Here is a 72,089-nt window from a genome sequence, read left to right on the forward strand (position 1 = left end):
TACTCTTCATTATTTGATGATGATTAGATGTTTCAGTTGATCTTGTATTTATATGTGTTCCCCAGGCAGTGGTGAAATGCTAAAGTCTTTACTAAACAGCTTTGATGGTTACTGTGTGACTGTCTGGGGCGAGCAGAATTCACTGGTTTTAACACCGCCGAGTCTGTTGTCATGATCTGGGTCATTGCTTTACGTCGCAGTTATCTGCTGAGACAATATTCTTTATGGTCAATAAACTGCACAAGTCCCTTATGATATCGTGCTCCAAAGTGTTATTATAGTATTTCATTACAAGTGGAATAGAAGGAGGTCTGCAGCCATTTATCCGCTGAATAGTCTCACCGCCGAGGAATATTTTCTATAGAATAAAACCACAGCCACATAGAAATGAGCTGAGAGATAATAAGATATATTACTATTCATATAAAAAAGGTTAACAAAAGCTAAAAGTGAGCCATCCATCACACACCGCATCATACAGCGAAATATTTCCTTCACCCTTAAGGCAGAAACCTGGAACATCGGGGTAAAATTATGTTATTAGTCTATAAATAAAACCTATGGTGTCTTCACTATGTTATGTGCAATAAGAAAAGGAGCATGGGGCATTATGTATAGATGATGTATATATTGTGTATATTAGAATTGTTCAAGAACAATGAGAACTCTAGCAGTATATAAATATGTGATTTATAAATTATATCTATATGTCTTACTAAGGTAAATCAGAGAGGGGTACACAGCTGTGGGCCTCCATATATGAGCCATGACGGGGATATAAACCCTGTTCACCATCATAGAGGAAAGTTATAAAATTTTGTATGCCTGAAGCCACCACTAGGGGGAGCTCACTGCATATAGAATTATACATCTTATATGGGAGCTGTATGAATCCATATGCAGTAAACTTTTCCTTAATTAGAGCTTCTAATATATAATTTTGACATGACAGGTATCCTTTAAAGGAAGTTTTCAGACTTTTAAACATATTTTCGTAAGTGTTTTCCCCTAGGCCTAAACTCCCCCTCTTAAAGTTTTTTTTCTTTTTACTAGTGTCAAAAAGTTATATAGATTTGTAATTTACCTCTATTTTAAAATCTTAAGTCTTCCAGTACTTATCAGCTACTGTATGTCCTGCAGGGAGTAGTTTTTCCCATCTTACACTCTGCTGCCACCTCTGTCCGTGACAGCAGCTGTCCAGATTAAGAGAGGTTTTCAACATACTGCTCTGAACAGTTTCGCTCATGGACAGAGGTGGCAGCAGAGAGCACCGTGTCAGACTTGAAAGAAAACACCACTTCCTCCAGAACATACAGTTGCTGATAAGTATTGGAAGACTTGAGATTTTTAAAAAGAATTAAATAAAAAATCTATATATCTTTTATAAAACCAGGTGATTTGAATTTTGTTTTCGTAGTACCCCTTTAACAGTTAATTTATCCTGTACCTGGTTATATTTCGAGGATTACTGTACCTTTATTTCCTTTTGCTCATATAGCATCAAAAGACTCCACAGTGTTGCACGGAGGTTGTCATCACTCACATCTTCCCCTGTCAGTGAGGCTCACAATCTATGCCGCTAAGCTTCCCAGTTGGGTCCAAAGCTAGACACAACAACATACAGTACAATATATTTTTGATACAGATATCCCAAGTGCACTGTGAACTTTTACCATCAGCCCAATTCTTGAATCTGCAGGGTTTTTTAGAAAAGACTAGAAAAAATGGATGCTTTCTTCTGTCACACATGGCCTATGGTTAATTATTGCAGCCCAGCTCTGCTGAAATAAAAGAGGCTGCCTGTAGTACCACACACAGCCTGTGGAGAGATGTGGCACTGTTTTTGAAAAAAAAAATACAGAGTGAGGTAGGTTCAGATGGAGTAAAATTGGTGGAATTCTGCAGCTGAACTCTCCGCCATGGAATCCCGCCTGCCTCAGTACTTCACAGTACTCGGCGGAAGCCCTCCCATAGAGGTACTGTCGGAAACTGAGGCAGACGGAGAGTTCTGCCGTGAAATGCCACTGATTTTACTCTAAATCATATGGTGAAATACCTGATATATAGAGATCGGTCAATTTATTAAAAATGACCTTGAATTTGTCAAAAACAGACAAATTGCAGCTGTCATTTCAAGGACTAGAAGAAGAATTAAGGTTTGGTTAGGTTTAGGCTGGATTCATTAGGTGATGTACACACAGTAAAATAAAAACAAAATACCGCTTTAATTTCAATATAATAATGCACTCAATTGAATTCAATGCGAAACTGACTGTCAGTGCATACGCAGGAGAGAAAAGTAACCATAATTGAGTATGAGGGTAAATGGGGGTATTGTTTTTTCCCCCCACCTGTTCAGGCATTACGGACGTATTTTGGTATTCTTTTAGGCTGGGTTCACACTATGTATATTTCAGTCAATATTGTGGTCCTCATATTGCAACCAAAACCAGGAGTGGATTAAAAACATAGTAAGGCTCTGTCCACACAATGCTGAAATTGAGTGGATGGATGCCATATAACAGTAAATAACGGCCATTATTTCACTACAACAGCCGTTGTTTTAAAATAACAGCAAATATTTGCCATTAAATAGCGGCCATCCACTCAATTTCAACATTGTGTGAACAGAGCCTTTCTGTGTTTTTAATCCACTCCTGGTTTTGGTTGCAATATGAGGACCACAATACTGACTGAAATATACGTAGTGTGAACCCAGCCTTAGTGTGTGAACAAAGACATATAGTCAGTATTTTGGTAAGTACTTATAGCGATAACCAGTATAATTATATAAAATTATAATTTTAGGGATACCAATAGTAGGCAGAGTCCGATACCACCCCATGTAGATTTCAAAGCTTTATTGGCACAACAGGTAAATGTAGCGACGTTTCGACCTAAAGATCTTTATCAAGGATAAAACGTCACTTACATGTACTTATCTGTTTATGCCAGTAATGCTTTGAAATCTACATGGGGTGGTATCGGACTTTGACTACTATTGACGTTCCAAGTGTCAGCTATTGGGGCTGTTAATCAACCGGCATGCGTCCCCCAGGACTACTGCTTACTGGGACTCAGATCCACTGGTGCTGCTGGGCCCTGCTACTTATTGTGACAGGGACATGTTTTGATTGGTTGGGTTCTCACTGCTGATATTGAGCTGGGAGAACACCGGTAGCATATTTCACTTCCAGCTTGTACCAATCTCCGCACAGGTGACTGCCTTATACGTTTGTGGGGCTGATTGGTTTCTTAATCAGTGGGGTCTCACCCCAACTAATACAAAATTTTCCCAAGTTCCCCAAATTTTCCCAAGTTCCCAATATCCCAATTTTCCCAAGTTCCCAATATTCCAAGTTTCTATTAATGACAGGTACACTTTAAAAATCAGTTTACAGTGTCTTGTTAAAAAGTTTGGATCCAGTTGGATCCAGTCCTAGGACACCTTAGAAAGTTAAACATGACTTTGTAGGGCAATTGGGTCACTGAATTCCTTCCAAATAAAATCCAGGGACCAGTTCAACCAAATTGGACGCTAAATTAATTAAAAAAAAAATGTACTTATCTCTAATCATTGTATTAGATAACACTATATAACAAATAACAATAGACACACGAGTTCACTGCTGCTTTTAGAATAAAGTCATTTCTACAGGCACCTGTAGCCTTCATGGAGCGCTAAAATTTTATTCTTTTATTCCTATTTTTTATTCCTTTTTTTTCCCCCCCTCTACCAGTTTTCCAAAAAAACAGAGTAGAAAAATCTGTGTTAAGGATACATTAAATAATTCACACCTCTTTAATATTGGAGCAGGAAGGTATTCCTCAAAGGCCAGCGTCTCTGTATTTTCATGTTCATGCCTGAACACATTTCTGTTCATAAAATGAGAAGCTTTTACCAGGCACGCAATGTTACTTATACTCTGGCACCATTAACGGAGGGGGGAACATGAAATGTATATATAAAAAGGTCTCCAGTCCATATAACTGGGTTAAATTCTGAATAAATATGAATTATATAATTACCATTACTCTGACTGTAACTTTAAATAATATATGTTAATTAGTCACACTAAACAAATATTCAGTATTACATAAAAGAAATATCTATTATTAGGTTATGTAATAAAAAAAATTGACATTAAGGCCAAATTCACATGAGCCTGTTGGTAAATGTCCATAATACAGATCCAAAATACGGACATACTATAGTCTCATCTGCCTTTTAGGCAGAAAATAGAACTACACTTTGCTGGGCAAAGTTGAAAGAAAAAAATGCAATTACACAGATTTGCAGGACAATAATTATTTCTGAATTTTCTGAAAACTGACATGCACATTTTTTTTCAACATGTCACAACAAATCCAATGATAACAGAAGAGAAGGTGAAAGAGTCTGGGTTGTGTTCTTGCAATCTGTCCCTGAAAGGTAAATCAAGACTTTTTTCTCAGTTTAGCATTCTAGTGCTTAGTGTAACCTCTTCTGTGTTGCTGCTCATGTGGCACTTTGCAAAGCCAGTGTATTAGTAACCTCTTCTCCCTGCCTCACATGTCATCTATAGTAATATTCTTGGGAGCTATTTCCCCTCTCTTTGGGTGGCGGTACCGACATCCCGGATGGGTTTACTACTGTGGGTTTACTTGCCGTGACAAGTACCCAAGGGACCCTCAACAACCCCTGAGGTTACCGACCATTTGGGGACATAAACCGTCCACGAAGCAGGTACCAACATCACACCTGTGCACTACTATAGAGCTGTCCGAGTACCACAGAGGGACTGACTGGAGGGACTCTTTTTTACTGAAACTGTAAACTTGACCTCCTCATCACTGCTAGGAAGCGTCCGAGAGGCTACTCTGGGTTCCTGCAAAAGTACTTACAATGCATCGCTTCATTTTGGGCATTAGTAGAAAACCCAACAGTCCTCTTCCCCATTTAAAACCCTCTTCACACTTCAGGATAATCTATCTGGATTTCTCATCAAGAAATCTGGATAGATTTCCTCACCCATAGGATTCTATTGGCCATGGACACCCTTCAGGATTTTTCCTGAGGGGTGTCTGTGCCGGAAAATAGGCCTAAGAAGCTGAGAAGCTTCCTGATCAGTGTTTCCTGACCTTAAAAATGGCATAGGCCAGAGTTCTGTTGTTTCAGTAGTTCAGCACTTTGATAAATTACTTCCTAATGTCTTCACTTTTGGGGGGGCTGGTTATTGCTTCCATAACAACTGCTTGTTACAGGAAAACTTTCAGCAAGTTCATGTCTGAGATTGGAACTTCCCAGAGCAGCAGCAAATCCCCATAGAAAACCTCTCCTGCACAATTTCTCTCTCATACAGAGGTGGCAGCAGAGAGCACTGTGTGAGACTGAAAAGTAAACACCACTTCCTGTAGGACATACAGCAGCTGATAAGTAGGGGAAACCTTGAGATTTAAAAAAAAAAAAAAAAAAGTAAATTACAAATCTATAGAACTTTCTGACACCAGTTGATTTGAAAGAAAAGGATAATTATCATCAACGCCTAGCCTGCTTTACTATATAATGTTTAACTAGAAGCATCAGATATTTTTACACATTTTTCAATCAAGACAACATGAAAAATAAGTGAGAACAAAACATCAAAAATGCTTACAGAAAAATGCAAGAAACAAGCTAGATCCATTTACAAAGCATATAGCTCAATTTAGAGTAAGTGAGCACATGAGCCGATATACACTGTGCTAAAAACTCACCTCTAGCACTATTCCTGACTGAGGGTATGTGCACACTACGGAAATATCCGTTGCGGATTCTGCAGCTTGCGCCCGCTCGCGGACTGTGTGCACATACCCTTTGTTAGTTATGAGCTTGTGTCCTTAAAGGGGTACTCTGATGAAAAATAAAATTGTGTTCAAATTAACTAGTGTCAGAAAGTTATATAGATTCGTAAATAGCTTCTATTTACAAATCTCAAGCCTTCCAGTACTTATCAGCTGCTGTATGTCCTACAGGAAATGGTGTATTCTTTCTAGTCTGACTTCTGCTCTCTGCTGCCACCTCTGTCCATGTCAGGAACTGTCCAGAGCAGCAGAGGTTTTCTATGGGAATTATACAAAAGTTATACAAATCACCAATATACACTTATTACGGGAATGCTTATAAAGTGCTTTTTTCCCTGCACTTACTACTGCATCAAGGCTTCACTTCCTGGATAACATGGTGATGTCACTTCCTGGATAACATGGTGATGTCACTTCCTGGATAACATGGTGATGTCACTTCCTGGATAAAATGGTGATGTCACTTCCTGGATAAAATGGTGATGTCACGACACAACTCCCAGAGCTGTGCGGGCTGTGGCTGCTGGAGAGGATGATGGCAGGGGGATGCTCAGTGTCCCTCCAGTGCCCTGTGTCCCTCAGTGTCCCCCTGTCATCATCAGGGCCGTATTTACCACTATGCACCCGTGGTCCGGTGCCTAGGGCAGCACCTTGCAGGGGGGCAGCACCAGGGAGCAGGGGGAAAGAAACAACTTTTTTTTTTTGTTTTTATTTTTTTTAGTCTCCCACCTCCCACTCAGACTTCCTATTAAATTAGTTGTCTTTTTGAGGAGGGAGAAGGGGAGGTATGATGGAATTGTTCTGGTCTGGAGCTATTACCTACCAATCTACCAATCCTGTGGTGAGAATTCCTTCACACAATATGCAGACTGCTCTAATCATTGATTCAATTTATGTTTTAAGCAGTTAAAAACCAGGAAAAACGCGTTTCAGACAATGTTTCTACATGTGTAGAAATGCATGTGACCGAAACCTCTCTCCTTCACGCTCCCCAAGATGGGGCGTCTTCAGGTTTAGTGCCTAGGGCAGCAGCAGCTGTTAATACGGCCCTGGCCATCATCCTCTCCAGCAGCCATGGCCCACACAGCATGAAAATTTTTCCTATTCATCACCTGAACACCGCACAGGGGCCTTAACGATTCAACTCGTGCAGTGTTCACACAGGTGATGAATAGGAAAAATGTTCTAGGGGTGTTCCTAATGATGAATAGGGCGGGGAGGAGGGACGGAAAGGTGGGCTAACAATTTGACACAGGGCTGCAAGTTTAAAAGTTGTTTTTTAGGACAATAACTGCATCACCCGCCGAGCAGACCCCAGGACAGATCTTGGATTAAAAGCATCTATCCAGCGGTACAAGCAGTTTGGGGGGAGGGGGGGGGGGTCAGATTGTGGGTACAGAGTCACTTTAAGTCATTGTTATACAGAAATAGCTGTAACATTTAGGGTGGTATCACCCACTATTGTATTAGGAAATTTCCCATTTTTTAGCATATTTTACTTGAATTGCCATCTGACACCACTGAACTGAATTGTTGAGGGAATTTATGCAAATTAAAACTATGGCAAAAAAAAAAAAAAAAGTTCCACTGTATCTGTCCAGGTATAGGGCTGATGGATCAGTTCTCATAGCCTATGAAATACAATGCATTCACCTCAGATGACCTACATATTCGGCTTCACATTTTTGCGCAGGATAATAATTTCCCTGCCTGCTTGTTGCCCGGACTTCCTCCCTGGAACATCACACAGTAGACGTGTAGTCTTTCACATTGGGATATTTTACATTTAAAATGAAGCCTGACCTTCTCACAGCAAACGTCTTCAGATAATATTCGGAGGAGGTGATGGGTCTTGATGGCTGCTGAAATCTCATATGGTTGTTTATGTCATCCCTGCCTGACAGCTCGCTGGAGGTTCGGAAGCTCCTACCGGTTAAATTCTTTGACTATTCAAATATTGATGAAGAGCAGGAATCAGGAGAAGGACCTGATGCTAATTTCGAACCCTTATTTGGATCAATAAAGTAATTTAGGTTGGCTTGAACTTGGCCGTGAAAACGCTTTGATCCGGCTAGAATCCCGGGAAGACGTCTTTCCTTCTAATAGAGTTGACTTTCCTTGAGTTTCTAAACATCCACCTAGATTTAATGTTCTGCAGAGTCGAGACGTGTTGCAGGGTAACATCAGATCTAGTTAAGGCATTGTTGTTGATATGTTACTGGGCAGGCTGTAGGAGAAAATAGATTGAATGGCCCTCATTACCGAGCCAAGATGCAATGAGACAGTGGCACTGTGTATATAGGCATGTGTACAGTGTATATGAACAGTTACAGGGGTTGTTCACCAACACATTTTTTCTTTCAAATAAACTGGTGACAGAAAGTGCCAGAGATTTGTAATTTACTTTTATTTGAAAAAAAAAAAAAAAAAATTGGTCTTCCAGTACTTATCAGCTGTTGTATAGCCTGCAGGAAGTGGTGTATTCTTTCCAGTCTGCAAAGCAGGAGAGGTTTTTTATGAAGATTTTCTACTGCTCTGGACAGTTACTGACATGGACAGAGATGGCAGCAGAGAGCACTGTGTCACACTGAAAAGAATACACCACTGTGTATGCAAAGATTTTTTTTTTTACTGGCTTTTTTTTTTATTTTTTTTTATTTTTTTATATAAGAGCCAAATACTAAAATATGTTCTTTTTCTCTAATATTTTCTGATTGTAATTTTTTAAAATTTAATTTCCTGTACATTAAAGGGGTTATCCAGCGCTACAAAAACATGGCCACTTTTCCCCCTACTGTTGTCTCCAGTTCAGGTGAAGTTTGCAATTAAGCTCCATTTACTTCAATGGAACAGAGTTTCTAAACCCCACCCAATCTGGAGACAACAGTAGGGGGAAAGTGGCCATGTTTTTGTAGCGCTGGATAACCCCTTTAATATAGGGGCAGCCATCTTGCCTGAGCTTTTATTTATTTTTTATTTTTTTTACCAGCATTTAGAGAAATGCTTTACAGCAAGCCCTATGTACATAGGCAACACTAGATAGAAGCTTTGTCCCATTTATGTAAATGGGAAACATTACTAGAAATGTGTTAGTCTGGTACAGACTTTAAAGGTGTTATTGCCTGTTTTATCATTATATGTCAATAAAGAAGATGTGGTTTTAAAGGAGCTGGATCTGCTACCATTCTTCCATTGTGCTAGTGAACCGATTTTACTTTGGCAAACACCCAGAAGTGGAGTCCAAGTGCCCTTTAGGTTTCCCCCCTTAATCCCGCTGCAGGATGCAGAAGCTGGACTTGTACTGCCAGAGGACATCAGGTCAGTCTACGAGCATGGTATTAAGAACTGGACAGTGCTAGTGTGGAGAAACAGGCAAGTATGTACAATAGGCTGGGTTATCAACAGGAGAATGAGAGAGGTACCAGGGCTGAGGCAGCGGCGTAGTCAGCGGGTCTGCATATTTGGGCAGGCAGCTCAGATACAGGTCAGACAATCCAGGTCAGCAACAGGAGAGGCAAACAGTATAGAAGGGGACAGACAGGCAAGTGTGTCATGAGGCACGGTTCAGGATGTCAGACACAGGTACACACCTTTTTTAGGAAACAATAAGGCTCTGGCAATAAAAAAATAGGCACATCTGACCTAAATAGGTGCAGGAAAAACAGGATAGGTGGAGGAATAATAATTAAGGGTAATATTACACGGGCCAATGGGAGCCCGACAATAACTGTAAACGAGCGCCGATCTGCTAGATCAGCACTCGTTTACTGGGCCCGATAATCGTTTAACAAGGGCTGCATGGACATCGTTAAAGATGTCCTTGCAGCCCTTGTTTAGGCTGGGTTCACACTACGTATATTTCAGTCAGTATTGTGGTCCTCATATTGCAACCAAAACCAGGAGTGGATTGAAAACACAGAAAGGATCTGTTCACACAATGTTGAAATTGAGTGGATGGCCGTCATTTAATGGCAAATATTTGCTGTTATTTTAAAACAATGGCTGTTGTAGTGAAATAATGGCCGTTATTTACTGTTATATGGCGGCCATCCACTCAATTTCAGCATTGTGTGAACAGATCCTTTCTGTGTTTTTAATCCACTCCTGGTTTTGGTTGCAATATGAGGACCACAATACTGACTGAAATATACGTAGCGTGAACCCAGCCTTAAACTGCATATATTACCTATCCAAGGTCCAGGGCTCCTCTTGCGGTCCACTTCTCTCTGGGTCCCATGCACTGCAGCTTCAGAGCGGCCTGTCTTAGCTGACAAGCCGCTCAGACAATCGCTGGCCATGGCGGTACTGACCAGTGATTGGCTGAGCGGCCTGTCAGCTAAGACAGGCCGCTCTGAAGCCGCAGCACGCGGGACCCGGGGAGAAGCAGAGCGCAAGAGGAGCCCTGGACCTTGGATAGGTAATGTATGCACTTTGCAAATTGTCAGCCGCCGGCCGCGCACCGCTATTACACGTAGCGATGCACGGTTGGTGCCCGACAATTATAGGTCCAAACCTATATCAATGATCAGCTGATGATAGTTGTGTTTATTACACGGAACAATAATTGGCCGGATAGGACCGATTCAGCCGATTAACGTTCCGTGTAATAGGGCCCTAAGTGCACAATGGCCCTTTAAATCTAGGAAGGCAGGCATGGAGCCCGGGTCTGGAAGAGAGAGGGCTTCTATGGACTGAATTGGGCATTCAGTAGCGGAGCGGCTAGGACCGCAACCACTCTGCAAGCATGGACTATAGGAACCAGATGAGGTTACATCTTACATGAAAATATCCACTAGCAAGAAAACTTAGCTTTCCGGCAAAGATGCTAATTTAATAAATACATCCGACACTCCAAAGTCCATAACAAATAACTGGAACCCATGGAAATACAGTACAAACAGTTCTTCAACAATTCTATCTATTCTGATTACATGAGACAGAAGTTGCGTTGTGCCCATACATTGTACCCCCTGCTATTGCTGATATGTTGAGTATCGTGCTCTGGATTTGAACTTTATCATTGCTTTATGGCAGCTCTCAAAAACATCCATCTCTCTTCTTTACCGCACAGTTTTTCACAGCTGGAAGAACCTCTTCTGTGTCTCTTTCATCCCCCAGTCCCATAGTCAGAAAGCTGTATGCATGTTACATTGACAAGTCCCAACCAGCAATCATCTACTCTAACCAGATTCATTTTTCATGAGCTGAGGGAATTTTAAAGCCTATATGTCAAGAACGTAACACCAATGTTATGTTAAGGTAACCAGACACTTTAATTTTCACTAGAAGGAGAATCATTTTCTATCATTGATTCCTGACCCCGTTGAGGCCGATGTGGGGCTGAGGTATAGCCTGCTGCCCAGAGCGCCGTCTGAAAAGCTTCAAAAGATAAAATATCCTATAAAAGGGGGGAGTCTGTAAGTGTGCTGATCACAGGACTACACTGGCCTGGTAGAGATCTGTATTTGAGTGTCGGGGGTTGTATTTAAAGGATGGGTTCATTTTTCAATGGATGGTTTAAAAAAAAACTTTAGGGGCCTATCTGCTGTATACAAAAATTAAGTAGAAAAAGTTACCTCTTAAAGGGGTATTCCAATATCAACTAACACATCAAGTTATATATTTTTGCTTTTCCTGATATGCTGCTCTTTACCTTCCATTGTTGACAGCTTGTTGTCTAGGTTACAGACCACCACTCTGCTTTAAAAGCAGTGGTCAGTCGGAAAGATATAAAGCTATAGTGTGGATGTGTAGAGATATAGTGGGGGATTTGCGAAGACCGGCGTACAACTACGCCGGTCTTATATTAGGCCCCCCCCCCTTTCCCCCGGCAGGATACACTAAGAGGCGCTAATCTGCGCCCAAATCTACGCCTGGCATACAAAATCTACACCTGCTTCCAGGCGTAAATCATGATAGATAAGGCACGGGAGGAGGCCACGCCTACTCCCCACCTTATCACGCCCCCAAAAGCTCCACCAGCCCGCCCATCGGGCGAGCAGGCGTACGGGAGGCGTACACCGGGCAGAAGGAGCGAATCTTCCCCCCACTTCCTGGCGTACACCTCTGGCGTACGCTTTGTAAATCCTCCCCATAGTGTATAAATGCAATGTATAATATATATATAAATATTTATACTATAGCTATATATACACCAGCCAGTGGTGGTCGGAAACTTTGGTGAAAGGCAAACTTGCTAAACAAATGTTTTTGCAGAAATATTTACCTTGATGCATTCTACAAGTATAAGTATGTCAATACCCTGATAGTGGTTTCATTTTTATAACAAATTTTGGGATATGTAAGGTTTTTAGAACATCTGTGTATCAGGAATATAAAGCTACACACATTATATAGAATATATTGAACTCTACAAATATTATTCGACCATAAGAAATCAGGTGTTCAAAACTAGAGATTCACTTTAAGGCTATGTTTATAGTTTGTTTTTCGGCGTCCTTTTGAACCAACATCATTTTTATGCCAAAAGATGCCCAACTTTTGGCCTCAAAATAACAGCTGTCCAGAAGGATGGCGTAAAACAAACTTTGAGATACTTCTCAGAGAGATACTTCTCCAACAACCCCCATTAACGTCAATGGGTTCCCTGAGGGTGTAGTATTTTAGACAGAAACTTAAAGGAGTTATTCAGGCTTAGAAAAACATTACTGATTTCCTCCAGAAACTCTAGTCCTCAGTTTGGGTGTGGGTTTTGCACCTCAGTTCTATTGAAGTGAATAGAGCTGAATTTTAATACCACACACAACCTGGGGACAGGATAGCTGTAGCTGTGCTTTTTCTAATCCTGCATAATCCCTTAATGTGAAACATTATCAATATTTGAAGACCACCATGACACTGAATTAGCCGAAACCTTAACAAATCTGTATTGCACCAATTGCCAAGCCAAGTAATTCCCAAAACTGTGCACTTATTTGTCAGCAAATAGAAACACCCAGAGACATATACTAAGCTCTTTTCTTCAGTTCTAATACACCACAAGGTTCCATCACTGTTAATGGAATTCTAAAAAAAAATTCTTGCACTTAATTTCTCTGCAACCTGTTACTGGCAGAAGATAATGACAGAAAAGTCCATGGATTTGTGTCATCCTGGTTCTCTGGGTTGCTAAATGTGCACCGTGTGTGTCATTCAATAATGCAGCATGCATTTTAAATTACCAAGAGCAAAAGACTGTTCAATAATTCAGCAGCAACAATGTGGAGTGGGTGGCACTAATGGCAATTACAGATAGACGCATAGCCGCAGACAAGACTGGAAATAACGGATTATTATGTGGTGGAGACAAACCTCAGCAAAACCAATGTAGCATTTGCCTTAGAACATTTTTTTTCTTAAATTTTTGAGATGAGGAAAACCGAGAAAAACAAAACAGCGCCTCTCCTGTCTGGTTGTGTCTGGTATTACAGCTCAGCTTCACTCAGTATGGTCATGCTGTAGTACCAGAAACCACCTACACTACATAATAAGACTTAAAGCAAATGTAGCATCAGGTATATCGCTTTGGGATCTTTACCTTAATGGACCAGCGCTGGCATGGTGATGCCGGTGGTGCAATCCTTTTTTTTTTTTTTTTTGCATCACTTCCCTGTTTCTGCGCACGGCGCAGGTCTGTTCCCCCGCTCTGGCCTGGCACGGAGCACTGGAGGCAGGCCTGTTGGCCCCCATTGTGACGATCTCCCCTCTGTGACGTGGCTCCATTGGTTCTAATGGAGGCAGGTCACAGAGGGAGAGGAAGATCTTCACACTGGGGCGTCGTTCAAGGGAACAGTAAGGCACCACCAGCATCCTGCCGATCCATTATGGGAAAAATCCCAAAGCATGTATCTAATGCTACATTTGCTTTAAAGAAGCTTTTTTTTTTTTTCTTTAAATCTCACACAACCCCTTATTGGAGCAGACCCTATAAACTTCTATGGGGCAGTTTTGTAGGCAGGATCTGTGACCTGTGCTGAGGTTATTGTGTAGAGCATGATAACTGTGACTATTATTCTATGGTGAATGACCTGAACCTGTCTTATGTGGATGTGGCATCCTGGATGAGCTGCACTACCTGAGCACCTTCTGAGGGTTGTAGACACCACCTCATGTTACCTATATGGGTGAGAGCAATGAGAAAATCCAAAAGTGACCAAATAACAGACAAAAGGGATGAGACCAGAGAAATAGTCTGTGGTCCTCACCTGCAGAATTTCTCCTTTATAGGGGTTGTCCTGTTATTTGCTGATCATTTCTACCTGTTAATTGTTCCATTTGCACAAAAACAGGAGAAATGGATTCACCATCAGTGTTGCTTCATAAGGCTATGTTCACACAACATATATTTTTGTAAAAGTACGGCCGTTATCTAAATCAACAACAATGGCCGCACTTCTTGCGAAAAGATACTGTACGTTGCCTATTCTTCTATGGGATCCCGGCCGGAGCGCATACACATAGTATACGCTCCGGCCGGGATTCCTCGCGGCGCTGCAAAGAACTGATATGTCAGTTTTCTGAGGCCGCAGAAACCCATGTCAGTGCATGCTCCATAGTGTGCTGTGGGGAGTTTTGATGCGGGCGTGCACGGATGCGCCCGCATCAGAACTCTGCGGCCTGAAAGATCATCGGCCGGCCGGGATGATTTTTTCAGAGATCGGCCGTTCCGTGACCCAGCCAAGTCGCGGTCTCTTACTGTGTGTGCACATGGCCTAACTGGACATGGTGGTTTCATAAAGGTACGATTGACTTGGAGTTATATTGTGTTGTTTATGTGTTGTTTTTTAGCAGTGTCACCTTTCATTATTAATCCTTTCCATGATACAAAGAGTTTCCTTAAAAGTGTTCTCTACAGAACCCATCAAACCTTTGGGACCTTTGGGTCGCTTGTGAACCGTAGCTTTTACAATATCCTCTATTATGAAAGTGAGTCACATCACAATGAATAGACTACATGAAATAGAACTAAAACATATTACACCTGCAGTAATGAAGGTTAGTAGTCTACCTTTGTAAGTGGGTAAAGAATTACATACAGTGTTGCACAAGGCAGGCACCCTTCTCTATATACTGGGAGTCATAATGCGGCTATATGGTTGGCGTCCGTGCCCCACCTTATAGCTCCACGATACATGTCCATGCACATTCCTGGCAGTATTTGTTCTGGATCAGTCTCATTATTCATATGCATATTTTTCATATCCTCCTTAACCGCAATGTGAATCCATGTGACGGGGTTAAACCTGGAGAGACTTTTGTGACATTTAATGAGACCCGTGTCTTAATAGATCCGTTACCCGCCCTTCCCTCCTATCTGAAAGGTAGCTAGGCTTTGAAGCACTTATCTCTCGGCCGTACTTTCCCCCTGTCACTTAATGTTTATGGAGCTGCCTCTGACATTCACAGTGTGAATCATATCATGAAAAAGCAGGCAGGAGATTATTTTAGAGAAAGATGATTATTGTGCAGCCAACAGAATAGTATATCACGTTAGACGGCATCGGCACCACTGATTGGCTTTTATGGGTGAAATAAATCCGTTTTCCGAGCTATAGACCAGTATTATGTAGACCCATGATACCAGACTAACCCTTTAACTTCTTCCCATTAGTTCAAAGCAATTGAACTGTATCTCACATTACTGCTTGTCGTAAAGCTACTGTAACGTACAGCGTTACCGAGCGCGTCTTTTATATGGAGATGTTTTATATGACACATTTATTATATTATTCTTTCGTCTGAAACGTAACTTCACCTACAATCTATTATACACCAATTCCAGTGTTTAAAGGGGTTGTAAATTAGTTTCAAATGGGATTAAAGAGGTTAACACGTCTTCTAGATCAGGGGAATGGAGAAGAAGCTGTTTCTATAACTTCCATTGACTTCTGTGGAGAGAGCTATGGAGTCACTCCTTACTCAGTCTCCGCCTGGATGTTGCTGCCATAGACCAGAACTAGAGTCTAGGAAAAAAGGGGTCGTGGTAAAAAGGACGTGGTTTGGAAAGGGGCATGGACTGTATTCACCAGATGTACGCCAACTAAAAGTCTACAGTCATGCGAAACCATCTAAGTTCTAAAAGCAGTGCTAAGGGAAGTGCTCCTAACGGCCCCCAGTGCGTCTAACAGTCCGACCGGACCATAGACTAATGGCTAAGTGGTGGGAACGGTGCTGAGGATGAAGGTAAGAGACATACCTTCATCCTCTGCGTCTTCTGTGAAATAGGGACATATCAATAGGTTAGATTTGTCTAACCTGCTGATGGTTTCCCTTCAAAGGTCATTCCTGCTCCACTGGGAATTCTGGCAAGAAATGATATGCTAAACAGCTCTCATACTACTTAGGCAAGGTTGAAGGGAGACCATTTGCCTAAGTGGTGTGAGAGCTATTTTGTATATCTATTCTTCACAGAATTTCTTCACATGACTTTATGACAAACTCTTGTTATGGAGAACTACAGTAGTATCCCTTTGACTGCATGTCTTGAAGGAGTTTACTTCCTAATGACCTCTTCCAAGTTCAGCCAGTGAATGGTAAGTGGAGTAATGTACAACCAAGGAAGCGAGGCTTAGCAAACAATTTTTCCTACTGTACACGAGATCCATGCCCAGCTTGGTAAATCATACAGTTGTTCTAAATTGGGTGTGGGAAATAAACCCATCTAGCAGCTGAAATCCAATGTGCCCCATTCTTCCCTCCCAACATCTGTCATCACGGGAAAGTTGGAGCACCCATTATGGTAGTACCCATGTCCATCATTATAGCACAGCAACTTTACGTGCTTCCCAATTGTACCCTTCTCTGCCATCCTTTTTTGCCTTTACCTCAGTTGGCTGTACACGTATAAAGAATTTTCACCAGAGCCACTGATTTTGGTGGGACTATTTGATCATCTGTTATACATATTTTACGTTGTCCTGATTTGATTTTCAACATGCAAGATCCTTATGTTCTCATGAAAGACAGCAAGGCTTGTCCAGATGTGCCTTTCCCTTATAAAGAACACATGCACATTTGGCTGGAGTTGAGTGTGAGTTTGGAGTTGAGTGTGCATAATATATATATATATATATATATATATATATATATATATTTTTTTTTTTGTTTTTTTTTTTACATATGATTATACATCCCATGTCTCTCTATCTCTAACAAGGTTAGTAACTGGTTACTTATGCACACTCCGATGGATGGTAACAATTACCGCCAATTGACAGTCATGTCTAGCTAACATAGTCTATTACACATGCAACTAGTGGTCATTTCTGATCATTTGAACACTTCTAAAAGTGCTCTAGTAAACTGAATACTATTTCTATTATCTGTACCTCAAGTCTCTGAAGAATTGTAGCTCCTGAGGCTTCTATTTCTAATTTGTTCACTAGAAGAGTCTGACACTAAAGTTTGATATTTCCATTTTCCAGTTTTTATTAATAGTCCTTATCATAAGGGTGGCTGGTAGGTCATCCCTCTAGGTGTAGTTACTGTTCAGACAAGGTTCACCTACATTACTAACACTACTTGAAATAAGATTTTTTTTTTTAAATGTATCGTCAGAGCTGGCAAATTTACATCCTAAATCTGTCGTCTGGGTGGGACGCTAATATACAAAGCTCCAACTGCTTAAAGGGTTGTCTGTTTTGAACAATTATTACCCATTTAAATAGTCCCCTGATGCCATGTGAAATATGGTGACTTGAATTCTTGCTTGGTTTAGTAAATCCCTGGTCATGTTCTAATTCTACTTATAGGATAAACACTAACTAAGGGAAAGCTACCTCAAAAGGTAGAGTAAGCTGCTTTACATATGCCACTTCCCAGAATTCCAAGTGAAGCATGAATGACCCATACATTTCCACACTGTCTTTATGGCATTCTCCTTCTCCGCAAGAATTGGTCCCACGTTAAAAAAAAACATGTCAAGGATAGTTCTTGTGAATTTAGCTGTGGGTTTTGATGTGGATTCACTACGAAGGTTAAAGTTTACTTACTGGACCCAGAATATTCCTTTTAAGAATAAGATATCATTGTACAGTGCTCTGGTAATGATACTCTGTTGGTTGTCTTCAACGTAACTTTGGTTAATAGACTTCACCAAAGCCTTACGTAATACCAAATGGACTTTGCTGCCAGGTTGCGTCTGCAGATTGCATCCACTGAATACTGGAATGAGTCAAAAGGCTGCAAATAAACCCAGGGAACCTGGGAGGGATCGGTCAACTAGAAAAACTCAGTAACCAATAATGCTTTTGATCAAAAAGGTAATCTACAGGTCATAGATTAAGGGCCTGGAGAGCACATGAAGCTAGAATCATTAGGCAAGGGGGTTATCAAGTTCAAGTCTAATAACTAGAACCAGAAGAGTTTTATAGACAGAATCAGCAGATTTAGGGGTAAACAGGTACACAGTCAAATGAGTCAGAAGCCAATAAAGCAAATTCACAAGATGAATGCAGTATACAGAGCTTGTAGACTAAGGGCCATATTACATGGCCCAATTACCGTGCAGCCCTTGCTGTATATAGTAAAATAATACTGTGTTGGTTATCTCTCCATGCTCCCCAGTGTCTTCCTGGCTACTCCCTGCTGGTACAACTTCAGAGCCGATGTCTGAAGTGACAGGCTGCTCTGCAAATGACTGGCCGTGGCGGTCCTGTCCCAGCCAGTGATTGGCTGAGCAGCCCATCACTTCAGAGACCAACTCTGCACTTGTATTGGCAGCTGCGGGGAGTGCGAATAACCCAGGAAGACACCAGAGAGCATGAAGAGGTAACTAACAATATTTATTATTTTCTTTACAGATTCATCAGCCATTGGCTGCACATCGCTATGTGAAATAGTGATGCGCCACTGGCGGATGATGATTTTTAGGTCCGGACCAAAAGACACGATCAGCCTATGATCATTGTACTCAGTTGATCATTGTCTTTCTTACACGGAACAATGATCTGCCGAATCGTCCTGATTCTACAGATTATCGCTCCATGTAATAGGGCCCTAAGTCAAGCACTAGACTGGATTCCAAGCCAGAGCCCATATTACTATACGTTCTCTGATTCACTGCTAGACCCCCTCGCTGTTAGTCTGGTGGCCATGGCAGGCTGATTCCTAGTGCTGCGCTTACTAGGAGCTAAGTTCAAGGAATCTTTTAGCACTGCTAATGCATTCATAAATGAATACAGTTTGAAGGATAATTTTAGTGTGATGCATTCATTGCCGATCTGACAAGAACACTTGTTATTCTTTACACTGTTTCTATTCCTAGCTTCTTCTATTACATTAAAGCTTCACTTTTTGAAAATGTGCAAAATAGTTTATAACTATTCATTTTCGGTATAAGACTATGTTCACACAATGTATGTTTTACATAAATCACAACCGTTGTTGCAATTTGCAACAACAGGGGTGATTTATGCAAAAGATATAGTGCATTTGAATTAATGGAATCCCGACTGGAGCGTATACTATGTGTATAGCCGGGATTCCATCCAGCCGCATGAAAAACTGACATGTCAGTTTTTGCGGCCGCTATTCATTGAATAGCAGCTGCACAGACATGTCAGTTCACACAATGGAGCTCCATTGTGTGCAGCGGTTAATCGGGATGCGGGGGCACACGGGTGCGCCTGAATCCGAATTCAGCAGAAATGAAGATAATCCAGATGGTACTGCAGTACCGGCCAGGATGATCTTCAGTGACCTGGCAGGGTCACAGAACAGCCGGTGTTATTCGTAGTGTGAACCTGGCCTAAGTCAGAAAGTGAGCAGTAAGACTTATCCCATCCTTTTTTTAAAAAAAAAATAAAAGAAGGTGGTGATTTTAAAGTAATTGACTGAACAGCGCCATTCTTGTCTATAGGCTTTCTTGGATATTAGACCTCTTCTCCATGTGATTGGGGCTAAACTGCAACACAACCTGTGAACATACTTTTTAATGCCGAGCCTGTTACTGTGATCAATCACTATAGTTATTGCTTGATATACATAAAAGGAGCTGGTATTTATTCATCCGTGTCACAGATGATAGAGCTGTGCCGTAATAAGATGAATTTAATTATAAAATACAAATGATCTCATTAACAATCCGTGCAGTGAATACGGATTATCTATAATACTAACCTGAAACTATTCACAGGCTGAGTGTTCCCTGTCCATGGTGCTGAACAGTCTAGTAGAGTTCTTGTAATTCCATATTGAGAGGCACTGACTGTAGCCGCAGAGGAGAGGATCCCAGTGACTTGGAGTGCCGCCATCTGCTCTTATCTTGTAAGTGTGACAAAAGGGGAAGGAAGCATCAAGCTATGGAATGGTAGGATTTCACAATCTAACACATATATTGGGCTTGGATCTATTGGAGGAATATAAGTGACTGCTATGGGAAAACATGAAGAAGGTTCAGGGACAAACTATACGTATGCAGTGTGTTGTTTGTTATATATGGTATACAGTGATAGTATAAGGAGCAGTAGCTCAATTGTAAATATAGATGAGAGAATCTCCTGGAATTTTGGGATGGTTCATAGACATCAACTCTCAAATTTATTTTAATTCAAACAATTTGTACAGGAGCAGGGACTCTTGTATTTTAACAGGCGCCCCTTCTCTTGTACACTGTGTTGAGGTGAGGCCCCTTCACCTTGTGAGACTTGCATAGTGCCTGGCCCAGCAGATGCAGTAAGTAGAAATTGGTTTACCACCTACCCCTAGGTACTGTAGACATTTACTTCCTGGCCCAATGAATGTGAACTAAACGGTGAGGATTACAGTGTATGCCTTGTCACTCTGTATAGAAGTCCCCGCTCCTGTATACAATTCACCTGAAACAAATTCCCCAAAAACTCAAGTTTAGATAAAATTGATTCACGTTGAACCGTTTCTCTCATCTCTAATTGTAAAGTTTTGTAAACCTCATTCATAAAAAATGCTTCATAGGATAAAAGACCCGAGGGTAGTGCTCTCCTGTTTATCCATTACAAATTTTTAAAGACCTGCAGTCTATATATACTGGAACATACCTAAGTGCAAACTACAGTCTGAAAGTGGATTGATGCCTGCATATCCAGGTACTAGACAACTGAACAAATCCCAGGAACCTCAGAACAGGGCATATTGGAGCAAGGTGTGGAGTTCATATCATTACTGAAGCCTAAATATGGTGAGCACTAAAGCAAAAAAAAAGGTACAGTTGACTTAAATGTCACGGAAACTGGAGAGAAAGGAACGGCTGCACATCACATCTATGGCTGATACTAATGCCGCTTGACCTATATTAAAAATCAATACCAGAGTGTCTGTATATGATTTGATCAAGCCATATTAGCCCCGTGTACCAACGTGCAGGTCCTCTGGTTCACACGGGTCCCTACGCTAACTCCACACCGTGTCGGTCAGTGACCACCACCCCCGCAAAGCGTGCACGTGCAGGGAAGGGGGGCCATGGAACGGCCCTGCAACCCCCATGTCACAGGACCAGACCCAAAAAGCCCCAACTTAAAGGTCAGTTCACACTGAGGAATCTGCGCCAACATTCAGAGCGGAATTCCCATTGCAGACTCTGCTCAGAATTCCGCCTGCCTCAGAGCCTCAATGTAAGGTATAGGGCACCTCTGTTCTCTGCGCCTCTCCGTCAAAGAATTGACTTGCCAATTCTTTAAGCGGAGAGCGGAGCCACTCTATATCTCACTCTATATCTCATATTGAAGTGCTGAGGCAGGCAGAGTCCACGACGGGGATTCCACTTGAAATATCGGAGACGATTCCTCAGTGTGAACTGACCCAAAGAGGCTATCCAAAAACAAAGTCATGTTCTTGCAAAAACAGTGCCAACCGTGCCCTCAGGTTGTGTGTGCTACTACAATTCAGCTCCATTGACTTCAATAGAACTGAGCTGAAAAACCCACATCCAAACTGAAATCAGGAGTGGTGCCGTTTCTGAAATAAAGCAGCCATTTTTTTTTATAAGTATAACCCATTTAAGTGGATAGTGGTAACCATTGGTTTAATAAGCAGACAGCAACCAAATATTGCCTGCCTGCCAATACCCCCTATTCCAATTCTATAACATTTTGTACCAGTGGCAGACCAAGCATCTGGAGGCATGTTGGTAAACTTGTTTTATAGATGCCTCTGAATTTCAGTGTTTTTATACTATTCCTGTTTGCAAGTAGTAACAATCTTTGAAGCTGTCAGACCTTCTTTTATCTTCATGATGCTGATTATAACTGACCTCCTGGTAAGACGACACTGATGTTTTGCAGGGAACTCGAGTTCTTAAGCTGGATTCTTCTCTTTCAGGGATGATGGTAATGATAATTTCCATGTTATACATAGGAGACTTAATTTTATTCTACAAGGATTCTGGACACTTTCTTTCCGTGGCCTTAAAGGAACCTATCGAGTTATTATGTCTCCTTTCTTTTCCGTTTACACATCGTTCGAGACTTACAATATCTTTATTTTCTCGTTTACTTTCAAGTGTCCTCTGTGGCTATGTGTTAATAATCAGACCTGAGCATCTAGATTAGAATCACAAGTTTTCTAGGAGATACAAGATCGGTAAGGTTACTTAACATTTCTCCACGCGCCTCCTGCAGACACTGATATCGACCTTTAGGAATTAAGAAAGATTACTGAGAACATTGCCTGCTCTATCCACAGCTCTCTTTCCTGACGTTTAATATGCTGTTGAGTATTATGAAACCATAAACAGTATTTTACTATAATTTTTGTAGATGGTTTTAATCAATATAATAGACTGTGAGTTGTTTCTACGACTGAAAATATTAGTCATTCAAAATTAGGAGACATTCGTCCACACATCACTGCAAATCAATAAAGTGATAACTTCTTGTCAGTAATACAGTCTCTTATTCCGGAGCTAAGCTCCCTGCAGCTGATATGGTAGCGCCTGGTGACCTGGCCATGTAATACAGTGGTGCTCAAAAGTTTACGTACCCCAGCAGAATTTTTTGCTTTCTTCTCCTTTTTTCAGAGAATATAAATGATAACACAAAAACTTTTTTCCCACTCATGGTTAGTGGTTGGGTGAAGCCATTTTGTGTCAAATTACTGAGTTTTATCTTTTTAAATCTGAATGACAACCAAATAAATCTAAATGACTTTGATCAAAAGTTTACATATCCCAGTTCTTAATACCATGTATTGCCCCCTCTAAAATCAATGACAGCTTGAAGTCTTTTGTGGTAGTTGTGGAGGAAGTTCTTTATTTTTTCTCAAATGGTAAAGCTGCCTATTCTTTTTGGCAAAAAGCCTCCAGTGACAATGATCCAAAACACAAGGCTTAGTCAAGCTGTCATTGTCTACAGCAGAACAAAGTGAAGGTTCTGGAGTGGCCATCTCAGTCTCCTAAACCTCAATATCATTGAGCCACTCTGGGGAAATCGCAAGCACCCAGTTCATGCAAGACAGCCCAGAAATTTACAGGAACTGAAGGCTTTTTGCCAAGAAGAATGGGCAGCTTTACCATCTGAGAAAATAAAGAGCCTCATCCACAACTACCACAAAAGACTTCAAACTGTCATTGATGTTAGAGGGGGCAATACACGATATTAAGAACTGGTGTATGTAAACTTTTGGTCAGGGTCATTTGAATGTTTTTTGTTGTCATTATGATTAAAAAAAGAGAAAACACAGTAGTCTGACAATAAATGGCTTCACCCAACCACTAACCATGAGTGGAAGAAAAGCTTTTGCGTTTCATCATTCATATTCTCTGAAAAAGGGACAAGAAAGCAAAAATTCTGCCAGGGTATGTAAACTTTTGAGCTCAACTCATAGAGGGTAAAGCAAAGGACGGACAACCACTGTCTATACGCACTGATAGGTCATATAGAAAGGTAGCATCAGAATCTGATTCTTCGGACTCCCCATTTTATTCTGAGCATGCACCCAAAATCTGTACAGATAATGTGTATGTCCACTTTTAATGGGCTATATATAGTATAGGCCATCAATGTCTGATGAGTGGGGTCAAGACACCCAGCACCCCTGCCAATCAGCAGTTTGGTAGAACCATGGCTCTGGCACATACACAATGGATGTCCATTGGCAATTGGCTCCTTACATTGTGCAGAAGTGGTGTTGGGTGACTGTAGCACACCTGCTATTAAAGTGAATAGGAGCTGCGCTGCAGTAACTCTGTGCAATCACTAGGCAGGGAACAGACCAAGGCCTTCCTGAGCTGTGTCTAGTAGCTGATAAGCACAGAGAAGTAAAGTGTTGGCACCACGCCAATCAGACATTGGCAGCCTGTCCTGCTAAGTGCCTGGAAAATCTCATTAATTACAATAAAATGATTGTTATAGTTGCACACACAGGACTTATACTCAATTGAATCTAATAGGCTATTGGTAAATTAACCTAAGAAGTGGACCCTTAGTTGCACATAAATGACTCCAGAGTAAGCCATAAATGGTTTCTCTTCTGCCGTACCTTTGGGATCTATGAGTACATTATTGTACAATAGAGTAATCCAAGGGAATGGGCAAACAATGCTATACTGCATTGAGTCATCCATAGGATAAGCTTCCTTTTGCAGCGATCCCCTGCTCATTGTGTTATAGCAGGGGACCCCTATGATGTCTATTTACTCCAATGGGCAAGGGTTATCCAGATGGTAGCTAACAGTCATATCTGGAGTCAGTTCCACACAGAGTTCTTTCCAGCTGGACCTTTGGGTCCACCATCGTGTCCAAGCCTAGACCCAACAGAGGATACTCTAATTCTCTAGTGTGCCGGTCCAACTGTGTGGAATGATGTATCCTTGCATGGACCATAAGTTTAACATTACATAACAACCTTAGCAGCCACAGAGAGTATTGAGCTGGCACAAAATGCTAAACTCACAGTATGATAATGCCAGCCAAGGTCTATGACTGTGTAAACAGACATGAAACCTAAATTAGAAAGAACTGTGGTAGATGAAGCTGAGGTTAATACTCATTTGTACAGCATGATGTAGTCGTTCTCTGAATGGAAAATTATCTTAGAAAATGAACTTTTGGAATACATGCCGTCCTATGTAATAATTTAATTAACGTCCTCGGAGTCTGACATTGTCTCTTTGATGATGTGACCTTTACAAAACCAGTTTGTCGTTCCATCAATGACATGAAACAGTTTATTCATTTGACTCTAATTGCCTTATGTGACTAAGCCAAAAAGCTGTGGGCTTAAAAAGTGCATCCGGGTGTGTAAATGTTAGCTTAGCACCAAGAGCCACTCTGCAATAAATGACCTTTTTAAAAAGTTTAAACTTTTAGGTTTTTAAAAGTCACTTTAAATAGAGACCCCCCCCCCCCCAAGAAAATGCATTTAACCAGGCGGCTTGCAGAGATGCCATAGGGAAATTGAACTTTATTCAGTTGGCCACATGAAGTTTCAGTGTCAGCCATCGGCTAGGTTCACACACTGTCTTTTCTTGGCTGTTTGACATCCGTCTTTTTGGAAGTCTGTTATTTTGAGGTCAAATAAAGTCCATTATTTTGGAAACACGGACGACATTGCAAAATAATGGACATTATTTGGGCTGACGTTAAACAGCCAAAAAAAGACACTGGTGTAGATTTACTAAGGAGTCTAATTTGTCTGACTATTCTAATGAGGATTGGTGTGTATTTTGTTCCATAATCTTGTAACTGATTAATTAAAATGTAGCAAAATGTATCTAAGTAAAAAGTCGCACAAAAAGTCGCAATATTGCACATATTCACCTAGCACTGATCAGACGTAGGCCGGCACTTGTTTGTGCGACTTTTTAAAAAGTCGCAAATGATAAATTGGATGCTAATCTTGGATTATGCAAACTTTTGGGTGAATACTCAAAACAGGCAGATTAAAAAAGTGGCATCTGAAAATTATTTGCCGAATACTGGTTCATAAATAGAACTTAATAGAAATAGACCAAAATGGGTAAAAAATACAATTATTCACCAAAAAATAGGCGCAAAGTCCTTGATAAATTTGCCCCTATGTTTCAACCTAGCCATTGAGTAATTCTGGCAACACACATGAAAATCCAAGAGTGACCCAGTTAAAGAGGTGGACTATGCAGGTGGCCATTTTGTAATATAGACGAGTATAGCTACTTGAGCAGCAGCATAAAGGATGGATAGAAGTATTATGTATCTGCTCTTCTACACAAATAGTAGACCAATCACAGTGCATGTTGTCCTACAAGTAGGAACAACGTTTCAAGGCACAAATATGGCTTTTAGATGGATATTGGTACGCACAGGTGGCTAAATCCCACCTGTCTGTGACAGGAGAAGATGACAGCTGGCGGGGTCCATGATGCAGAGCAGTGCAGACACTGCAGCACATATTCACTATGCCAACTTTCTACAGGTTCTGCCTATTTACATAGAGTATTTTAGGAGTAAGTGATGAATGCAAATTAAGTACTGGAGCAGGGACATCTGTCAAAGACAAGAGTACCTGCTCCTGTTCACTGAATGGTGGGGCATATCCTGTATGCCTTGCCACTCAGTTTTTTTTGCTGGTCTGTCTGGGAATAAGCTGTAATGCTTTATGGTTTGCAAATGATCGGCAAAGTATACAGTGAATGCTTTGCTACTTGATGAATGTAAAGGAGCAAGGACCTCAGCTTCCTTGCTCTTTCCATTCATACTTTCCATGGTATAAGCATAGGGTGCCACAGAAAGTATGTGGAGGAGCAGGGGCTTCTGTGAAATGGCGACAGTCCCTGATCCCATAAACTGTGTCGTAAATTATATGCATTATACACTGTATGCCTAGCCCAGTGGCCACCTAGAGGTAAAGAAATGGGTTTTCAGGTTGCTTTTAAAGGTCTTGATGGTGGATGAGATTGGGATGTTTCGGGGTAGTGAGTCCCATATTATTGAAGATGGTCTGTCCAATTCTTGGAGGTGGTTGTATACAGTTCGCACAAACAGAGGTCATATCTAAGCAGTGAGGCATACAATGTAAGCCACTCAGTGTACAGTAACAGGGGCTTCTACTATATTTTTTGACAAGAGTCCCTGCTGCTGTATGAATCTGAATCAGCCATCAAATCCAAATCAAATTTAATAGCCTGTTTAAGGGAATCCAGATAAAAAGAAATTCAGAAAGGTTTACTCATCCGCAGATAGTGATACCCCTAGTGGACTAACAGACTTGGCGGGGGGGGGGGGGGGGGGGATAACATGGAATATGTCTAGCAGTCTGCTGTGTAAAGAGGAGTTAATAATACTTTTACCAAATAGGCTGTGTCAGCCTCTGGGCCATATAGCTGCTATGGCCACCACGCATGCAGTTACAGCATTGCGTGTAAGTGTAATAGAGAGAATGGAACAAACGGTGGGGCCATGGCTGACAACAGATGCTGCATATATTTTTTTATATCAAAGAGACCCTCTCCATTAGAATATGATTTGCATAGTAGAATACTAAATGTAAAGAGAAATTAGTAATCTAGTCATTGGGTTTAAGTGAATGCATGTTTTCGAGCCCCATATCATTTGTTAATAAAACACTACCAAGCGTGAAGATGGGTTCATTTACATTATGCCCGATGATGCAGATATGTGACTGTATCCTGGTCTAAATTAATTGAGGGCAGTAGGTGAAGTGCTTTCCTCTGTGCCCTCTAGTCGTGCCCTGAGGGGAGTGTGGCAGGAAATAGCTTGAGCCATGGGGAAATTAGGTTGATAAAAAAACTGTCAAAATTTCATGTCACAAATCACCAGCTAAATGGGAGATCTCATTCCTATGTTAATGATTATTTGGGACTGGACTGTAGAGGATATAAAGTCTAGCATTTTTTTTTTTTTTTTACAAATTTCATAGTTTCAGTGAAGAATACTGACTGTGCAAAGACTTGGGTACTATGAATCTGTGGATTAACATGGATATGTAGGCCCTCGACACCCTTGTGTTTGACCCGGACTTATGAACCTGTTTCATTGTGTTTTTGTCTGTCTTCGTTCAGTGTTCACTTATACAATACAAGTTAGGGACTGTCGATCAGTTGTTCACTGCCACTAAGGACAGTTGAGGCAAATAGGCAGGGACGGCGGGTTGGGTGCCAGTGTCAGGGCTGCACCTGTCTTTTGTCTTCCAGTTCCCTACTCTGACAGTACCATTGTGTTGTCGTGGTCAATACGTGTGTGGTCCCTGGGTCAAACTAGCTCCTGGTGTCCATTTCATAAAAACTATCTTTTATTTCAGAGGAACATTGTCTTTATTCTCGCTGCAGTGCAGGCCTAGGGCATGGATGCTTTAGGCCCCCGCCTGATACTGCTCCTTGAAATTAAAAGATCATTTTAATGAAATAGACAACACCTGTAGATTTTTTTTTGCCATTTCTGATATGAAAACAGCAGACTTTGTGCCATTCTGGCTATGAGGCTGGGTTTACATTTTGTTTTTTGTACGTTCTAATTCAGAGATACACAATGAAGCAGAAATATGGAGAACATAGGTAATACAGTACTGTGCCCGCCTACACTCAGTCAAAGAGTGGGAGCACTAGCAGGGTTTATACAGCCATCCTAATAAGCCATTAGAACTGCTGCATAGAACAAGGATTGCAGAGTCAGGTAGAGTTTTCTGTTACTGTACGTGCCCTGCTGGTGCAACAGGCGTGACCGCAACAGAATAGAGGCAACTTGAATAGGCCACTATAATCAAATGGAAGAACAGCGCAATGCATGATCATCTGCCACAGAGCGCCATGTTGCAATGTTCATTCTGTGAGCTCCTCCATGACTCAGGAGCTTCTACTCCCACATTTTAAGGTGCTTTGAATTTGATCTTCTGAATCTTCCCCATTTATCATCATGTTTTTTTTCAGGTCTACTTGTTAATATATCTATATAGAAGTCATTGATCTGTTTTTCTGCTAAAGAACTCCAAATCCCTTGATAAAGAACTTTAGATCCTCTAAATCCTCTGATAAAGACCTCCACATCCACAGGCCTAGGCTACATGATCTGTACTGCTGTGTACTTGTGCCAGGCTGAGCGCTGGAGGGCACCAGGTGAGGGCAGCTCCACTTTTTTTTTTTTATTAAAGGCAAGCTTGCAGCCAAGAATCATGGTAAAACTGATACCAGGCATGAGTGGTACAATGGGCGTACATTAAATTGTTACCTTTGTGTTATCTGTCTATTTCTTCATTTAAAAAAAAACACAAAAAATTTTTTTTAATTCTTTCACCATACACAGAGTGTCTGTTACACTGCTGGTGCCCATAATAATTTTTTTTAATAATAATACTGTGTTTATTTCAATGGTGCCAACTAGAGATGAGCGAACCTCGAGCATGCTCCAGTCGATCTGAACCCGATCATTCGGCATTTGATTAGCGGTGGCTGCTGAAGTTGGATAAAGCCCTAAGGCTATGTGGAAATCATGGATATAGTCATTGGCTGTATCCATGTTTTCCAGACAACCTTAGAGCTTTATCCAAGTTCAGCAGCCCCAGCTAATCAAATACCGAACGTTCGGTTTAGAATCGACTTGAACCCGAACCCGGTTCGCTCATCTCTAGTGCCAACTGATTCCGCACTTTACATAGTTTGCCAACTTTACGTAGTTTGCCCCGGTCCCCATTAGAGCTCACAATTAGGTATGGTCCGAACCGAGTTCGTACGGGGTTCGTACGAACCCGAACCATCCGCAATGATTCCCGCTGTCTGCCCGCTCCGTGCAGCGGGTGAATCCAGCGGGAGGAACGCCTGGAAAACTGGGATACAGCCATAGCCATAGGCTGTATCCCAGTTTTCCAGGCGGTCCTCCCGCTGTATCCGCCCGCTGCACAGAGCGGGCAGACAGCGGGAATCCGATGCCGAGCGTTCGGGTTCAGCCGAACCCAAACCTCGGCGGGTTCAGACCATCCCTACTCACAATCTAAATCCACCTATCTGTATGTTTTAGGTTAAGTACCCAGAGGAAACCAACGCAAACACACAGAGAGCATACAAACTCAGTTTAATTTCTGGGCATGCTCAGCAACCTTTAAAGAGGTCATGTTACAAAGCTTGGAGGGGGGGGTTAAGTTGTGAGAAGCAGCTATTTTGTGCACCTCTCTTATTTATACACTGGTGTCACCTATCACTGTAATACTGTCTGTAATGATAAGAAGGGCACCACTGGGAAATTATCTGTACAGAACAGGAAGTTTTATTCCTAGTGGCGAGAATGAAAACAGCAGGATTTCAGGATCATTTTCTAATATGACATATTGATGACATATTCCCTTTAAGGCTGGGTTAATACTAAGTTTTTGAAATCCGTTTCTTTCATTCGTTTTTGCGAAAAAAAAAAAAAAAATGGAGATGGAGAAAAGGATGCATTTGTGTGCAACCATTTTTCCATTTACTTCCATTATAAAAAAAAAAAAACTGTTCAAAACGCATGTTTTTTTTAATGTACACAAAAATAATCTCAGCTATGTTTTTGTGTACGTTAAAAAAGAAAAGGATGCATTTTGATCCTTTGTTTTTTTTATGATGGAAGTCAATGGAAGAATGAATCAAAACGGATGCACACAAATGCATCTGTTTTTTGTTGTTGTTTTTTTTAAATGGATAAAAAAAAAAAAAACAGATTGCAAAGCCCAGTGAACCCAGCCAAATACCAGTATACAATCTTCTGTCTTAAAGGAACCTTGTTGATCTTAGGGCGGATTTTGCGCATTACAATACTACTAATGTTTATTACCAACATCCCTGTGCCAAAGGATTATAGGATCACATACCTGGCCAATCTAATCTATATAAATATTGAAGTTTTTCGATCATCAGGTGTCACTTTAATAGAAACGTGTTTTGATATGTATTTACAGGCAAACTCCACATTTCAATGAATAAAAGAGATGGGTCTGTATAAGTGACAGGCGTGCTTTAAAGTAGATTAGAAATCACTTTATTGTGTATTTTAATGGCTCCGCTTCTTTTATGTTTACCGTCATGTATTTTTCTGTTAGAACGTCTTAGCTGGTAAATGCAGCGTTTTATTTATTCAAGCACACATTGGAGATTTGACAGCTTTCTGAATAGGTTATCATCACACATCTGAAATTCTCAGATTCCTTTAGAGAGAGCACAATATACAGTAGTTACCTAACACTTAAGAGTTCATTAAACATCTAAAACTCCACATGAAAGCCTCATGGACATGGCAGCTCCATCCTACTGGTCTGCACTCCCTGTGCCGCCATATACTGCCCCATACAATGTCAGACACATGCCCCAGACACATGGTGGTGCAGTAGAAAACTATGTCCATAGGTGCTATATTATGTAAATAGAGAGAGCTGTAATAACTTTGTAAGGGAAGTTAATGGAAGACTATAGGTATACAACTTTAAGAATATGTTTATTGTGCTTATGCCATGTGTACGTGTTGTGTATGTGATGTTTATTGTATTGCACAATGTTATATTGTGACCCGCACTGTTTGTGCACCTTTCGGCACATAGTTTAGTGGTCCGGCAAACAACAGTATGCAGCAACACTGCCATACTCTATTAGAGCCGCTGACAAGTGGTAATTATGGTTCCCTGATTTTGAGCTCCTTTTGGCATTTTAGAGACCTGCACCACAGTATTGGTAGGAGGGAGTAGTGGCTACCCTTTGGTCTGGGAATTTTAGTAGTGAGAAACCAGTGGACTGGTGGGAATAAGATGGTTGAGCGTTGGCTCAAAAGAAGAGAGTTTTCTGCTTCCTGTATAAAAAAAAAGTGCTCACTGTTGATTTGCAAGTTAAAGGAGAATTTCAATCTCAGGGTTCGTTTGTTTTTTAAATGGAAGGGCACAGGGGGAAAACAACAAATGGCACTAACTTACCTCTCCTTGTGCCCACGATCCGCCATCTGACTGGCCCTGGGATTCCTGCTGGGCTCCGGGATCTCCTGTGCTAATGATTTCCTGACCCGACTGATTGACGGCCTGCTCAGCCAGTCAATAACTGGGGTGGGATGCCATCCCAGTCACTGATGAACTGAGCTGGTTGTTCATAAGCCAGGTCGGGTATTTCCCCTGAGTCAAGATGTCATCACAGCTCGGGGAAAAATACCTTCCGGTGGGAGTCCCGAGGTCGATCAGGCAGAGTATCGTGGGCACGGGAAGAGGTAAGAAATCAATCATGCTTATTTTCTCCCCTGCCCTTGCCGCCTGACAACAAATTGTTATGGCCAGACTTCTCCTTTAAGAGCTTTGTTAAAAAGGTTGCCCAGGATAGGTTATCAATAGTTGATCAGTGGGGTGCCAACACCTTGCTACCCTTCTTTCTAGCTGTTCGGTGCCCGCACTAGAATTGGCAATTGGCTCTATTCCCTATGTACTGCAGCCTTGGCTCCTGTTCACTTCAATAGAAGAGTTCTACACAAAGAACAGAGACAATTGTTGCCAGCTTCAGTTTTAACAATAAAGAAATGTTTTTGCCCTTTAGTCGATGATAGGTGGGGCTCCAAGGGACAGACACCCCCCCCCCCCCCACACACACACACACACACAGAAATATTCTATCAACGTGCCATTATTTTATAAAATGGGGGAAAACTCTGTAAACCATAAACTGATCAGATATTTTGGTGGGCCAAACAAGTATTTTCTTTTCGCAACCAGAACAGAGACACTCGTCTTAGAGTCGTTGCTTCCCATCAGTTTATAGTAGAGTCTGTTTGGCTGCGTCAGATGCCATGTGTATTTGCAATTGTTAGATCTCCTTGCACACGGATCCGTCTGGTCGGTAGCGTTTACAGCAATCTGCAAAAAAGTTCTTCTCTACGGGGAAAAAAAACTGCCTCTATAGCGCCAACTGTAGGTGGTTACCCTGTAAATCAATGCCCAACCCTCTGTGGAGCTCAGGACATGACAAACCAGGGCCAACCAATGATATCCAAATCCCAAATTCATTTCTCTGTGAATACATCATCTCATGTATTGTGCATATCCTAACATGAAGGATACTTGAAGCAGTCATTTCAAGCATATAAATAAAAAATTGCGGCAGATGGTTATTGATAACATTCATGAATATTTTAACAGGCAATTTCTCAGTACTTGCTTGTTATAATAAATGGAACGGCTTCCCAATCTCGTCTGCAGTGTCGGTTGGTGAAATGTATGATTTAATAATTATTGGACCCTTATCTTATCCTGACCGCACATTTTGCAATCTGTGTAACTGGTCTGATGAAACATTTCAGCACCTGAGATTTTACAGGAGAAAATGGAAAATGTGTTTGGGCTTTAAATCACATGACTGCTGCCTAGAAATAATGTTGTGAGGTCGATTTGTGAAGGTCGGAATGTCAAAAAGTTTTGAAGTGTGGCTTCACATATTTTTTGCTAAACCATAGAGCCCATCACCCTTTGGCTGTGAAGGAATGATGGAACTTGTAGTTTTACAACTGCTGGAAGGCCTGAGTTTGCACACCACAGATCTAGAACTTGAGTTTCTTCCAGTTTTGTTTGCATTGTTCAGCCCCTATTACACAGGGTGATTAGCGGGAACAAGTGAGCTGTCAGGTCAGCGCTTGTTCTCTGGTCACTACCGGCGCTATTACATGCACGTTCAAGCTACATGTCAATGGCAGCCTCCATGCATAATTCTTGGTGAGGCTACATCTCTATTCGACATGGTGAGCAGTACCATATTCTTTATGACCATAACCTTTTATCTTCCAAAATATCAACTATGATTCATAAAGAATACAGGACACCCCTTCTATGATATCCAAATGGTCGACTGAGCACAAGATATCCCGTCATACCTGACAATCATATCTGAATGAAGTTCACCCCAGTTCTCGAGTTTAACCAATAACCTAGTCTCCCCTTTATGTGTCCATTGCGTTTCCTATGTTATGAAAAAAAAAATTTCTATCCTCTCATTTAAGTTAAAGTGACTCCTAGTAAGAGACCAGCTCTTGGTATCTGTTTAATCTTTTATTCTTAAAGAACTTTGGGTTACACTAATTAATTAGACTTAACATGCGACGTGCTTACGTAATGGTGTGAAGAGGAATAATTTATACTTCCACATATATTATGTTTTATTAACACCCGCTGTTCTGCAGCCTTTATTCCTGCGCATCACTTTGCGGAATATCCAACACTGTACAAATTCTTGTTTTTATGTAACGTCTTGAGATACTTGTAGATAAAGTTAATGAGCACTGTGGAGGGTTTTATCCTTCTCGGAAACGTAAGATGCAGAGTTGTGTAGAACCTTAGAACGCTTAATGATTGCTGAAGTCTGTGTTAATGGGAACGGATCTTCCTATTAAGACAGCGATAAACATAGAAAATGCACAAAAAAATTGAAAAATCCCAGCTCTTCCTCCCTTCATCTCCTCCTTTCCTTTAATCCTTTTATGTCTCATGCTGCTATTAATACTTATTAGTTATAAGTTATTACCTCGGGAGATCAGTCATTTCCTCCTTCTCCTCTTCCTTCTTATTGGCCTGTGTTTGGTTGTAAGACGACTGGCTGCAGCAGGAGCCTCCACCCTCTGCCTAGTCTACAGTACAACAAAAACACTGATAAGCCTTGCCAGGGGTGTAGCTAGGATTCATAGGGCCCCATAGCAAAAAAACCTGCAAAGGGTCCCATGAACTCTGTAAGCCCATCCTCTTCTTACACATATGCATTTCCTGGGGACTACCTTGTACTACACCTGCACTTTCCATATTGAGGGGAAATTACTTTGTTCCACTGGTCCATAGCGGATATTGGGGTAACTGAACAGAAGAATCGGGCAATGGTCAACGCTTGAGCAGACAAGGTGCGATCACCATCTCACCGTTAGAGATGAGCGAACCTTGAGCATGCTCAAGTCGATCCGAACCCGAACTTTCGGCATTTGATTAGCGGTGGCTGCTGAACTTGGATAAAGCCCTAAGGCTATGTGGAAAACATGGATATAGTCATTGGCTGTTTCAATCTTTTCCAGACAACCTTAGAGCTTTATCCAAGTTCAGCAGCCCCAGCTAATCAAATGGCGAATGTTCGGGTTTGGATGGACTCCAACCCGAACCCGGTTCGCTCATCTCTACTCACTTTACAAGATGAGCGTCATTATCATAAACCACATTGACCTTTCTTACTATAGAAACTACATCCAACGTTTACCTAACAAAGTTGCTCTTTGGGTACAAACCCACTTGACGTATTTGCTGCGTGAATCAGTCTTAAAAATAAGCAGGCAAAACGCAGGTTGGCTTTATACAATTGTTCTGTGTTAAAATACGCAATTGCGTTTTTTTGAAGCGTGAAGCTACATGCGTTTTTCGCACAGGTTGTTAACAACTGATGCTTTGCTAACAACAAGCTTCACGCTTCAAAAAAACGCAATTGCGTATTTTAATGCAGAACAATCGTATAAAGCCAACCTGCGTTTTGCCTGCTTATTTTTAAGACTGATTCACGCAGCAAATACGTCAAGTGGGTTGGTACCCTAAAGCTATATTTTTATTACTGCAAAAAAGAAATCTGAGATGATCAGAGACTTAAAATAGCGTTGATTTTTTTTTCCCCTCATGTGTTTATCGCTGCCATTCTCGCCACTGCCTCCACAGCTGCCGCCATTTACAGAGATTTCCTTTCTTCTGTGAAATAAAGAATCATAATTCCAGCCATCGCTCCATAGAAATAATACTTTCATTTAGAATCTAACTAGCAGGAAAAAAAAAACATTTTGTTGGTTTTTCTTTTCGGCCGGGGTTTAATTGATTCTGAAGTTTTTTGCTCAGAATTTTGATCAGGCTAAATTGGCAGAAATTTTGAGACAAGTTAATGCCTGGAAGATAAGAAGCTTATCCCCTCGGTACTAAACTTTTCTGTACACTACAGCTGTAATTTTCCGAGATTCTCCTTCAGCTCTGTATGAACATAATGATATTACCGTGATCGCTTCTTGTATTTGCTCCTTTGCACATATTCATTTTGATGTCTTCATGAATTATTAATCTGCTTAAAATTTTGTTAAAGCTAATATATGTAGAGCTTTAATATTTTCTACTTCTATTTTCTAGATACATATATACCTCCAAAACAGACTTCTGGGAGGGACAGTATTACCCAAATGTACTCCTAAGTGGCGATTTCTTGAAAGGTCTTTTGCTTATAATCTGATTAGCGACTTGATTTAAAGCGACTCTGTACCCACAATCTGTCCCCCCCAAACCACTTGTACCTTTTGATAGCTTTTAGATTTTAATCCAAGATCTGTTCTGGGGTCCATTCGGCAGGGGATGCAGTTATTGTCATAAAAACAACTTTTAATCCTGCAGCGATCCAGGAACATTTACTGCTGTTTGAGCTTTGCACAGGTGTAGTAAAGGGGTACTCCAGCGGGGAGGCACTTTTTTGCTGAGGCCCGGCGGGTCCCACATCGCGGCGGGTCCCGCATCGCGGCGCTCCAGTGCCCTGTTCCCGGCCGCTTCCTGGTGTCTGACGCGGGCCCGTGACGTGAAGTCTCAGGTCTGCTCAGCCACTCAGTGACAGAGGTGGTGTCAGTTTCAAGTCCGCTCAGATCCCGCCTCTGTCACTGACTGGCTGACCTAAGACGTATCGCCTCGGGCTCGCGTCAGACACCAGGAAGCGGCCGGGAACCGGGCACTGGAGCACCGCAATGCCGGACCCGCCGCTGGTCCTAGCTAAAAAGTGCCCCCCCCGCTGGAGTACCCCTTTAACAATCCAGCCCATGTTCATTATACACAGGTGGGAAATAGGAAGCAATCTGCCTGGAGCATTCCTAATGATGAGGAGGGTGGGGAGGAAGGACAGAGAGGTTGTGCCAGCCTAATGCATATACAAATGTAAGCCCCGGCCGTTAGACACAGCTCTGGAGGATTAAAAGTTGTTTTTATGTCAATAACTGCATCCCCTGCCAAACGGACCCCAGGACAGATCTTTGATTAAAAGCAGCTATCAGAAGGTACAAGTGGTTTGCGGTGTCAGATTGTGGGTACAGAGTCGCTTTAAAGGGGTTTAACAGGATTAATAAAATAAAGAGGATTTCTTCAAAAAAGCAGCACCACATCTGTCCTCAGGTTGTGTGTGGTATTACAACTCAGCTCCATTCATTTCAGTGGAACTTAGCTGCAATGCCACAAATCAACTGAGCACACAAGCTGTTCCTGAAAGAAAGCAGCCATGTTTATGTAATCCTGGATAACCTTTTTAAATGCCCTGCCCATGGGGGTTGCAAATGTTTAAAAGGCATAATTCCAGATATTCTCCATAAACTCTTCTGTGTCTTCAGCTTCCATGCAAACCTATAGGGATTGGGTAAACACCCCTATTTTTACATAGTCATAGTTGAGCTCTTCTATACAACCTTCCATCACCGCCATGTAGATGTCTGTTTGTTTTTTTTTCTCCTTGGCATTACTCAGACCCCAAAATCAATGAGGGACATTTATTAAGTCTGGCGTTTTTATGTAGAGGCGCAATGCCTCTACTTAAACCCCTGTGCACACTGGTGAATGAAAGTTCAGACCCGGCGTAGGTTTTTTCTTTAGGGATGAGCGAACCGGCGAGGTTTGGGTTCGTATGAACATGAACTATCGGCTTCTGATTCCCGCTGTCTGCCCGCTCCATGGAGAGGGTGGATACAGCCTGAGGACCGCCCAGAAAACTGGGATACAGCCTATGGCTATGGCTGTATCCCAGTTTTCCAGGCGGTCCTCAGGCTGTACCCACCCTCTCCATGGAGCGGGCAGACAGCGGGAATCATTGCCGAGACTTCAGGTTCATACGAACCCAAACCTCGGCCGGTTCGCTCATGCCTAGTTTCCTTATAAATTTTCAGTGAGAAAAATTATAAATTCAGTGGACCCAGAGTCAGCACCCCCCTTCCGCCCCCCCTCCCTGCCCCTCTAGTGCAACTGGCCTAGAGGGACCACAAACATTTATTCGTAAAACAGGCGTTTGCGAATAAATTTATTTGCATCTTGCCCTTTTACGCCAATAAATACCTCTTTTTACCCTGATAAATTCCCCCAATGTGTTGTAAGCGAGAAAAACTAGGCAAGTGTAAGAGCCTGAGGGACTTAAAGAAGGGCCAAGCTAAGATGGCTGGATGACTGGGCCTGAGCATCTCCAGAATGACATTGTGGGGTGTTCCTGTACTGCGGTGGTTAGGACCTGGTATGAAGTGTATAATTGGTTTTGTTGGGATTTTTTTTTAGCAGTTTGGGGGGGGGGGGGGGGGCGCTTTTAACTATTTTTATGTCTGTAGTGTGTCTGTAACTTGCCATTGCGGTGAGCTGTTGCATTGTTCTGTGTTTTGGTGTGTTTGCAGTTTCAGCCATAGCAACTTGCTCCTGCCTAGTGTGAATGGTGTTCTAGGAGAGCTGACCAAATTTGTCTTTTTTTCTGTGTTCCAGATAAAGTGTATAGTACATATAGACAGGTGGAGAAAGGATCAGCTCACCACTCATTAGTTTGTATTTAGGCCCTGAGCTCCTGGGGGGCCATGGCCACCCCAAAAAAATATACTTTTAGTGGTGTATTGTCCCTGCATACAGTTCTGCCATGATTTGCAAACAATTGCTGCTTTATTACTGCAATTTTGCACAAATCAGTGCATCATGACAATAACTATCCTGTACTATATACTCCAAGCTAGTGCTGCCATAGTTACAGTGGGGAGCGGGGGGGGCCCAGGTTTGGTAAACAGCCCTGGGCCTATGGTAAAGTTAATCCGCCCCTGACGGACGCCCAAGGCTTACTGATGCATGAGGAGGAGAAAACTTGTCTGATCCGGCCCTGGATAGGGGTGGATCGGTGCACTAAGTGTGGTAGCCCCATCCCTAGTGCACCAAACCGCCTAAATAGCCTAGAGATTACACTACAAACTGCACAGAAGCAGTGTAGAAGATGAAGGTAAGAAATTTACCTTCATCCTCAGTGCCCTGTGTGCAATATGGACCTATCAGTAGGTTACAGTCTTCTTACCTGCTAAAAGCTTCCCTTTAACTGCAAGCACTCATCAGGAGTACTTGCCGTTAAAGGGGCAATTGCATCACCTGGGAGGCTCCCCCAGCCGCCGGGTCCCGCAAATGATGCCGGCTCAGGGGGTCCAATCTATTGCAGGAGCTGACGCAGTAGCAGCTGCTACAGATGCTGTGGTGGTATTTACCCCCATTTAATGGTATGGCTTATTGTTGCTTGGTGCATAATATAAATTGTATACAACACTGAATAATAATGTAGAGTAATGTTTCCATCAAATAGAAGGCAGCGCACATAAGGGAATGTCTACCTTGCTGCTGCTGTTCTGATTGTTAGTGTTATTTCTATGCAGGGTCCTGAACCCATATCTACCCCCATTATCCACATAATACGACCTCCGTGACTGTCTGGCTGGCTGCTAAGATGCAATTGATAGCTGACCCCAGGCTATGTTTTCACAGCCTAAAGTTATTAATATTCTGCAAATAAACAGCTCAGTCTAATGTCTAGTATATATGTGGAAAAAGATGTAATAATGAAATCGAAATGTAAATGTGATGTTCATGTAGACGGAGATTCGCTGTATTTCACTAATGAAGATGAGATCATGTTCACGGACATAGAGCATTATAACCCAGTATAGATGTCGGAGCAGTGATATTGTATCTGTACACCTCTTTATATTACTCTGCATTCTGATGATTTTAAATGTTTTCATAGTAAGATTTTTTTTTCCTGTCGTATTCCATATGTATTCACCAAGAAGCATTGCTTTTAGAGGAAAGGATCTCACTGATATAGAACTGCACCATATGGTGTCACTTTATGTCAGGTATATCTAAGTAAAAACAGATATATTTGTTCTTTTATAGTGATAGGTCTTGTGTATCTTTTATTTGTATACTCTCATATTATACTGCTGTTTACTGTGCAGTAGCGCCATTCATTAACCTAGCATGCCTGTAGTGTGAATGACGTCAGAAGGGCCCAGATTATATGTGCCATAACACAATAGCTTCATTGTATGATTATAACTATGATTATAAACTGCGTGAGAGTCTGAAACGCATAGGGACCCTATATGTACTAGCTAAGATTTTATGACGCTCTAACCTCCTAAACCTCTGTTTCTTCTCTGATTGAATGATATGGAGGACTAAACCAAATAACCAATTGAAGCGGCATTCTAACTGAAAGTTGCCTAAAGCTCCAAAAAGGGAAATAAATAAACTTTGTCCTATACTTACCATTACAATTTTAAAAAGTTTCCAGGTGTCAGCCTTAGTCTTAAGGCCCTATTCCACTGGACGATTATCGTTCGCATAATCGTTAACGATAAACGATTAAAACGACTGCTATTACGAAAGACCTGAAATCGTTCACCCATTTACATGGAACGATAATCATTACTTATGATCGTTCTTGTGGTCGTCTTGTCGTCGATTTTGCGTTCGTCACTACTGCGAACGACCGAGCGACGTCTTATTCAATGCGAACGAGCAACGATAAAAATAGGTCCAGGTCTTATTAAACGATCAAGGATTTCTCGTCGTTAATTGTTAACTGCTATTCAATCGAACGATTATCGCTTAGATTCTAACGACTTAACGATAATCTGAACGATAATCGTCCCGCGGAATAGGGCACTTAGTCATCCTTAATCAGTGGCCGCACTCCACTGCTGTTCATGGCGGAAATTGGATGATTGACTGACTGACATATTTTTTTTAAATTGTAATTTTCCGATTTTTGACACTTTTACAACAACATGCTTTAACAAATTCCCCCTTCTGTAATAGTCCCAGTGCTGTACGTACTACAGTTTTGGCTGTTTTAATGAAATTCGTTAAGATTTGATTCTTGAATTTCCGGCTGCTTTGCTCATCTCTACTTTTTATATCTTAAATGCTTCTAATTTTGATATTTCTGGGTCCTGTAGTCCACCTATGTCATTTATCACTATGGTTGGCCTCTTTTGAACTTACTGAAGCTAATCAATGTCTTTGTTGTACACTGGGTGCCCAATACTATACACAGCATTCCATGTGCAGACTGATTATTGATTTATAAAGTGGTAGAACTATGTTTTCGATGTTGTTTTATGTCGTGTGCATCTGTGCTCCTATTTAATGCACCCAGTGATCTTATTTGCCTTGGCAGCAGCTGCCTGACACTATTTGCTGCAGGTAAAGTGTACTTGTTATTTCAGAAAATGTTTAAAAACCTGTCTAGATTTTTAGATTAACTCTTTAAAGTAGTGACAATGCAATTTCATTGCCTTAACTGCTGTTCATAAGACCTTCTGCCCTCTCGTGGTGCATAGCTATTTCTCATTGTCATGAATGGGACTAGGGCAGGGCTGTGTGCCAGTAATACTCACACAAATACTTAAAGGGGCATTCCACTCCAGGTAAAATATACGTTGAATCATCCCCCTCCTGGAGACTAACAATTCCTTACATACTTATCAGTTTCTTTTCAGTCTCCTCCCCCCAATTCTGAGCCTGATATCTGCTGAAGGCACAGAAAACTGTATATGAGCTGTTCTCTCCCCCTCCCTTTCAAGTGGGCTCATGTAAACAACTCCCTGGCAAAAAAAATTTGCACTCTGTAATGCCTGGAGGGTCAATCTGAGGTCAAGTTGCTGATTTTCTCACTGTGATTAATCCTCCCTACATTAGATACAGATACAGTGCAGATACAGCCTGCCAGGGACGCTAATTACATGTATTTACATGAGCCATCTTGGCAGGGAAGGGGAAGGAGGGGGAGATGGGGAGAGCAGCTTATACACAGTTTTCTGTGTCTTCAGCAGAAAGCAGCAGTCTCCAGGAGAGGGGGGGGGGATTCAACTTGTGCAAGAAATGTCAGCAGCAATGAAAGGGTTACTCTAAACTTCTGTTGTTGCTGCTGCTGAGAAGCTAGAGGGTGAGGGAAAGGACAACTGCACTGCAGAAATGTAGACAGTACAGTACAGCAGTAGATAGACCAGTAGATACTGCATACAGCAGTAGATAGACCAGTAGATACTGTATACAGCAGTAGATGCACCCCTATTTACACAAGGGACACAGGCACAAAACTTAATGAATGGAAAATTAGAGGGAAACCTTGGTTTTCCTTCTAGTAACAGTGCAGATTATTTTCAGCAGGCAGATAGGCTCACAGATTGCATGTACACAGTCCAATCTCTACCTAACGACTGCACATAGCAGATGCGAAACACTGCTCCCGTTTCTTGCATTTTGTCTTGATCAGTTAGCAGTTACTAGAGACAGGAATGCGATGACGACAAGCAGTAAACAACAAGTTGCAAGTTAGATAAACCTAGTGGGCAAGACTTTACAGCTGTTTCTTTTTTAGATAAAGAGTACTTGCAAAATGTTTGGGTTTGGCAACGTTTGCGCAAACCTGAGCACTTGGCATTTGACTTCAGCCACAGGCTGTATCTATGTTTTCATGGCAGCCCTAGGGTGGCATCCAACTTTTCCAAATGTCTTAACTTTTGGCAAGTTTACCCAATAAGGAGTTATTTTTTGGTAATTGAAGTGATAACTCTGTCTATTAAATGGAGGGAGGTTGTTTAAAATGACAGTGCTCCTTTAAGTCAATTATAATTCCTGTTCTTTTCCATGTCAGTTTTACCCACTGGATTCCCATTTAGTAAGTAATCTTGGCCTATAGTGGGGGACCAGTGCAAAATTGTATTCTCTGTTTTATGGAAGTACAGTATGGGCCCATAGACTTCTTTCTGTATTATAGTCTTGTACATCCCAGAACTTGCTAAGACCTATAATATGGTTCTGTGTATAAGACCTAAATATTTTGGAGGAAATCCGAGTACATGAAGAGATCTCATGGGAATAAAGTTGTAGGAAAGACTACATCCTTCCCAAAGAGCAAATTGAATTTATATTAAGTTCTTTACAGTCTACGAGCAAGAACAAAGAGTTCTTTTAACTTAAAAGTAAGTGAATTTTCATCTCCTTTAAGTCGCGTTGCTTAGTATGCAGCGTATTCAGCGCGCAGCTCGTCTGCAGATGTCACTCGTCAGTATTGACAGCAATTAAGAAGCTAATAATTAAAAAGAGTGTGGATCTCATCAGTAGTTATCAGTGAGGGGCCATTAACCTGTAAATGAACCCAAAACTCTGTCTTACATCCCCGTTTCTTAATTATCCCTAATTTCTCCCAGGAGAAGGAAGGCTAAGAATTCAGCAGCATGACCGGGAAAAAATATGAAAACAAACAAAGTGACGTGGGTCTAGATCAGCGAGTGACTGATTCAGCTGGGTTCTGTAGAGAAGCAAAAATGCTTTCCTGCAAATGGCATAGGATTATACCGTGGCCCAGATGCACTATGGCTATTGGCCAGAATTTGGAGCCACGTGACAAAGTAGCGGCTTATCAGAAAATGGCACGGCTTGAATCTAACCTACTGAGAGCCCCTTGTTGCCCAGGAGGCACTGAGGATGGTGGTATGTCTCTTATCGTCATCCTTGGCACAATTCCTGTGCAGTCGGTCATTCACTCCTCGGTAAGACAGTTAGGAGCACTGCCCCACCCCCATAGCAATGATCCGGCCCACCCCCGCCTGACACGCTCCATTGATTATCATTAGAAGGGGCGACCAGCCGAGGGACGGATCGATGCAGTGCTCCTAATGGTCTTACCAGACCAAGGAGTAAAAGACTACTTGCACTGGAATTGTGCCAAGGATGAAGGTAAGAGACATACCTTCATCCTCTGCCTCCCTGCATAATAGGGACATAGCAGGTTACATTCGTCTAACCTGCTGATAGTACCTCTTTAAACTGCTATGAGGTACACCCTGAATGCACCAAAATTTTGCCACACTATGGGGCACATTTATCATTCTCTTTGCACCATTATTTTGACTAATTTGGTGTTTTTACACACAGCGTAAAAATTTAAGCAACATTTATTACGTTGTTTGTACTATTTTTGAGCAGTTTACGCTGGCTGCGCCCTTTCATGTTAGCCACTTTATTAGCGGATTTATCATGTGTGAGATTCATCAAGTTTTGTTAGCCAAAAAATTAAGCAACCGGACAAAAAAAAGTGCAAGATTCCTCAAAGCCCCTGCGCCTACGGATAATTATTGAGCAAGGTCAGTAAGTTTTTGCGCAGCACGAAAAAAAAATGCACAGGGATGATGCGTCCTTATATACCTACTTAAAGTAGGCCAACTGATAATAAGTCGAAAGTAGACCGGATACTATAGACGCGCAAATCTCCCATAAGATTTCATTTGAATTGGACGGCTTATAAGGATTCAGCCATACACATTCAATCTAGCACTCTGTCTAGTTTGAGTTTGCATTGTGTAGTAGATATGGGCAAATCAATTCAAATTCACTCCGAATCTCCACGAAAATTTAGGATTGTCTGAATCTGAATTTTATGGAATTCATTTTGGTGAATCATATTCAAGAGCAGGGAATAAAAGTATTTTCTATGGTCTACAGATATAGAAACGATATCATGTGTCTCCTTGACCTAACAGCTATCTAAGAGGGCATTTACACATACTGTAATCACGTTCTGTGCATACACGACATGCTACGGACTAAAATCCTGAACGTTTCAAAGCTCCTGGCATCATTATAAATGATGATGGCGGGAGCTCTGAAACTATATAAATCTTCACGCTGTGCCAGTACAGTAGTGTGTAGATTTAAACAGTTTCGGGGCTCCAGGCATCATCATTTATAATGATGCCAGGAGCTTTGAATTCCATCACGGAGCACATTGTCAGTATTTACGGACCATGCACGGAACGTGTGAATGCTTCCTGACATTGTCAGCAGTCGACAGTTGGATTTCAGCTGACAGATTCCCTTTAAGGGTATGTTCACACTGAGAAAAAGTATTGGAATTCCACAGCAGATCTCTCCGCGGAAGAATCCCGCCTGCCTCATTGTCTCACAGGGTCTCTATGGAATGGCTCACACAGCTTCGCGCAAAGAATTGACATGTCATGCGGAATTCCGCCACTTTTGCTCAGTGTGAACATACCCTAAAGGTAACTGTGGAAGTTACTTGAGAAAAGCTTATTTTTTAATTTATTTTTTATTTCATTTTTCTGATTGCAAGTAAAAGAAAAACTCGATTACTTTTCCACGTGCAGTTTTCCCACAACCTGATTTTATGATAATACACACTCTGATGATTGTTTCTCCATAAAAAGCACAACCTCTATCCCATGATACCATCTAGATAGAAACCTCATTTAACCCCCAGCCATGCTTCTGTATTACAAACTGTGCTGCTGATTACTAGACGATCACTGAAGAGAGTATGGAGTAATCACACTGTATGAGGAATGGAGAATCTCCGATCAATGCTCCCCTGCCAGGTCTGCAGTCTGGGGGAAAGTGGAATAGAATCACAATTGTCTTGTGTAAAGCCAATATAATCCAATAAATCATCTGCGTTAAATGAGGTGTAGAGACCACTGACTACCTACAGTTCAAAGATTTGTTGGGAGAGAAGACACTAAAGTAGTAGTGATGCTGTGACACTGCCACTGTGGACATCTAGTGTAAAAGAAAAGTTTTCATTAAAATTATCTGTATATCTTTGTCTCTTTATCATTTCCATATGATTTTCTCATGAACAATTAAAGGGGATATCCACCTATAGAGCGAAAAAATGAAAGGTTAGCTGGTCTTACTCACCAAGTCTCCCTGGGTATTTTGAGCCGTCTCCTGTCTCTCTAGTTGCTGTCATTCCTGAGTTACAAGTGTTTATTAAAAGCCGATCTATAACCAAGAAAGATTGACATGTCAATTCTTTGAGTGGGGAGCGGAGGCGCACAAGGCCTCCCATTGAAAGAGATAGCAAGCGGGACTCATTGTGGAGTCTGCAGGCCGGGGTTTCAGAGTGGGATTTCTCCGCTGATTCCATAGTGTAAACGGACCCTTAGAAACTGTACAGCAGAGGATTTGGCATTGCATTGTCTATATATATATATATATATATATATATATATATACAGTATGTATATATATATATATATATATATATATATATGTTCAGAAAATATTTAAGGATCTATTGTCTGTGAGGCTTTCTCCACTGACTGATTGACATTAAAGGGGTTTTCCAGAGAAAGCCCCACTCTTGTCTCCAGTTTGGATGCACCTTTGATGGAGCTTAAATGGGTTTCCCAGCAATGACAGTGGTGTCAGAAAGTTATATAGATTTGTAATTTACTTCTGTTTAAAAATCTCCAGTCTTCCGATACTTATCAGCTGCTATATGTCCTGCAGGAAGTGTTGTTTTATTTACTTTCAGAAACAGTGCTCTCTGTTCCCCCCTCTGTCCATGTCAGGAACTGTCCAGAGCAGTAGCAAATCCCCATGGAAAACCGCTTCTGCTCTGGACAGTTCCTGTCTTGGCCAGAGATGTCAGCAGCACTGTGTCTGAATGTAAATAAAACACTTCCTGCAGGACATATAGCAGCTGATAAGTATGGGAAGACTTAAAAACTTTAATTTTGAATAGAAGGAAATTACAAATCTATATAACTTGCAAATCACACCTGAACTGGAGACAAGAGTGGTGCTGTCTCTGTAAGAAAGTGGCCATGTTTTTGTAGTGCTGGATAACCCATTTTAATATACTGAAAATACAGCTGTATTTTAAAGGGGTTGTACACCAATTTTTTTTTTCTTTCAAATCAACTGCTGCCATAAAGTGCCAGAGATTTGTAATTTACTTCTATTAAAAAATCTCAAGCCTTCCAGTACTTATCAGCTGCTGTATGACCAGCAGGAAGTTGTATTATTTCCAGTCTGGAGAGCAGGAGAGGTTTTCTATGGGGATTTGCTGCTGCTCTGGACAGTTCCTGACATGGACAGAGGAGGCAACAGAGAGCACTGTGTCAGACAGGAAAGAAAACACCACTTCCTGCAGGACACACAGCAGCTGATAAGTACTGGAAGACTTAAGATTTTTTAATAGAAGTGAATTACAAATGTCTGGCACTTTATGGCACCAGTTGATTTGAAAGAAAAAAAAATGGTGAACAACCCCTTTAACCTAAAAATTACAGACATTTTTTTTTTATGGTGTGTGAACACAGCCTTATACTGAACAATCAAATTTTGAACATACATTGTATATTTTTTTTATTGCAGTCATTTACCAAGAGCTCTCAATCTGTCTCACATTCGCCTCTTATATCTGCGATTCCCTCTCCGTCCTCCCCGATGATTGTCTAATTTCATCTGTTTTTATTTCCAGCAGGTAAAAACTTCACAAATGAAGAGCATCCTGCTCAAAATGCAGCTCTGCCTTCAAAGGAGATCCCCAAGGGTACGGGCAGGACAATCCTGGAAGTGTGCAGTGGCACCGCCGCACCCCGCAGGAGCTTACTTCCAGCAAAGAAAACAACCACATCACCTGCTGGTAAGCAATTCTATTCCAGATAACATCCCTGCAATAACTCGCCATCTGCATTATCCCACCAGGAAGGAAACTATTTCTCATTATGTTAAATGATTGTTTTTCTTCTTCCTCCTATAATGACAAAACAGAACCTTCAGCTGTCTAATGGCGTGGTGATGGCGACAATTTACTGCAGGATTCACATAGACGCAAAAATTCCATGCAAACAATTTTTCCTTTTTTTGCAGGTGTGGAGATTGTTATTGTTTGTTTAACTATTATTATTATTATTATTATTATTATTATTATTATTATTATTATTCATTTATAATAAATAGGGAAATGATTTCATAATAAAAGTGTAGGTAATGGGCAAACAATTATGGGAACAAAAAAAATGTGTCTCGTAAACACAGAAAGGAATAGGTTAATCACATGCCAGACGCTACGGTTGAAAGATCAGGTTTGCCTCGAAATACATCAGTAGTAGAGATGAGCAAAGGCAATTTGGTGAATCAAGATTCAAGATGGTGAATCGTGCTGTCAAATCGATTCATTCTGCATTCTGTGAAGTGAATTACCACCAATTTTTTCACAAGAAAATGGCGGCCGCATATGCAGTCTGGAGCATCACTGGGCAGGAGAAAGGGATTAACCATAATCTCTAGTGCCCGTCCAATAAACTGCAGCCCCTCTGTGATGTCAGCCCCTCCTCCTCTATATAAGGAGGTTCGGTAATAGAGGTGGCCAGTCAGCTGTGTGTGGAGGAGAGAGCAGGATGGCAGCAGGCAGTTACAGCAGAGCAGGGAGAGACTAACAGAGAGATATAGGGACAGAGAGGAGAGGTTAGGAGGGCTGATGGTGGGTGATGTTAGCACCTCCCCCTCTATATAAGGGGGTTCGGTAACGGGGGTGGCCAGTCGGCTGTATGTGGAGGAGAGAGCAGGATGGCAGCAGGCAGTTACAGCAGAGCAGGGAGAGACTAACAAAGTGATATAGGGACAGAGAGGAGAGGAATTGTGGAAATTGGATGATTGGCTGATTGTCATTTTTTTTTTTTTTTTTGAATGGTGATTTTCCGATTTTTGATACTTTTACAACAATATGCTTTAACAAATTCGCCCTTCTGTAATAGTCCTAGTACTGTAGCTACTATAGTTTTGGCTGTTTTAAAGAAATTTGTTAAGATCCGATTTGCGAATATTAACAAGTTTGGCCCAAAATTCACAAAGCTTGCGAAACGAATCTCTGTAAACAACTATTTGGCAAATTTTCTCCATTTTGGAAGACTGGTATAGAAAAGGCTCACCCATTCAAAAACATTTACAGCATTTGTCCTTCATTCCAATGTAAGCCTTTGTGTTAAAGCTGTCAGAACCAACTCTTACATTCAGGGGCGTAGCTACAGGCTGATGGGCCCTGGTGCAAAATTTTAGCTTGGGCCCCCCACCCCCCCGCCCACCCCACACACGCAGCACACAGCACACAGCACAGACGCAGCACACAGCACAGACGCAGCACACAGCACAGACGCAGCACACAGCACAGACACACACAGAGCACAGGCACACACAGAGCACAGACACACACAGAGCACAGACACACACAGAGCACAGACACACACACACACACAGAGCATAGACACACACACAGAGCATAGACACACACAGAGAGAGCACAGGCACACACAGAGCACAGACACACACAGAGAGCACAGACAGACACACACAGAGAGCACAGACACACACAGAGAGCACAGGCACACACAGAGAGCACAGACACACACAGAGAGCACAGACACACACAGAGAGCACAGACAGACACACAGAGCACAGACAGACACACAGAGCACAGACACACAGAGCACAGACACACAGCACAGAGCACAGACACACACACAGAGCACAGACACACAGCACAGAGCACAGACACACAGCACAGAGCACAGACACACAGCACAGACAAACACACAGAGCACACAGACACACAGCACACAGACACACACAGAGCACAGACACACAGCACACAGACACACACCGAGCATAGACACACACACACAGCACAGACACTTACTTATTATGAGGAAACTTCACTTTGTCAGCAGCTCCTGGCCTCCCTCCTCCTGGTGCCGGACCATGCTCTCCCGCCCCTCCCCCTCCTCCACACGGACAGCAGAGAGGAGCAGGAAACAGGTGATGGGGAGGATTCAGGACCCCACACTGCAGCGTTAGGCAGCCTGCAGGATCACAGTGCACTTCTCCCAAATCGGCTGCTGATATCACAGCTGATTCGGGAGAACAGAGAGGCAGGGAGTGGCAAGGGAGCCCAGCGGGCCCCCTGTAGCTAGGGGCCCGGTCGCCATGGCGACCCCTATAGCTACGCCACTGCTTACATTCTAGGTGCTGGAACACAGACTTGTACCTAGACTTTGCCTCCCTAATAGAATTCTCTAGGCTGCAACCTCTGTATATAAATGCTATGGCCAGGGCAGCTCAGAATCACTCTTTCCTTGTCACCCAGATAGCATATAATGGTCTTGGTCACCTATAGGCTCCCTTGTTTTAAAATTATAGCAATAACAACCATATACTGTGCAGTATACATTTATTTCTTACTGTATACCTCTGCATAAAATAGTATACATGCTTTTATATAATGTGTATACAGTGTATGTACTTTATATCTCTATACTGCTACATTATACAGTAGCTATATATACGCCAGGGAGACCATTGCTTTTAGAGCAGGGTGGTGGTCTGTAACCTAGACAACAAGCTGTCAATCATGGCATAAGTTTGCTAGTTGATTGTATATGCAAAGATATTTATCTTGACGGGTCTTACAAGTATAACTATGTAAATTGAGATGAGAATACCCCTTAAATTAAGATTTAATATGATTTCTTCCCACCAATTAGAGATCTAATATTAGTAAATCCAAAGCTACAGCCATGTTTTTTTTTTACTGTTTGTTTTACTTAAAGTGTCACTGTCGTGAAATTTTTTTTTGCAGAAATCAATAGTCCAGGCGATTTTAAGAAACTTTGTAATTGGGTTTATTATCCGAAAAATGCATTTTTATCATGAAAAAGCAGTTTGAAGCTCTCCCCCCTGTCTTCATTGTTCTCCTATGGAGAGAGCTAAAAAAAAGACCAAAACAGGACAACAAAGAGTTAATCTACAAATCCCTCACCCGTTATCTGTTCTGACCATCACCAGTGACCTGTCTGAGCTCAGATTACAGCTGTCACCCAGCTCTGTGCCTGTAATCCTCTGTTATCTGCTTTCTGCTGCCGGCTAACTCCCTCCTTCCTCCTCCCCCCTCCCCTCTCCCTAGAACAGACAGGGTACGTCTCCTGCAACAAGTCACAATTTTCAGATTTTTCAGAGTGGATGAAAAAGAGGAAGGAGGGGGGGACCTGGGAAAAGGCTTTTTACATGCAGATAATGGCAGATTTGGCTAATAAACCCAATTACAAAGTTTCTTAAAATCGCCTGGACTATTGATTTCTGCAAAAAAAAAAATACGACAGTGACTCTTTAATGTGTATTCACACCCTAAAGTCATATTAATTAATTTCTGCAAAATCAAGACGATCAACAAATGGAAGTGCAGACATATCGCTTGTTACTAGTAAATTGACGTCATATTGCCACATGGTCACCGAGTCAATAACAGATGCTAAAAAGCTGAACGTACGGCACTGATTTAGTAGGTTATCACCATCTGTCATGTGTTATGTTGAAAGAAATCCCTTTTGTCACAACAATTCAGATCACAGGGTGTATTACTGGTGGGATCAATAGAGATTGGGTGCAGTCTATGTGGGAAACCCAGCCAGCAGTCCAAGCATTGCACCGTTATTGAAATCAATGGTCTGTAATACACAAAAACATGCTCCACTCCCCAGCCTGCAGGGACATCTGACTTGGATTTGGTTACTGATTGCACCAGGTCTCACTCCTGAGACCTGCTATGATCCCGAGATACAGCTGAGGGGAGTACACAGTAACTCGCTCCACTCCCTAGACTGTAGGGATATCTGGCTTGGATTTCATTGTATGCCGGGGAAAGATGTGGATCTTTTCTGCTTCCTCAACAATTCCTATAATGGCCTACTTACTGTACTTCATTTTGCTTTACTCAATAGTATGTGTGTTGCGCTACTGAGTACAGCAAAGTAATTTTTTTCCTTTTTTTTCAAGATAGACGATATAAAAAAAAGCATAAAAACAGACCAAACAAATTAACCAAAATGCTGCATGGTCACGTAGTCTTAAAGGGGTACTGTCACACCATCAGGTACAGTCCCTACTGTATGTTCTCTTTGACAAAGGTGTCCTAGTCCTCCTTTGGGTGAATAAATGTTGTAATAATCGATGGACAGTGTCATCAAGGTGGGGCTTTTCGGACATTGATTCCCCTCTCCCCACCTCGGTCAGGCAATTGCTGCACTAGAATTGCAGAAATCCCCTCCTCTCAAGGAGGTGTGGTTTACAGCGCCAGACCGAGGTGTGAAGAGGGGGCTGACCTTGGTGACAATGTCCACCAATTAAAATCATTTCAAAATAGCAGAATATTTTCTGGTTATGGATTGTTGTGAGCCAGAATAGAAAATCTGTTAAAAAAAAAAATTTAAAAAATAATAATAATAATAAGAGTAAAAGTAGGAAAAAAAAAACATAACCGATACATCTTTTTACATCCTAGTTATGTATACTGGTAGGGTTAACTGGTGTGGTTTATAACACTGAAAGATCAACCAGTTTATTACATAACTTGGATTTTCCAACAATTTCTATAAATTGCAGCACATGCTGTTTTGCTATCCGTCTCCAGTTTACTGGTGAAAATATACGTCTGCTCCACTGAGAAAATTTCAAGGTCAAGATGAGCCATGTACTGGGGATAAATGTCATCTCATAAAGCCATGAACCTGAACCGAGATACTATAAAAATAAGAGAATTTATCTGAGGAAAACTGTGCATAATAATCTCGAGGGAGACACTCGCCCAGGAAATCAGTGAAATCTTCTCTATATTTTGACACCATGTCATGAATTTTCTTCCATCTTCCATAGGTATAATCAGAATATTATGTCAGGTTTCAAATTACGATTTTTTTTTTTAGGTAAAAGAAAGGCATATCTCCTTGTGGGCCATAATCTGTGTTCCATAGCAAAGACCCTCTCTTGTCGCCCGATCATTCCGTCACAACAGTGAAGCAATTACAGGGTGACTGGTTTGGCATATAGTATATCAATCACACATAAATGATATTGTGTGCTGCTGCCCCGTTTACTCGAAGAACAACTGATCTCTGTCCTTGTGATCGATGGGGGTCCCAGTTATCTGACCCCAACTAATCAGCTTGTTATCCTCTGCTCTTTGAATAGGGGATAACTTTTATTCTTGGGATAACCCCTTTAAGGTTTAAATATACTGTACATATAATATACCTTAAAAATAAAACAGCTTTACGACTATATATCTTACCTTATACTGATACAATTTGTAACTTATAGGGACATTTACAATTTAGCGGCTAACTTTTACCAGTATTACTTGGTGGAGTTTCTCCTTCACAGTTCTCAATGGCACATCCTAGCAATGTATCATTCATTGCTGTTACTCTCAATTACTGTTTGACAGGCCTCTTTGTACTACATTCTTATTACTCATTTTTTCATTTTTCTTTTTAAAGGGGAACTATTAGCAGAAACAAGTCCAGTAATGGGTCAGCACACCTTGATGAGTATTATTAGCAGGTTAGACTAATCTATTGCACACGAGGCGCTGAGGAGGAAGGTATGTCTCTTACATTCATCCTCTGCACCGTTCCTGTGCTGTTAGCAGTGTAATCCTTGGTCCGGAGCACCATTAGAAGCACTGCCTCCAGAGCGCAAGCCAGCATGCTCCTTTTGATAATCAATAGAGCAGTCGGTCCAGATTTGCACTCTGTGCGCAGGCAGTGCTCCTAACGGTGCTCCAGATCGAGGATTGCTCTACTAACAGCAGGGTAACAGCGCCAAGGAGAAAAGTAAGAGACATACCTTCCTCCTCGGCTCCCCGTGTGCAATAGAGGGCTATCAGCAGGTTACATGAACATCCAAAAGAGTTGTTAGCATTTGAGTAGCTTACCTGAGTAGCTCACTTACCTAATCGTTTATGCAGTATGATGACTGCAGTGTGACATGGTGACCTTTGGCAAATAGATAACAGACAGTTGCTGGTGGTGTCAGTCGAGCCTCCAGTGTAACTTACACTCAGTCCAAGCCCATACGATGTGATACAAGTCTATATAATTGTCTGCAACCCAGGAGTTATCATTCACATGGAATGCTCATGTTTAATACACTGTATGGTGTTAGCAGTTTAAAAGCGATACTAGATCCACCAACCCACCCCCAAACCGATGGTGCCGTCCATTTGATTAAACTAAGTCCTTTTAAAAGTGTCTTTTAAAATGTTCCTGGTGCCTTGGTTAGGGTAAAAAAATATTTCTTAAAGGGGTTGTCCAGCGAAAATCTTTTTCTTTTAAATCAACTGATATCAGAAAGTTATATAGATTTGTAATTTACTTCTATTAAAAAAATCTCAAGTCTTCCCATACTTATTAGCTGCTGTATGTCATGCAGGAAATGTTGTTTTATTTTCAGTCTGACACAGCGCTCTCTGCTGACATCTCTGGCTAAGACAGGAACTCTGTCTCGGTTTTCTATGGATCCCCATAGAAAACCTCTCCTACTCTGGAGAGTTCCTGTCAGCTCTGGAGATCCCAGAGCCCAGTGTGGGTCCCACAGCCGGTCCCACCACTCAGCGCAGGCATTGGGGGGAGAGATGGCTTAGTACTTGTAATTAATTCCCGCTGCCAGGTGCCAAATTTTCTAATCCGCCGGACTTCTCCTTTAGGACCCGTTCACATTGAGTAAAACAGGCGGAGACTCCGCTCGGAATCACACCTGCCTCAGTGTCTCAATATAATTTGTTGCGTGCCTCCATTCTCCGCTCAAAGAATTGACATGTCAGCAGAGAGCAGAGGCTTGCAACACATTACATTGAGACAGTCGGTATTCCGAAAGGTGTCTGCGGCGGGGTTTCCGCTCCAAATTTCTGCCTGATTCACTCAGTGTGAACGGGCCCTTAATGAACTTGGCTGTTTTAAGAAGTTATTATGTTTGTGATGCTACAGAGCATTGTCAAACAATACAAGTATCAGTGGTGAAAACTATTACTAAATAGTTATAGAAACAGATGAAAAAGAGCTAAAATAGTGAAACATTAACTGAATTGCAGATCCATCAACAGCAGCTTGTTGAAGGTTTCCTCAAGGCAGCAAGAGATACGGTAGCAATAATAGCACAGCTTTATTTCAAGTAGAAGTGATGTTATACTAAAGTCTAGCACATTGGGATATCTGAGGAATAACAGTAAATGTTATAATAGTAACATTAATCATAACAGCAGGTAAATGTACTCCGAACAACGACATGATGAACCCCGGTCTTCTGCTCACATTATGAAGACACCAATCTTGTAGTAATCTCTGAAGCTTCTTCCAGATTTCCTCCCATTCCTGTCTGTCTCGGTTTGCCTGGGATCCGTGTATCCCCACAGTAATAAGTAAACATCCAGCGCCTTGTTCCTATTGTGTAACCTTTGGAAGCGCGATTCTCAGCCCCATTAAAAATGTAATTTCGTTCTGGAGTTTTTTCTAATTTATCACTTAACAAATGTCACAAACTGACAGGAGATTCTTAACAATATTAGAGAAATGTCAGGAGAGCGGAGCAAGCTGGAGGTGTAACCACTTCATTCTCAGTGTAACTTTACTTTTCAATCTCACTTTTCCACCGGGAACCTCTGACAAAGACCGTGAGCGGCATGCACAGGAGAAGACGGAAGACAGGTTCCAAGATCACTTAGACGATGAAAAGTTAATTATTTTAGCCTCCGGGTATTGGACTCACTGGATGGGTGGAAGCCAAGTGGTAGAGAAGACATTTAAGGTCTGGGGAAGAATACTGTCAAATGTAGATGTAGCACATAGAGTTGATCCAGCACTAAAATGCAGGAGTTCTCGTGAATCCAGTCTAGCATTTTTCAATGTTCTTGTGCTCGACTTGAGTAAAAAGCCCATTGAAAACAATGTGTTAAGTAACAAAAAAAAAAGCGTAGTTCTCTGGGTCAACACTATCTACAAAAACAGAAGTACTCAGAAACGTCCAATATTAGAGAAACTGGAGGTTTAGTAAAAAGAACATAAAATATGACCCCTTCATCAGATATAGAGAGAGATGCACTCTCTATATCTAAAGAAGTAGGTACAGACCCCCCAAAGACGCCATAATTTATGTGCTTTTTAACAAACCTCCAGCTTCTCTTATATTGGACATTTTTGAGTACTTCTTTTTTTGTGGATAGCGCTGACCTATGCTTTGCTACTTACTACAGTCTACTGACACGGGCCCCTGTTGGGAGTGACTGGTTTTAGTGGTACAGTCAGCTTGGCAGTCCATCAGTGTGCTCTTCCATTTCTGCAATCCTGCTATGTACTCCAATCAAAACATGTTGGACCCCTGTGCCAAGGGGTGATACGCACAAAGCCCAAGGGGCAAATAGGTGGGCACCCTTTTTACCTTCACTTGTATCTCTTCTCTCAGTGGTAATACATGAGGCGCTTGTGCCGTGTTTTTTTTCCTATATTATCCTTCAATTAAAAATAATGGAAGTTTCCAACATATTACCTGGGGCCCTCTGCTCAGAAGAGTGGAGGGTACTTGCTTAACCAGAAGTCTGGACACTGCTACAACAGAATCTTCAGCCCCTGATTGGCTAATCAGATTCTCCAGCCCCTGATTGGCTGATTGCACATGAAGCTAGAGGATGCCGCAGAAGGAGCCTGGGTCTGTAAGTATAATTTATCTCCTTCCTGACCCAATGGGTAAAGGCTTTGGCCTTTCAACAAACTTCTTTTTTTTTTTTAAATCCGACAGCATCGAACTCAACACTGCCAGCATATTACTGTATACATATAATTCTTTACAATTCACAATAATGAAATTAATAGAGTGTGGAGTAGATAAAAGCTCATGAAAGCTTGCGTATAATGTATACTTACAGTAGCTCCACCACCCAACCACAATTGGTAGACTAGCCAGTCCTAGTCTATGCATTGCATAGAAGCCTCTTATATGTAGACTGGGATCCATAGTGGGAAAAGCTAGTGCTTCCTGACTTACATCCAGGGTCGGATTAAAGGGAGGGCACCAGGGGCACATGCCGAGGGGCCTCCACCACTAGGGGGCCTCCACCAGCCCAAACCTGGAAGTGGTGTCTGGGAGCCAGTCCCATGCTCAAAAAGCATGTGGAAACCCTACCTGGACACAGCACTGGCCACACTGCATGCTGTCCAGGAAGGGAGGGAGTTGTAGGGTTAATCCTGTGTAATAATCTCCCTCCTGGCAGGCTCAGACTCCCCCTGGTGGGTCTTTGAATGGATTCTTCCTGTCAAGCTTCCGGGTAGATGTCTCCTGCAGAGGTCCTCACTCCCCCCTCGCCCCTCCCCCTCACTGAGAGGACAGCGTGGGACCTCAGCAAGGAAACCTGATCTCTCCAGCAGGGATGCGACATCTTGAAGCATGCTGGAGGATCTGTCACAGTGGCTTTCAGGCTGAAGGAACAGAGAAGAGCCAGAGGAGAGAAGACCTGTCATCTGCCCACATCATTTCTTTTGAATTGGCACATCAGAGCAGGGATATATACTATAGGGGCATGTATAGGGCCTGTGTGCAACATATCACATGTAGCCTGTGTGCAGTGTATGATATATAGCCTGTGTGAAGTGTATGATATATAGCCTGTGTGCAGTGTATGGTATTTAGCCTATGTGCAGTGTATGGTATTTAGCCTGTGTGCAGTGTATGATATATAGCCTGTGTGCAGTGTATGGTATATAGCCTGCGTGCAGCCTATTATATATAGCCTGTGTGCAGTGTATGATATATAGCCTGTGTGCAGTGTATGATATATAGCTTGTGTGCTATAGATTCTACACAACCTTTAAGTACTTTCTGGGTGCTCTTTACTGCTTCAGTTAGTTTATATGGTTGGGAACTGAAGATGGGACCTAGACTTGCAAGTCCAGGTTCTGCCTGTGATTCACAACTGCATATGCTAGCTGTGGTGGCTAACACAGTGGGTAAGAGAGCACAGAAAGTGCTTAAGTGCTGTGTTCTCGCATTGAATTAAGTGGGAACCCACCGCAATGCTCACCCCTTCCCTATCCTGTTTCTAGGGCCTGGCATCTTCCTCTGGACTGCAGCCTCTAGGGACCATCATATGCAGAACAGAGGAGGATGCTGAGCCATACAGCCAGGAGTGAGGAGGGGTAGGTGCTAAGTCCCCTACAGTAATCAGCCACCTATATAGATTGCTGTATGGTTTATTTGTGGGGGAAGAAAATGGGGGGGGGGGGGGGGCAACAAAATTGTTGCCCAGGGCCTCCACCAACCTTAATCCGGCCCTGCTTACATCAGTGGGTGTCTTGATCCCCCCTAGCCTTCCCTGCCATGGAATCAGTCTGATCTGAGCCAATGCCTGCCTCTTGCATTTATATTATTCCCCTAAATGTAAATCCTCCAGTATATGGTGCAGTGAATACCGGTCGGCATCAGGCAGGGCACACACACCACAGTCTACAAGAAGCAAATATTTGACCTACTTTCTAGTAGTTTTATATCTTTCATTACACTGTTTTTCAGAGGAAACATCAAGTTTCAGGAAGCACATTGACAGGATAAGTTTCTAGCTTTTTTATGGGCCATTCTGAAACAAGCCTAAGGCTACTGGAAAAAAGCATACTGCGAGCTCAGAGCGGCTTAACTGAGAGATGAAGACATCCTCAGATAACAGGTTATATGCCATGTAATAAGCCGAGAATTAAAGCAACAGATAAACCTGAATAAAGACAGGCATGCCCCAATACTGTGTATATAACATGACATGCAGGGCCGTATTTACCACTAGGCACTCGTGGTCCAGTGCCTAGGGCAGCACCTTGCAGGGGGGCAGCACCAGGGAGCAGGGGGAATGAAACAACTTTTTTTTTTTTTTAGTCTCCCACCTCCCATTCAGACTTGCCAGTAAATCTGGTGTCTTTTTGAAGGGGGGGGGGTGTAATGGTGGAATTGTTCATGTCTGGTATGGCAGTGTTATCCAGTCATATTATGGCAGTATTGGTCAGATCTGGTGTGGCAGTGTTACCCAGTCACAGTATGACGGTATTGGTCAGGTCTGGTGTGGCGGTGTTATCCAGTCCCAGTATGGTGGTATTGTTAAGGTCTGGTGTGGTGGTGTTATCCAGGCACAATATAGCGGTATTGGTCGGGTTGGTATGGCGGTGTTATCCAGTCCCAGTATGGTGGTATTGGTCAGGTCTGGTATGGCGGTGTTATCCAGTCACAGTATGGTGGTATTGGTCAGGTCTGGTATGGCGGTGTTATCCAGTCACAGTATGGGGGTATTGGTCAGGTCTGGTATGGCGGTGTTATCCAGTCACAGTATGGGGGTATTGGTCAGGACTGGTGTGGTGGTGGTAAATGTGACGCCTAGAGCTATTATCTACCAATCTACCAATCCTGTGGGGAGAATACCTTTAGACAATATGCAGGCTTCTCTAATCCTTGATTTAACCCCTTAAGGACAGAGCCTGAAATGGCCTTAAGGACAGAGACAAATTTTATGAATTTGACCAGTGTCACTTTATTCATTAATAACTTTAGGATGCTTTTACCTATCTGGCTGATTCTGATTCTCGTGACATATTGTACTTTACATTTCTGGTAAATTGGAGTCGATAATTATAACGAATCTTTATGAAAAAAAAAACAAATAACGTGAAAAATTGTGAAAAAATGCATTTTTTCAACTTTGCTTGTACAGAAAATGGTTATGCCACATAAATTATATATTAAATAGCATTAGCAACATTACTACTTTATGTTGGCGGCATTTATTAAACTATCTTTGATTTTTTTTTTAGACAATAGGGAGCTTAAAACATAAGCAGCAAACTTCCAAATTTTCAGTAAAATTTCTAAATCAAATATTTTTAGGGACCTGTTCAGGTTTAAAGTGAATTTGAGGGTCCTGTATGTTAGAAAGCCCCACAAAGCACCCCATTTCAGAAACTGCACCCCCCACACTCTGCAAAAGCATATCCAGAAAGTGTTTTAACCCTTTAGGGGAGTCACAGAAATAAAAGCTAAGTGTGTAAGAAATTTGAAAATTTTAATTTTCTGTGCAGAGATTTTATTGTAATCCAATATTTTTCATAATTATAAACCTATTACCAGAGAAATGCACCCCAATATTTATTGCCCCGTTTCTGCAGTTTATAGAAATACCCCATATGTGGCGCTATTGCGCTATTTGACACAACCACAAGCCTCAGATACAAAGGAGTGCCTAGTGAATTTCAATGCCTCCGTTATACTTGGTCATTTTTAACTGTACCACTTCAGGTTAGCAGAGGCTCTGGGGTGCCAAAACATAAAAAACACCCCTAAAGGGACACCAATTAGAAAACTACACCCCTCAAGGAATGTAACAAGGGGTGCGGTGAGCATCTGGACCTCACAGGTGCTTCACAGATTTTCCGAACAATATGGCGTGAAAAAAGAAAAAATAATTTTTTACACTAAAATGTTCTAGCCTTCAATTTTTCATTTTCACAAAGGGATAAAAGGAAAAAAAAAACACAAAACGTGTAGCGCAGTTTCTCCCGTGTACGGAAATACCCCACATGTGGACATAAAGGGCCAAGTGGGCGCAGGACGAGCCTCCAAAGGGAAGGAGCACCAACTGGCTTTTGGAAGCTGGATTTCTGTGGAATGGATTTCAAGGGCCATGTCGCATTTACAGAGCCCTCGTGCTGCCAAAACACTGGAAACCCCCCACAAGTGACCCCATTCTGGAAACTACACCCCTCAAGGAATCTAACAAGGGGTTCAGTGAGCATATGGACCCCACTGGTGATGGGCACAAATGTGGAATAATGTGATGTGAAAGTGAAAAATTTTTCACTTTCATGACACAAATGTGCCCGTCATCAAGGGGTCCATATCCTCATTGCACCCCTTGTTAGATTCCTTTAGGGGTGCAGTTTCCAGAATGGGGTCACTTGTGGGGGGTTTACAGTGTTTTGGCAGCACGAGGGCTCTGTAAATGCGACATGGCGTTCATCATCCATTCTAGCCAAATCCAACCTCCAAAATCCAAATGGCGCTCCTTCCCTTCGGAGGCTTGCCCTGCGCCCACATGATGCTTTATGTCCACATGTGGGGTATTTACGGACTTGGGGGAAATTGCTCTACACATTTAGTTTTTTTCTCTTTTAACCCCTTGTGAAAATGATAAATTGTTACATTCCTTGAGGGGTGTAGTTTCCATAATGGGGGTCACTTGTGGGGGGTTTCAACTTTCTTGGCAACACAGGGGCCTTTTGAATGCAACATGGCCCCTCGAAATCCATTCCATCCAAATCCAGCCTCCAAAAGCCAAATGGCGCTCCTTCCCTTTGGAGGCTTACCCTGCACCCGCATGGCGCTTTATGTCCACATGTGGGGTATTTCCGTACTCAGGGGAAATTTCTCTACACATTTTGTGTTTTCTTTATCTTTTAGCCCCTTGTGAAAATGAAAAAATCATGACAAGATCAATGATTTAAAGTAAAAAATTACACTAAATGTTGGTCTAGCCTTGATTTTTTCCATTTTCACAAGGGTTTAAAAAAGAAAATAAATGCAAAACGTGTAGGGTAATTTCCCCTGAGTACGAAAATACCCCACATGTGGGCATAATGTGCCATATGGGCACAGGGCAAGCCACCAAAGGGACAGAGCGCCATTTAGAGGCTGGAATGGAGGATAGAGGCCATGTCGCAATTACAAAGCTCCTGTGCGGCCAGGACAGTAGAAACCCCCCACAAGTGACCCTATTATGGAAACTACACCCCATAAGGAATCTAACAAGGGGTGCAGTGAGGATATGGACCCCGCTGGTGACGGGCACTTATGTAGAACATGTGGTGTGAAAATAAAAAATACAATTTTTTTTCATTTTCACGTCCCAAATGTGGCCATCACCAGGGGGCCATATCCCCGCTCATCCCCTTGTTAGTTTCCTTATGGGGTGTAGTTTCCAGAATGGGGTCACTTGTGGGGGGTTTCTACTGTTCTGGCTGCACAGAGGCTTTGTAATTGCATCATGGCATCCTCTAATGGGAATGGCGGCCATACCTATTTAGCTGGGGAAAAGGGACAATTCTTAATTTATTTAGGGTTTTTAGGACAATTATTAGTTTATAATGTTGAAAATGACAGGAGTCCATCAAATTCAACCTGTTTTGATCCAGAGGAAGGCAAAAAACCCTCATGAGGCAGACGACAGTAGCCTTATCATAGGGAAAAAAATCCTTCCCGACTCCATAATGGCGATCAGAATAATCCCTGGATCAACGTGACCCCTAAAATAGGAATAAGGGACAGAATTTAGATAATGTAGAACTCCAATGACGTGTGGTGCGCCTTGAAGCGATCCTGTATGCAGAGGCCGGGGTAATCAGGACAGGTGTCACACTGGAAAATGGTGTCCTTCCTGATCCCCCTGTTACGCCACACTCTGCACTTCTTCTGGGGTCTCCCTTTCTCCAGTGTGGGGGACGTCACCTGGAAAATGTTGCTTGGAGGTGATACGGGGTCCTTCATATCCAGAAGCGCTGGGTCCGCTCCATTTCTGCTAAATATTAGGGCTCTATTACTGCTTCTGATATGTTCGGATCATGCCGCAAGCTACAGTAGCTCGGGCAGCGACGGACCAGAAGAGGGGGTGCTGGTATAAAAGTTATCCCCGTACAGGTGGTGACCATTATCCATCAGTGGGAAGATCAGTTCCCAAACGATCTTCCCACTAACTCCAAGGATGGGGGGGGCATCTGGGGGCTGCATTCGGGTGTCCCTTCCTACATACACTCTAAGGGTATGTGCACACTGCGGAATCGCGACAGATAACCCTTCACGCATTCCGCAGCTGGCACCCACTGGCGGACTGATGCGGGCGCGCGTCTCCGTCCGTGTCATAGACTCCATTCTATGCACGGGCGGATTCCGCTCTCTGTCCACTGTATTCATTCTTTGGATGGACAATGGAATCCGCCCATGCATAGAATGGTCTATGACACGGGTGGAGAAACGTGCCCTCATCAGTCCGCCGGCGGGTGCCAGCTCCGGAATGCACAAAGGGTTATCCTTCGCCATTCCGCAGTGTGCACGTACCCTAAATCTGTAAGTGTACCCTGAGGTAGGCTCACAGAGTTTGTAGAATTTCACACCATACCGTCATCCCTTATTGGGACGGTACTGGCAGAAAAGACGTGTCTGGGGGGCAGCGTACGCTATGCTACCACCAGACACGTCACTGGATGATGAGGATAAGGATGAATGGAGTAAAGAAGGATCCCCCCATTCATCCTCACTGGCTGTTTCGGTGTCCGAGGCAATAATAGCGTATGCGTCTGATACCGAAAACAGGGGGCCACTTTTATATGGAGATTGGTATATGGGGTATGTAGTGGTGTAGTGTCAAACTTTATTCAATGTAGTGTAGTGTGGTGTAATGTAGTATTTACGTGTTTTTTTACAGTAAGTATAAAAAAAAAACCTACGCCAAAAATGGTGTTGCCGATAAATGCCGCACTTATGTGCGGCACTTATCAGCAGACCGTGGCAGTAGGATATAGAAAAAAACACCCTACACCGAAAAGGAGGAGTTGCTGATTAGCAGCGCACTTTCGTGCGATGCTGATCAACACTCATCGGCGATAGGGTGCGGAAAATAGAAAAGAAAAAACTTTTACTACATTCTGAACATCCGTATAGCTGCTGATAAGTGTATTACACTTATCAGCCGCTAGAGGGCAGCAGAGCGCAAAATCCGGAAAAAGACAACGCTGGAGCCGAAAAAAGCTGAATGGGACCGCATGGAAGAAGCCGAAGACCCAACGAGAAGGCGAGGACGCCGCAAACCCAGAAGACGCCGATCGGGACCCCGGGACAGGTGAGTAATGTACAAATACCTGCTCTGGACCCCTCAGCTACCTAGCTGAGGGGTCCAGAGCAGGTATTTATTACATTTGGGGACTTTGATCGCTGTGCCACCGGCCGGATCGATGTGAACGGCGATCGGGCCGGTGGCACCATGACCACCATTACGTTTTACAGTAATGGCGGGCGGTGCCGTCCTCGGACAGCACCGACCGCCATTTTTTCTGGAAAGGTGCCGATCGCCGCTATTGGCTGATCTGAATTGATCAGCCAATAGCAGCGATCGTCAGCGCGGGGGTTGTTAACCACCCCCCGTGCCGAGAAGCTAAGATGGCCTGCTATGATTTATAACAGGCCATCTTCCCCGATCGCTGTGTGTGAACACACAGCGATCGGGGGAAACCGCGGGCGTACATTTACGCTCTGTTGCGTTAAAGCCCAGGCAATGGGGGCGTAAATGTACGCCCAATGTCGTTAAGAGGTTAATGTAGAAATTTGTTTACGTTCTAAGCCATAAAAAAAATGCAATTGAAAAACGCAATTCAGACAATGTTTCTACATGTAGAGAAATGCATGTGGCCGAAACAATGCTCCCCCACGCTCCCCAAGATGGGGCGTCTTCAGGTTTAGTGCCTAGGGCAGCAGCAGCTCTTAATACAGCCCTGATGACATGGTGTCCCCTATACAATAATGATGTGTATAGAACATGGCAGGTGTCCCCTATACAATAATGCTGTGTATATAACATGGCAGGTGTCCCCTATACAATAATGCTGTGTATATAACATGACATGGTGTCCCCTATACAGCTGGTGTCGGAAAGTGGCAGAGATTTGTAATTTACTTCTATTAAAATCCCCAGTCTTCTCGTATTGGTGCTGTATGTCCTACAGGAAGTGGTGTATTCTTTCCAGTCTCGCACAGTGCTCTCTGCTGCCACCTCTGTCTGTGACAGGACTTGTCCAGAACAGCAGCAAATACCCATAGCAAATCTTTCCTGGTCTCCAGATTGGAAAGAATACACCACTTCCTGCAGGACATACAGCATACAGGCACCACTTGAATTGATTTTTTTTTTTTTTTTTTTTTGCTGAACTACCCCTTTAATGAAGAAGAACCACAAACTTCTTGGTGACATTTCCTTATAGAGCAGACTTTGGTTTGTACAGAATGAGAGAGCTTTCTTCCTTTTGGAATTTTCCCATTGAGCATCATCTAGAAATAATATACTAAGCAAGACAGAAAGACAGAAAGAGGCGCACCCACAACGTAATAATATATAAATCTTTATATCTTTATTATGCATACAAAAAACAGCAAATGGACATACACTTAAAAACACTTAAAAACCCAATCCGGGGAAAACCATCACAGGGAATATACGTGATAATAAACGTATCCCTCTTAGCCGTAGCCCCAAAAGCCAATAACTATCAGGCCCTATATCCTGTATACACTTATAAACTGAAACACCCTGACTAATCACAATACATGTGTCCTAAAGTGCACATGCTCACAAAAATATCAAAAACTAATCATTAAACAATACAGCAATTGTGAAAGAAATATAAATCTAAAAGAAATTCATAGATATATCCCCCTCCAAAAAAAGTGACCAAGTGCATAACCTATCATAAAATTGCAGAGAGTCAGGGTCTACACCATATAAAATGGTAACATATCACCAAGGGCTCTGAAATGGGGCTCCGGTCTGTAACCCTACGCGTATCGTCACCTCAGCCACGTGACTATACAAATGCAGTAAAATTCAGTACTGAGAGCTCTGAAAAGACTGGATGAACAATGGTTTTATCTGTTGCTGTATTCTCATTTAGACCTCTACATGGTACAGTATTTGTATTTTAGCTACTGATGATTTCATTACTAGAGATGAGCCAACCGCGAGCATGCTGGAGTCCATCCGAACCCGAACTTTCGCCACTTGATTAGCGGTGGCTGCTGAAGTTGGATAAAGCCCTAAGGCTATGTGGAAAACATGGATATAGTCATTGGCTGTATCCATGTTTTCCAGACAACCTTAGAGCTTTATCCAACTACAGCAACCACCGCTAATCAAATACCGAACGTTCGGATGGACTCGAACCCGAAACCGGTTTGCTCATCTCTATTCATTACCTTTTCCACAAGGGCCCTGTGGATTTATTTTATTTTATTTTTGATATTTTATTATGTGTGATTAAATTTTAGGAGCCTGTTCATGGTGTCTTGAGGGCTGTTTTTTTCTGGTTATTGATATTGAAATTTAGTATATCTCCTAAGCTCTAAGACTTTTCTTTAGTCAATCGGCAGAACCCTACTATATATTGATGTGGGACAGGAACCCTACAACCACTTTCTGCAGATGGTTGCCTCTTCCTTTTGGTGTCAGCCCTGGTTTGGCTGGAGATGTCTTGAATACTTTGTTGCCAGAAAAGTCTATATATGCAACTACAATTGTTCATTGAGAAACAGTACCCACTATTGCTGGGCATCTAAGGATGATATGAACTCAATCTTTATGTATCTTCTACAGGTGATAATGGAGCATAGCTGTAAATAGGTAACACAGCTGGAATAGAGAACCTAAAGACCCCCATTCTCACAATGGTTGGGAGTCTGAGCAGTCAGCCCATTACTTATGACACCTTCATTGCATATGAAATAGATTTTCCAATAATGTCTTTCATATAATATGTGTAAATGTGTCATATTGGAACATGCTGTCAGCTTTAAGTAGCGTTACATTGAAGTCCTCCAAGGTACCGCAGATGAAATTGGTGTTATTTGATAGATTTACCCTCCCAGTATTCCTACTCCCACTGTCCATGACCAGCAGAAACTTCCAGATAATTTTTAATGACTTTGGGATTGCAGTATATTTTAATTCACAGGAAGCCTTGCAGCTTAGTTCAGCTGTGTGAGCAAAGATGATATTTTTCTTGAGCGTAATTTTTTTTTTTTTTTTTTTTTGCGAGCTGTAGCAAATTTCTGTTCCATGCTATCTATAGACATGGAGAGATTTTATCTGTATGAAAAAGTAAAAAGAGTTCTTCTCAAATGCTTCACAAAATTGTCAGCCACCCTTAGACCCATGGGAGCTTTTAAAATGTGTTTTTAGGGTTTATTTTTTCTGTTTTCTATCTATAGGGCAATTACCTTTATTTATTTTTTTGCAGTGGGAAAAACAAGGGAACATATTTTTGGATATAGCTCACTGCATACTGATTTATCATTTATTTATCGAGTTCATTGGGAGCTGTGCAAATCCATTCAGGACCAGGGATATGGCATCAGAAAGTGACTTATTGTTTAAATAATATTTTTGTGTTAAACATATTTTTTAACAATTTGGGTGACATTTTTTCAGATTTTCCGTTTTTCTATCTATATTATAGAATAATCCTGATATCTTGTATTTTTCATACTCACCATTGGGGGTAAAACTAAGCTGAGACTTCCTGTTGTGTCTGTAGTGATAAAGGCTGTTGCTGTAATGTACAGCATTGCCAGGTGACACCAATAGATAGAGGAGACCATAGCAGCTCCATGTTTTCACAGAAATGTTTTAAACTCATCTCCAGGGGACAAGAGTATGTTCATTGCCGTCTATGTCCATGAGTCTTGCTGTAAAGTATGTCACTAAATGCTGTTAACAACAGCTCAGGCAAGATGGCAGCCCCAATGACAATGTACAAAAAGTGATATGAAAAAAATTACAGTGAAAAATAGAAACAATGCCAGAATTGCTTCCAAAAACATGGATTAAAAGGCAATGAAAAACTGCACCCCAAAACACCACCAATAAAATCTGTAACCCACCAAGCAGAATTTTTTTTTTAAGTTACAGTGTCACCACAGACACAGACAAAAAGGTGTATAGATACCTGCACCTCATTCATATGCGTGAAACATTTCCTACTTTAAAATACTGTTAGACAGTGATCAGACCTACCATAGATTGTATGAGGTTTTTTGCAAGGATAAAATGTAGTATGTTGTCATCTTAAGTTGTGACATTCCATTTATTTTGTAATGGGAAAAGAGGATCAGCAACATGCTGAAGGGATTACGTGAATATAATGTACTGCAAATATCTATCCTCCACCTCTACCTGCCCTACGGCACGATAGTACATTGAGGTGAACGGAACATTTCCCTAAACCACCCTATTGTCAGGGCCGAAGTTGTGAACACTTAAAGCGACTCTGTACCCACTTTTGCCTCCCCCCCCCCAACTATTTATACCTTCTTGTAGCTGCAGAGAAGTTCTTTCAGATGGTATCTTTGTCCACCATTGTTGTTCTTTCCTGAGGGTGGAAATCAGACTTTAGTTGATGTGCAGCCATGCCAAAGAGGCGTGGCCTTGAGCACTCGTGCCCTAGGCTAGCGCCGCCTGTGTGGTGGTGTTTGCCGTCTCCCTCTGACTCCGGTTCCGCCCTCTGTCCACCCTCTATCCGCCGCACAGTGCTTTGTGTAATTGCGCATGCACCGCCTCCTGACCACCCCGGCGCCGCTGCAAAGACGTAGCCGAGTCCGCCCCGCCTCTGTTGTGTGGCCTCTCAGCACCGTCCCCGCCCCGTGTTCTGCCTGTCACCGCCTGTCATCAGCTTGCCTTCTTCGCACATGCGCCGTTTCTCTCTGTTGCAGGTGCAGTGACGGGACAGGCTAGTGGAAGAAATAAAGTCGCCTTACTGCGACTGCGCGGAATCGCCGCGCATCGGAGAGCAACATAGAACTTTTCAGACTGAAACATCATCCGGCCGGTACTGCATCCGGCCGGTACTTTTCAGAGACCAGCCGTTCCATGACCCGGCTGGGTCCCGGAACGGCCGGTCTCTTACTGCATGTGAACATAGCCCTAGGGAGTTCTGGAAAACATGGGTACAGCCTAAAGCCCCTATTACATGGGGCAATCTCCAGGAGCAAGCAAGCAAAAAACTGTCAGGTTGGCGCTCGCTTGCTCCTTGTTCCCTGCTCGCTGGCAATGCTATTACACATACAGACAGCGAGTGGGTAAGTGCATGGGGGGTAAAATCTTTAGATCGTCCTAGAAGGACATAGGAGATAGTGGCGGTCTGCTGCAGATCATTGTTTTCCATTACAAATAAGGCTGATAATCGCTTCATGCAATAGGGACTTATGGCCTATGGCTATATGCATGTTTTCCAGACAGCCATAGGGCTGCATTCAACTTCTTCAGCCAACGATAATCAAAAGCAGATCGTTTGAGTTCAGATGTATCTGAGCATGTTAGAGATTCTCTCATCTCTATGCTCTATACACTATCACTAGTTATTCAGAATTTTTCTAGTCACAACTATTTCCACCTTTCCATTCATTCTCTGTCTGCTTCCAGAGGACAAAAATTACTTGAACTTGGTAATCTCAGGTTATAGATCTGGTAAAGTGGTAAAGGTAAAACCAAGAGGAGCTGTTTGGGGCCTGTGCACTGTGGTATCTGTGGTACCTGCACTATATCCTGTGGATAAGTCTGTCCGTGATGGGAATCCCCCTTTACTTAATAATAACACAGCATACAGTAAGCTCCCCTACAGATGACTAGACCGCACTGACATCTCTGCAAGACGAAAGAATAATCTTCACCGTCTCTAGCTTTGTCCCTATGTGTTAAATTTCAAATGTTAAAAATGGATCTGTAAGAATATATTAGTGTCTGTCACTGCAGGGGTGCATAATAATTATCGAGGAGTGCGAACATATTTTGTTATATTTAAGAGTCTTTTGATTTTATAATAGGTAATGAATCTTTGATAAGAAGATCTTAATGATGTAGCGCATTGATAAAGAGCCTTATTAAGGAGATCACTCACTGGGAAGATGATGCATTGATTACATTACTTTCCTCAAGTCTGTAGATTTGAATTTGACCGAAGATCCCAAATGGTCTGTATGAAACACGCTGAATAATAGCCCTGAAATAGTCACGCCTATCAAAAATATGTAAAAAGTCTATTGTGTGACCCACTTAGCAAGGCATATAAACGAAATACAGTGGTGCCTTGGATTACGAGCATAATTCGTTGCAGGAACGTGCTTGTAATGCAAATCCACTCTTAAACCAAAGCAAATTTCCTATAAAAAATTAATTATTAAAAATTCTTAAAATCCAGACAATTGGTTCCACACTCCAAAAATAATGATTTTTTTTTTTATTCTGAATAACATGTAAAAGAGTTAAAACAAACATTTATAGGCAGCTGGATATGTGATATTATAAGTGTCTGTGCAGTATAGCAATCAGCATGTGGTGTATAATGTATAAGAAGTGCATAAACCTGATAACACAGCAGCAGTTTGTAGATACAGGATAGAACTGCAGATCCCAATAATGCAGTAGCGTAGTACAACAGGCTAGAATAGAGAAGCAGGGCTGCTGTCAGAGGTCTGTGTGGTCACACGACAGCAATGGGGAAGGGGTGTGTGTTCAGCATGGACCAATCAGGAAGTGAGAATCACAGAACTGTGCAGGAGGACAGTGACAGAAACATTTCTATACAGCAGTGTGAATGGCTGAGTGTAAGTGCAGGCACATTATCGCAGCAGTGTGTATAGCTGAGTGTAAGTGCAGGCACATTATAGCAGGAATGGAGAGGATGATTTGGAAGTTGAAGGAGACTTCCTGGGCCAGAGTACAGAGCTGTAGACCCCGCTATGCAGACCATGCCCCTCCCCCACTCCCCTTCCCACCCAGTACAAGGAGCTCTTAAACCAAGTTACAATTCTGAAAAACTGTAAGATCTTCCTGCAAAACACTCTCAAACCAAGTTACTCTCAAACCAAGGAACGACTGGTATTGGTGATTATTGTAAAGGATGCCTTTCCTATATCTCACTGCTGTGTTCTGCACAAAACTCCTCTCTAGGGCTGGGTTCACACTACATATATTTCAGTCAGTATTGTGGTCCTCATATTGCAACCAAAACCAGGAGTGGATTGAAAACACAGAAAGGCTCTGTTCACACAATGGTGAAATTGAGTGGATGGCCGCTATTTAATGGCAAATATTTGCTGTTATTTTAAAACAACGGCTGTTATATTGAAATAATGGCAATTATTTACTGTTGTATGGTGGCCATCCCCTCAATTTCAACATTGTGTGAACAGAGCCTTTCTGTGTTTTTAATCCACTCCTGGTTTTGGTTGCAATATGAGGACCACAATACTGACTGAAATATACGTAGTGTGAACCCAGCCTAGGGGTGTAAGCAACAAGAAAAAGCTCAAAGGTCCCAAAAAGGGGTGGATGGGTATGCAAAACGAAACAGGTGACCTAGATTTTTGCTATGGTTCCCCTTCTCTTCTGTATGCAAGTGTATCTGTCTGTCTCCTGGTATTAAAAAATCTGATATTTTTCCTTCTATTTTATGCTAGAAAAAAAGGGACCCGAAAATCTATTTTAATGATTGAATCCAACCAAGTGGCAAATTTAGCTAGCTCCTAGCATAACCTGGCTTCTTGCCTGGAAGGTCATTTGTGGCACCATGGGGCAGTCAGTCTGCAGCTCCCAGGTTGAGCTCCTTATGGACATTGGCTGTGAGGAAAGAAAAAAAAACTCTACTGCAGGTTGCTGGTGCAGATCTTGTGTCCCTGGAGGACTGAACTTTAGCATTTTGCTGCAATGAAAAACAATTTCACAGCATTCATAAAATTAATGTAGTATGAGGATCTGTTGTTTATTTTATATTTAAAGGGGTATTACTACTTCAACTACCATAGATAACCTTATAGAATATTTAAATTGTTTGCACATACATTTTGAGGTGATAAGAGCACATTTTTGGCTTGGTTTGTGATTGGGGTTTCATGACTGCAGTGTGAAGTTTGGATTTGAGAAGAGAAAAATGATTAAGTTATATCTTAATACTATAAGATTATGGCAACTGTGTGTGAACGGAGTACTTCCCTTGATGCAAAACAGTAATTAGGTATTCTACTCTGTAAACAAGTAACCCTGGTAGAATGATGCTGAATAATTCAGGTATTTAGCTGTATAAGATTCTTCTGGTTATTATTCACTTATGCAACATTTTACCTCTAAAATAAGGTCTATGGGGGAGATTTATCAAACTGGTGTAAAGTAGAATTATCTTAGTTGCCCCTAGCAACCAATCAGATTCCACTTTTCATTTTTTAAAGAATCTGTGAGGAATGAAAAATTGTATCTGATTGGTTGCTAGGGGCAACTAAGAGAATTCTACTTTACACCAGTTTAATAAATCTCCCCCTATATCTTTATAGTCCCATTGTTATAATACAGCAATATACATGTAGAGCTTCAAATTTCCTGCATAGATACAGAGTAGAATGATAATAATCTGTCTGCCTGCAGCCACCACTAGGGGGAGCTTAGAAGCTAACCAGATACTTTTATAGTAAACCCCTAAGCAACCTAACCCTAATATGTATTCCATTATATATTTATAGTTGGAGTGATACAGTATGTGATATTCTGACCTTTCCTCATGAAAATATATATTTTTATTATTAGTAGTATTATTATATATTTTATTAACTCTGAATGTAACCTGTGTCAATCTAAAGAGACTAAGCTATGAAAATGTTATATTTTGTTAAACTTTTGGATATAATACTTTCATTTTCTCCTTGTGGTTAAGAGGATCACAATGTCATCAGTGTGCCACCTCTCTACAGTATACAGTATGTACAATGGCCCCTGTCAAGGGTTGGGATATAATATGCAGCAAGTAATCAGTCAGGGCTTGAAGTTGATGTGCTGGAAGCAGAAACATTGGGTGTTAGGATCTGGGCAGCTTTGA

General features: G+C 42.0%; 1 long non-coding RNA gene across 1 annotated transcript; it reads right to left on the reverse strand.

Moving 5' to 3' along the window:
- Positions 1-19,972: 19,972 nt before the first annotated feature.
- On the reverse strand, positions 19,973-49,457 carry LOC138792445 (uncharacterized). Its single transcript, XR_011363142.1, has 3 exons — positions 49,262-49,457; positions 45,475-45,558; positions 19,973-20,085 (listed from the first exon to the last, which is right to left on the reverse strand). It is a non-coding gene; the product is annotated as an uncharacterized lncRNA (long non-coding RNA).
- Positions 49,458-72,089: the final 22,632 nt, after the last annotated feature.

This window comes from Dendropsophus ebraccatus, chromosome 5 (assembly GCF_027789765.1).
Source record: "Dendropsophus ebraccatus isolate aDenEbr1 chromosome 5, aDenEbr1.pat, whole genome shotgun sequence".
Classification (NCBI taxonomy): Eukaryota; Metazoa; Chordata; class Amphibia; order Anura; family Hylidae; genus Dendropsophus; species Dendropsophus ebraccatus.